At 46.1% G+C, this 72,089-nt stretch overlaps 2 protein-coding genes and 1 pseudogene across 2 annotated transcripts; 1 reads left to right on the plus strand and 2 right to left on the minus strand.

Annotated features, from left to right (window-relative positions):
* The first annotated feature begins 7,281 nt into the window (after positions 1-7,281).
* LOC109285505 (olfactory receptor 1052-like) lies at positions 7,282-15,176 on the plus strand. The gene is made up of 2 exons (XM_019496759.2): positions 7,282-8,190; positions 14,964-15,176. Exons 1-2 carry the CDS (start codon positions 7,282-7,284, stop codon positions 15,174-15,176), a joined length of 1,122 nt encoding a protein of 373 aa, XP_019352304.2.
* A 4,895-nt stretch (positions 15,177-20,071) lies between these two features.
* On the minus strand, positions 20,072-21,023 carry LOC102563952 (olfactory receptor 5AS1-like). The gene is given in 2 exon segments (XM_014604869.2): positions 20,072-20,407; positions 20,409-21,023. Coding segments are annotated over 2 exon segments (951 nt in total).
* A 25,070-nt stretch (positions 21,024-46,093) lies between these two features.
* On the minus strand, positions 46,094-47,922 carry LOC132248659 (olfactory receptor 5G9-like; annotated as a pseudogene).
* Positions 47,923-72,089: the final 24,167 nt, after the last annotated feature.

Here is a 72,089-nt window from a genome sequence, read left to right on the forward strand (position 1 = left end):
TAATTCAGTTATTTGCATAGCTTTTGATAAATAATGATGAGGGAAGTATAATTTCTACAAGGGTGCCCAATATCATGTGGAACCAGCTGAGTAAGGTCTTAAATAGCAGGTCAAAGCTTTATGTGGTCCTAAATTGAAATTGCATTCAGTACCCTCAAATTATATGAATTTATGAGTGAACCTGAATTCTCGTTTATATAGCATGGAGTTTTGCATTTAATAGGCAACCATTTAATCCCCTGCTCATTCCAGGGGAGCAGGGGAAGTGAGGGGACAGCAGGGGAGAGCAGGGGAATGAGCAGGAGGCTGGAGATGAGCAGGGCAATGTCTCCAGCTCTTCTCCAGGGGTTCATGTCCATCCCCCTGCTCATTCCCCTGTTCTCCCCTTGTTTCTCCTGGTCACCAATAGTTTCCCCTGCTCTTACCTGCTGTCCCCTCATTTCCCCTGCTCCCTAATTATTTTCCCTGCTCTCCCCCTTGTTTTCCCTGCTCTCCCCTGCTCCCTGATTGCTTCCCAGCCTGGCACTGCCCACCCACATGGCCCGAGCTTACCCACAGTGGCAGGAGTGGTTGGGGCCACTTGGAGCCTTGTGGCAGAGCCCCTCCCCAACATGGCAGGGGGCAGTTGGGCTTGGCCCCAGCTGCCTGGCACCCACACTGTTGCTGCCGCATTGCATGGGTGAAGGCCAGTTTGGCAGGGCACCACACAGCATTGCGCAATTCTGGCTGCTCCAGCTGTCACCCAGGCTGGCACTGCTCAGCTCCAGTGGCCCCCAGGTGCCAGGCAGCATGCAGAATCCTGCTGAACTGGGCTGCAGCCACATGAGATACAGTACTGGCAGCATGTGCCAGGTGGTTGGGGTCACTCCTTGCTGCTCCCCATGGCCCCCTGCTGTGTGGAGGTGCTGTGCTATGAGGCACCAGTGGCCCCAATGGCCACTGCTGTAGCCCATGAGTTCAGGGACACTGGGGCCAGGTGGGGGGAGCTAGGGGAGCAAGCAGGAGGTGGGGCTGGCCGGGGGGCACATGGGCCACAGGGGGAGGGGGTTATAGCCCCTATCTGGGGCATGTGGCCCCTATTGAGGGGCTGTGGGACCCAGTTGGGGGACTGTAGCCTCTGTTGGGGGTCTGCAGCCCTGTGGGGGGGGAGCAGCTTGCAAAGTGTGTGGGGGGGGCTGTGCCCTACTGGGGCCAGGTACTCATCCCTTCTGAGAAGCCCCCCATATGCCAGTTTTTAAATAAGCAACACAAGAATTCCTGCTAGGGTGGCAAGTGTCAGGACCAAGGCTGAGGAGCTTGCTCAGAGCTGGCACCCAGGACCCAGCTGGAGGTGGTTGATCACCTGGTGATTTGGGACCCTGTTGCATTTTGTTTTCCCTTAGGAGTAATGGGAGGGTAGAGTACATCCTTCTGGACACCTACCCAGGCCTCTCATGATCACTGCTGCCATGAGACAGTATAGTGACAGTTGACGAGCATGTGGAATCCTGTGGGCAACTGCAGGTGTTGATAATAGTTCTGCCAATGGAAGTGAGGACTTGTAGGAGGATATTAATCTGCAGGAAATCCCACAAGATGTGTTGGTGGAAAGAGGGCTACCAAGAAGGCTATGGAACGTGGAGTACAGGATGAGAGTGTCCAGGAACTGAGTCATGACCCTTGTGCTAGGGACAGACATTCAAAAGGCCTGATCCTGAATTGATTCAATCTTTGCAGGTTAGTCTATCCTGGCTAGGATGAACCACACAAACATCCCCTCTGAACTGAAGTGGCTCAGGCTAGAAGCTGGGGGGGCGCTAGATGAGCCCTCCCTTCTATTCTACAGGGCTGAACTGAGGGAGCGGGTGTGGCCAGGCCCCAGAAGGACACTCTGATTAGGGAGTGGTCGTCCCCTCCCCCCCTCCCGCCCAACCAGAGAGGGAGCCAGCAGGGAGCTGATAGTGCATTTAGTTATACGGCAGGAAGTTACACAGGGAGTTATTAGCATTTATCAGCCCATCAAACAAAAGAAAAGCTTCTCTCATTAGTTCAAGCTCTTTTTAAACAACTTTTTCCAAGGAAGGAATGGAGGGGCATTACCAACTACCTGTTATTTAGCTCCAAAAAGCCCTAAGCTGACACTGTCCTGTCTGCTTTTGTCCTGTCTCTCACAACATGGACCATAGCCAGCATGTGGTATGCGAGCTAATGCTGAGAGGTGTCTGTGTAAGGCAGAGGGGAGAGGGGAATCCTTGCTTGAGCATGGAGTTGTGAGGCCCTGCTTAACAAAGCCCTGGTTGGAATGATCTAGTTGGGGATGGTCCTGCTTTGAGCAGGGAGTTGGACTAAGATGACCTCCTGAGGTCCCTTTCAACCCTAATTTTCTATTATTCTATGATTCTAGCATATACTATTAGCAAATGGGGGGATATAGGTCACAGCAGCCACAGAGTACTACAAGCCAGTGACTTGTAATAGAATGTAGGTAGAATGATTTGTCTGACCAACATGTGAAGGATAGAGAGCCCAGACTAGTCATTCTTTGTTTTTTCTGCTTGAAGTTTGACAAAATTCAATTAAATATATTGAAACTTCCAAACAGTTTATTCCATGGTAAAACACTGGGGCTCACTGAATGCTTCACAATTATAAATTTTACCCCAGAGCAGTGGAAATTAAAGGATTTTTAAGTTCTTCTGTGATTTTGGTCCATTGGGGAAAGAAGGCCTAGTTAGGGTTTTTCAGGTCTACAGAGAATCTTAACTGTGTGTCAGTATTTCTGAGGGACTAGATCCCAACGGTCAGTCAGACTTGGGCATTGTAAACACTCCCACTTGAGCTCTGGAATGGGAATTCCTTGCAACCCACAACATACAAATAGGGCTTATGCTTTCATAAAAAAATAAGGCTGGGATAAAACCTAGCACTTACCCAGTCTCAGCCATTGTACTTTCTTCACAGCCTTCATGTTCCTATGAGTGGGGCCCAAAGAGGGAACCAGGAGGATTTTGTAGTTTCCACTTCTGCCAAATGATCCTGATGACCAAACTGGTAAGACATCTATTAAGCATCTGAAGCAGCCATTGGTCTCTGTAAGTAGCCCTTAGTATGCTGCCTGCAACATATGTGTTCCAAACATCACATTTTCAAAAGCTGGGGTAACAACAGTAGAATTAATCCTTTGCCTTTTTTGAACATTTTTCTGTATAGTGAATAGCAGCATGTCTCAGCCACCAGAAGAAAAGCAGCCACCTTGCTATCACCAATTTTGTATTTATAATTCAGAACTCTGTAGGTATCATAACAGGTGTGTTAGAGGCATGATTTCCACAAGGACAGCCAGCAGGATCAAGTGAAAGTAACTCTCTGAGGATCCAACATGACAATTCAGGAGAGTGTATACTCTCCTAAATCAAAATTTTACTTTACATTCTGTTTAATGGAGGAATATTGAGCCGTGATCAGAATCATGGCAGAATGTGCAATCTTATATAAAGGAAAGTTGTTCCTGCACCTAAGGAGCCCTTGGAGGCCACAATCTGAAGGATTTTTAATGTAATAGGGCCTTCGTTACCAATTACATTTGAGATTTTTTAAAAAGTCATATACTTTTTGTGAATTAGTCAAATTTGACCTACTAGTAAATTTTTCTCTGGGAATTCATTTTTGTTCTTTGGCTTTTCCTGGTTATGTTTAGTCCATGTATTGTGCACAGAATATCTGCAAGGGCTTTCTCACTTTTATAAGTGAGTTTCTAAAGTAAGTGGCCCACCAAACTCTGCTGTCTCATGAAAACTAAAGAACAGAGGGGTGTGGATTTTTTTCTGGTGAGATGATAAGAGGATTCATAAAAAGGGATTCTATCTAACAAAGATTTTAAGTACATTATTAGCTTTAAGTATAGGAGCAATCCAATCTTTATTCATCAGGACAGTTATATATGTCTAAGATTTAGGGACATGAAGAGTTTATTTGAACTTCAAAGGGACTTTTGAAGAAGCTTATGAGCACTGATGAAATGGGAAAAAAAATATTATTTGCTCTCACAAAGATTTTTGGCTCATTGTATCTTTATATCTTTTACCTGCAAGAAGGTCCAAGGTTCACTGAAGCCTAGGTATCCTGGGCACATGAGTTCTGTAGGCAACAGTCCACAAAGAATTAAGTTGGGCATCCCTTCTGGCTGTCTCCAGCACCTCAGCCTGAATTACACCATTTAGTCAACTGAGTGGTACCAAATGGACATGTGAGACACTGACTGTCATTACTGTGCAGTCATACTTGTATAAACAAATACTAAATGGCTGTGCAGTAACCAGTGTTATTGTGCAGTTGTGCCGCTGAAAGGCTTTCTCAAGACACTGACTGCACAGTAGCCTGAAACTATTGTGCAGTAGTGTTGCATCATGATTTCTGCCACACGATGCTCCTGAACAGTAGTCTCTGGCTACTGCAGTCAGTCTCATGTAGATGCAGCCAATGAGGCTTAAATGGACCTTCTGCCTCTATATTTAGATACTTTCACTGCTCTGATCTTACACTAAACATAGACATAAGTACATGTGCACACGTGCACATACACACACATCTATATTAATACATTATTTATGTATTTCTGCAATTGTTAAAAATTCTCTGCCCTTAATTTCCAGTCTACTTTTAACTTGATTCACCTTCCAGTCACTGGATAAATAACTCCTTGGTGCTTTTGGTTATTCTGCTATAAATACTTACTAATAGAAGTCATCTTAGATGTATTTAATGGACCAAGTCCCTGAATCAACCATGAGAAGGAAAGCTGCTATTCCCCTTCATTATTGTAGCTGTATTAAGAACCCTTTCCAATTCTTCAACAACCATTTTCTGAAATGTACAGAAGCAGGACTCAAGACTTTAAAACAGTCTCAGACTTCTGTAACTAGAGCTATTCCTCCTAATACTTCTCCACTGTTACTCAACAGAAATAGGGATTTTTATTCACAATAAAAAATGTAAATGAATCTCAATGTGGACATTTGCTCTTGAAAAGTATATTAAAAATGAAGGCAAATCAATTAGAAATATCTGATGCAGCAGAAAAACACTGTTGCAGTGCAGATCCAGCTTCTTCCTGAAAATTTCCAATAAAAGAAATTCCATCATTTCCCTGGCAGTTTTCTTCTCTGCTGTTTTAGTAATTTAACAGAAGGAAGTTGTTTTATTTTTTTTCTTTCCTCCCCCGCAGCCACAATACCTAAACCAAACCTATTCTGCAATTTAACTCCCTGGTTTTATGTCCTGACTTTTGTGGCAAGGGAAAACAGTTGTTCTCCCTCTGACTTACGGCAAACCATTAGATATTTGAAGACTAATTTTAATTCCTTCTTAACCCTCATGTGTTCTCACAAAACCATAACCATTGTTGTTCTCATGGGGTAACTTGTTACTATGGAATTCGACATTGTTGGTCTCATAGGGTAACTTGTTACCCGACCCGCGTGAACTAAATGGAACCAGTAGCAACAGTATAAATGGACCCAAAACTATTTATTAAACATACAGATTGTTTGAAAGAGTATTTATGATGATTTGAACCCAAAATATTATTTAACTAGAACTATGAACAAAATATAATTTTTTTTATAGTTTCAAAACATGAATGAACAATTTGCTAAATCTGCAGTTCACACTGTTTTCAAACTACCAATTACTTCTAAAAACATCTCCTAACTGTTTTATCTAAATATTGCATTCCTCACAAAGCAGCAGTGATGTACTGTGGTGAACACTAGCAAATAGCTTACAATCTTTGTATTGTTTCTGGGTTTTGCAGTCATCTGTCCTTGGACAAAAAGCACAATGTCCACTCATGCTTGCAGGAGGCTCTACTGGGATGTGTTGTGGCAATTTGTAATTTGTGGCAGTCATACCAGACTTGACGGACTTAGACAGATTATGTGTGGCCCTCATTCTTCATTTTCTCTGTCTGTCACTCAGCCTTTTTCCAAGCTCCTGCAAAAAAAAAAAAGTGCCTTTTTCTTAAATATGATCTTTGCTTCCAGCTTGCATTGTGGCCTAGTCAAATGATGAGGCTGCCAATAGCAGCCACATCCAGCATCTTGAAAAATAGTGTCATTGGCCACGTGTTGATTTTCCATCTGTAGGTGGTCATACGGACTAAATGGTCAAGGTTATCCATGCCACCCATATTTTTATTGTAGTCATGGATGATGTCTGGCTTTCTTTGATCTCCACCCACTGACAGGTCATGGTGTATGCTTGACAGCAACAGCACAATTCTGGACTTCTTTGGAACATAGGAAACTAGGATGAGTTCCCCAACAAAAGCAAAAATGGATGAAAAGTTTCTCTTCTTTGATTTGCTTGCATTTTGTTTGGGATATCGGCTTTGTTTTTCTGAATCAGACCCACATACGTCAAGTCCTGCTGTAGCGGTCTTTCTGCTAGGTCAGTACTTGTGAAGAAATTGTCTTCTCATCCTGGACTGCAGAAAAAAAAGAAAAGAAATGATTACTGCTGAATGCATATACGTAACAATCAAAGACAAGCCTGTCCACCTATGCTGTCACAGAAGCAATTCTGCCCCAAGTTACCCCAACGTATTAACATGGGCTTGGGGTAAGTTGTTACCCCACACGGAAAAAAAAAAAATGCATTCACACCTGGTGTAACATGTTATCCTGGGCAATTTTTCATCTGCAGAGGGCAAACCATTCATGTAAGATGGCTGTTTGTTAAGGATATTGTGCACTGCAGTACCAGTGACAATGTCCTAAAAAGAAAAGAAAAAAATAGAATTTATCAACTTTAAGATACTGCACAAAATATGTGTTTCAGGTAGGAAATTACCCCATGGAAATGTAGGAAGGTTAATCACTTTTTCTCCAAACTAAACATGCCTAGTTCTCTTACTCTTTATTCATATCATTTGCCATGCAACCCCTTTATCACTTAATACTTCTCTTAAATATTTTGATATCTCTGGAAGGCAAGAGTTGTTTGTATAGGATAGAGCTATAGGCCTTTAATCTCCACCTTTGTGATCTTAATCTTAATGGATTTTTTATTTCTAGGTTGAAAGAGAAGAAGCAAAAGCACCTGCCTCTCAGCTTGCTTTTATACTTCCTTGGGAAATCAGTCACTGCTCTTAGGCATTCCATGTTGTCCATTATAAATTAAATGTTGATGGTTTCGCCAACATATTTAACTGATTTTAAATGTGCATGACAATCCATTCTAGACCCCATATATCTCCAAGATTAACTTTAAAATCCCACTTCATTACCACAGAGAGTCAGAAAAATGGCTAGTGAAAACTTCACTATGGTGTCTGGGTTCATCCTCCAGGGATTTTCGGCTCATCCAGAGATGCAAGATGCTATCTTTGGGGTATTACTGGTAATCTATGTCATTACACTGGTGGGAAATCTTGGGATGATCCTTTTAATCAGTATTGACCCCGGACTTCACACCCCCATGTACTTCTTCCTCTGTCAGCTATCTTGTGTAGATATCTGTCATTCTTCCAATATCATCCCCAAAGCATTGGAGAATTCACTGTGGGGAAGTAAGTACATTTCTGTTGCTGAATGCTTTATGCAGATGTATATCTTTACTGTTTGCTCTTCCTCTGAATGCTTCTTCTTGTCACTGATGGCTTATGACCGCTACATAGCTATCTGTAACCCCTTGCTCTACACGGTTGTGATGTCTTCCAAACAATGTCTCAAGCTGGCCACTGCATTGCATGTCACAGCCTTTATCTATTCAATACTGCATGCTGCCTGGATAAGAAGTTTATCTTTTTGCCACTCCAATGTTATTGATCACTTTTTCTGTGAAATACCCTCTCTTCTTAAGCTCTCCTGCTCTAACACCCACAGGTATGAAGTTGTGTTGCTTTTTACTGCTATACTACATATAGTAGGCTCCAATCTGATAATCATGGGCTCCTATGCTTACATCCTGTCCACCATCCTGCGGTTGCAATCTGCTGAAGGCAGGAAAAAAGCATTTTCTACCTGTGCCTCTCACCTGACAGCCGTCATTGCATTCTACGGAACTGGGGCCTGCACATACTTACAGTCCCGTACAGAGAATTCACAAGAACAGGACAAAATGGTCTCTATGTTCTACACAGTAGTGACCCCAATGTTGAACCCTTTGATCTACAGCCTAAGGAACAAAGAGGTGAAGGATGCTCTGAGGAGAGTGATGTGCAGAAAATATGTTTGAAAAATGATTGTCAAAACTCCTGATCATCTACAAAACCAGAGGTAGCCTTTGTGTGGGGCACACAGAAGATTGGGCAGGGAAACCAGGGTAGGTGTTTGATGCAAAAGAAGAGGTCTGAAGTGGTACTCAAGGAGGGATCAGGTTTAATTTGTGATGCAGCTGCAAAAAAAAAACAACCGAAAAAATCTGTTCTCCACTGTATAAAACTGTGCAGATGATGGAGATGCTGTCAGTATTGTTTCTGTGTGGACCTGAAGATTAGACTAAGTATGTGATGGACAAGGACAATTAAAATGAAAGGACAATGAAAAAAAATAAAGTAAAGTATAATTTTCAGCCAGGCTTATAAGGCTTTATGGAAGAACATAGAGAAAGTATTTTATCTCTGGATTGGCTTTTCCAGAGAGGTTGGGGACCGAATATAGTATGAAGACTGAATATCCTTTCACCTTTAAAGGTGTTCTTACATTTCAGTTGTAGCCTAAGTGTAGTTTTTAGTACTATCGTAGGTAGGGGAAGTGTTTGGCTAAACCACAGAATATATCAGTCCTATTCTGTGGGCTATAGGGCCTGTGTGCTACCACTAAATGTCACCTGTATAATCAGGGTGAAATTTAGAAACCCAGTTTGGACCAGGCATCTCTAATTCCCCCTTTTCTCATCAGCAGCAGCTTCAGAGGAAGTAGGAAGAGCTGTGGCTTAAGTCAGAAGTTCCCATGGAGGTCTGACCCAACCTTGTTGTTAAGATCTGAAAGTTCAAGTATGTGCACGAGTTAAATCCAATGTAAGCCCTCCAACTAGTGTAACCCTGGAGGCAGTGCTACCCGCAGCCACGTCCAAGCTGTTGACATCCTGGGGTGCCAATAGGTCTCAGTAAACTCCCACTTCATCTATAAGCAAGGAGCCACCACTCAGTGGAGTGTTCTCCTGTGGTTCTCCCCACACCAGACCACACACTAAATGATTATTTACAATCATTTATTATTTACAATAGTAACTGAGAAATTATCAGATGCAATATCACATAGATAACAAACACAATATTTTCAATGAGCTCGATAATAATCTATACCAGGAAACAGAAGCAAATACTTATCATACAGCAAAAGCAATTATGTTATCAAATTTAGCATGCAGGCAACTTATAAGAGGTATATACACCTAATCACCCAGATCCCCACAGAATCACTCTGCGTTGGACATGTACAGAGGAATATATTTCATACACAGTAAAGATTCATCAGTATTTTGGGAGCTCATTATCGCTCTACTTTATAAATTTCTCCCCTTTGTTTTTGTTTGTCTCTGTTTTGCCCTGTATTAAATGCTTCTCAATATAGCCTGCAACAACCTACTTACACATTTCTTTGTGTAATTGCACATGTAGAGAGCATGAACATCACTCTAGTGTGAATTTAGCATGATGACACATGCCTTTACTGAAATCCATATACTCTGACAGAGCACCGCTTACTACCTAGACTTAGAAGAAAATACTATGGACAAAAAAAGTCATATTTACAGCGTGTCCTCAAAATATTCCTTAACAGAGATGCTCCCTAAAAATTCAGTCATTTCTCTGAGACAGACTGGTTACTGAATTCATAAATGCCACTATGGATTATGGAGGGAGTTGCGGGAGGATGGCCTCACACTCCAGTTTCCACCTTTAGGTTAGGTTGGACCGCATCTCTCATGGTATTCTACAATCTCCTGTCAGGTTTGGAGGAAGTACTTGAATCATAAACATCCTTTGCTGTGGTGAATTATGAGAGAGGGTAGGATTTAAAGTAGCTCAGTGCAGTGATGGATTTGCACCTCTTAAGTAGCGGACTTCGTGCCATGGAAGGTGGTTTAGTGTGACCACAATATCTTCCTAGGATCCCTCTGTAATCAATGGAGAGACTTTCACGGTGCTTAACAAGTTTTCAGGTTTGAGCGCCTCATTAATTTGCACAAAGCATGCATGGTATGTGCCTCTAAAAGTAAAATTTAAAAGCCTGAGGAAATCTAGAGTTAACAAGGGACTTATTTGAATTTCTGTCCCTCTCTGGAGTGTATAGGTAGAAATCATTGTGTTCATTAGGAAGCTCAGTTTACCAGCAAATCACAATGTCTAATTTCCTTTCAAAGGATAGATTCTCAGGGATTTCTGAAGGGAAATTCACAGAGGTCCTGATGCTCATTTTTCCTTATTCTCCTAGTGGTTAGTGGAAAGGGGAAAATCTGTTTTTCTGTGTCTTAGATAGGATTTGAACCCACATCTCAAAAAAAGTTACTTAACAGCCTGGCTACAGAGTAGATCAGGGGATGCAACCTTTATCCCTTCTTGATGAAGCAGGCCACTAGTCAACCGACAATGCAAGAATCATGGGACCAGGAGGAAAGCACACAGGAGAGATTTCATCTGTGTCTTAATGTTTTGAGCACTCCACCAGGATGGATGGAAGGAGATCTGGGTTCTAGTCATTACTACCAGGTTAACTTATTTTCTTAACCAAGGAGTTGCCTACTGTGAGATGCATAAACAAAGTTGTGGATCAACACTACAACCAATACCTCTGCAGTGCGCTGGGAAGAGTAGAACCCGACAGAGGAGAGTCCTGATTTCCAGTCCCTGATGTCAGAATTTGCCGTGTAGAACTAAAAAAAGTGCATGGGTACAACTAGGAACCTTAACAGGACAATCGAGAAAACCTGAACGCTGATCTGGAATCCACCTGGAACTAGTGAACAGGAAAGTCCAAGCTTATTAGTATGTTTGAAAATCTGCCCTTTCAATTGAGTACGTGGTTAAGCCAAAGCTGCAGGAAGACACTTACATTGTGTCAGGAATGAAAATCTATAGTGTCAATGTGCAGCTCAGAATGCAAGGTTCTTGGTTTGGACTGAAAAGGAGAGGACAAAATGCAGAATCTGACACTTTTGCCCTCTCTTCTTTAGAGCACTCAGCAGAGAGAGGGTCATAGGGAGAGCTGATCACATACAGACCAATACTGAAGCTCTCCCTACAAAGTTTAGTGTCCTAATTACTAGGCCATAGAGTCAGTCCCCCCATGGAAAATGTTTTACTTACCCCATGACTTGCATTTTTGGTTTCATTGTGGCATTGCTTCAACAGAAGCAGTAAGATTATCACCAAGTATCACCAGAGATACTTCCAGGGGAGACATAACTTCCCTTGTGATTTGTCCAAGTTTCCACTTCTTATAAGTTTCCTTTTTCTGATTGAGTTTACTAAAGAGTTACCTGCTAAGCCAAGCTTCACTCTCAGTAACTCTTCTTTAGAAAAGTATACAAGCCTTACTCAGAGTGCAGGAATAAACCCTCTTTGAACATGGGATGATGTTCCAAAAAGATGAATTTCTGGGAAGAGATGGGATCCAGCTGAGCAAGAGAGGGAAGAGTTTCTTTGCAGACAGGCTTGCTAACCTAGAGGCTTTAAATTAGGATCACCAGGGGGCTTTAAATTTGGTTCACCAGGGGGTGGAGATGAAAGGACGGATCTAAGTGGGGAGGTGGGTGACCTGAAGGAAGAGCAAGCAGGAGGGAGCAACAGAGGAGGTGTTCTCATTATTCCTAAGAAATCACGGCAATCAACTGGTTACCTTAGGCGCCTATAGTGTGCACAGCCTGGGAAACAAGCAAGAAGAATTGGAATTCCCTGCACAATTATGGAACTATGATGTGATTAGAATAACAGACCCATGGTGGGATAGATTACATGATTGGAGCACTGTCATAAATGGGTATAAACTGTTCAAGAAGGGCAGCCAGGGGAGAAGAGGAGGAGGAGGAGGTGCATTGTATGTAAAAGAGCCATATGATTGCTCAGAGCTCCATTATGAAGTTCATAGATTCATAGATTCATAGACGTTAGGGTCGGAAGGGACCTCAATAGATCATCGAGTCCAACTCCCTGCATAAGCAGGAAAGAGTGCTCGGTCTAGATGACCCCAGCTAGATGCTCATCTAACCTCCTCTTGAAGACCCCCAGGGTAGGGGAGAGCACCGCCTCCCTTGGGAGCCCGTTCCAGACCCTGGCCACTCGAACTGTGAAGAAGTTCTTCCTAATGTCCAGTCTAAATCTGCTCTCTGCTAGCTTGTGGCCATTATTTCTTGTAACCCCTGGGGGCGCCTTGGTGAATAAATACTCACCAGTTCCCCTCTGTGCCCCCGTGATGAACTTATAGGCAGCCACAAGGTCACCTCTCAACCTTCTGTTGCGGAGGCTGAAAAGATCCAGTTTCTTTAGTCTCTCCTCGTACGGCTTGGTCTGCAGGCCCTTAACCATACGAGTGGCCCTTCTCTGGACCCTCTCCAGGTTATCCGCATCCTTCTTGAAGTGTGGTGCCCAGAATTGCACGCAGTACTCCAACTGCAGTCTGACCAGCGCCTGATAGAGGGGAAGTATCACCTCCTTGGACCTATTCGTCATGCATCTGCTGATGCACGATAAAGTGCCATTAGCTTTTTTGATGGCTTCGTCACACTGCCGGCTCATGTTCATCTTGGAGTCCACTAGGACTCCAAGATCCCTTTCCACCTCTGTGCCACCCAGCAGGTCATTTCCTAGGCTGTAGGTGTGCTGGACATTTTTCCTCCCTAGGTGCAGCACTTTGCATTTCTCCTTGTTGAACTGCATTCTGTTGTTTTCTGCCCACTTGTCCAACCTGTCCAGGTCTGAGGGACAACTTGGGCAGCAGCAGAGTAAGAGCCCTGGACTTCAGAAAAAGCAGACTTTGATTGATGGGCAGGATCCCCTGAAAGGCCAGTCTGAGGGGGAGAGGGATCCAGGAGAGTTGGCTGTACTTGAAAGAAGCCTTACTAAGAGTGAAGGAACAAACCATCCTGATGTGCAGGAAGACGAGTATGTAAGGCAGAAGACCAGCTTGGCTTAGCAGAGAAATCTTCAGTAAATTAAATCACAAAAAGGAAGCTTATAAAAAGTGGAAACTTGTACAAACAACTAGGGAGGAGTATAACAGTATAGCTTGGGCATGCAGGGATGAAGTCAAGAAGGCCAAAGCACAATTACAGTTTTAGCTAGCAAGAGATGTGAAGGGTAACAAGAAGGGTTTCTATTAATATGTCAGTAACAAGAGGAAGATCATGGAAAGTGTGGGTCCATTACTGAATGGGGAATGCAACCTAGTGACAGAAGATGCAGTAAATACTGAAATATTCAATTCTTTTTTACCTCTGTCTTCAGAGGCAAGGTCAACCCCGAGGCTACTGTACATGGCCACCCATTTTGGGGAGGAGGTGAGAAACCAACAGTGGTGAAAGAACAGGTTAGGGGACTATTTAGAAAGCTGGATGTGTGCTGGATGGGATGCACCCAGGTGTGCTGAGGGAGTTGGCTGATGTGATTGCAAAGCCACTGGTCATCATCTTTGAAAACTCATGGTGATCAGGAGAGGTCCCAGATGACAGGAAAAGGGCAAACATAGTGCCAATATTTAAGAAACAGGAGAAAGAGAATCCAGGGAACTACAGATGGGTCAGCCTAACCTCAATCCCTGGAAAAAATCACGGAGCATAACCTCCAGAAAAACATTTCTAAGCACTTGGAGGAGAATAATGTGAGTAGGAACAGTTAGCAAGGATTCACCAGGGGTGAATCCTCGCACAGAACACAGGGAGGCAGGAGGAAGTACAGAACTTTATTGAGCATCCAGTGCTGTCCATGATAGGCTATCAGGGGCCTATCACATGAAGAGAAACTCATTGATGGCAGCATTGATATCCTCGGCCCCAGGGTCACGGACCCATAATTTAGGCAGAGGTATCCCTCCATATGCATGATGGGGAAGTGCGAGCTTGCCTGGCACAACAATTAATCTCAGGGCCTCATGTCAGGTTCTCAGCTGTGCTCACAGCAACATGGAGATCAGTATCATCTGGGCACAGAGGGATGGGAACCCCTCAGTGTGCTCAAACAGTTCACTGCTGTGTGCCTGGGAGACTCACAGAAGGGGCATTATTGAGGCATAGGCCACATGTGGGGTATTTCCAATGTGAGCCGCCTCTTTGGAGAGGCCGAGCAGGGAGAAGATGGGGAGGTCACCAGCTCCATATCTCAGCCAGGTGGAAGCCTCAAGCCCCCAAAGCCTGATTGGATCAGGCCTGTCACCACATGAGCAAACTGCCTGGCTGCAGGAGCAGTGAGGGATTTGGGCCACAGAAGCCATGAGAGCTGAGGCCAGAAGCCAGCCCTGGCCTAGCCTAGGGAAGGGATTGGGAAGGCAGGCTGCCTGTGGCAAAAGACAAGTAGGCCACCTGCCCCCATGAAGGGAGCAGAGATGGAGGACTGAGTCGGTGGCTGCCTGTAGCAAGGGCTGCCTGGCCAACTCACCATGGTCCCTGGGAACTTGTGCATGTACAACCCCCAGTCTGAGGCTGGATGGTGCATAGCTCCTTGGTATAAAGTGTGTTATCTCTAAAATGTTGCAAACTCTCGCAAAGAGCCTCTCTGTCCTTACTCTGCAGGTCCAGCAACTGCTTGTAGGGGAGAGGCACCAACTGCCCCTTGAGATATGGTGTCATGGGCAGTGCCCCTGATGCCTGGTGCCCTCCACATGCACCACCTCTGACAGTGTCAGCTGCAGGATTGGACCCTGCTGCTGGACCAGCTGGTCACTATAGCAGAAGAGCACCTGGTGAACTCACAGGCTTGGTGCTCTGAGGATATCCTGCATGATTGGGAGAGGGTTGTGTGTGATCAGAAGCTGGCCACCTGAGAGCAGGAGAGGGACCGTGAGGAGTGGGCCTATGGCGCCAGGCTCCTGTACCTCAAGGAGAGGAACATTGCCCTCCTTGAGAGAATGGTGGACACCCAGGAGCGGCAGGTCTCTGGTGGCTTGGGCAATGGGGCCATGGAGGAGGAACACCAAGTATTTGACAGCATCCTAGCCCTGGCAGCTTCCTTCATGCTAGTGGCCGCCCAGCCACCAGCCTAACCCCAGCTTGCCACCTGGCAACTGTCCACCACCCAGCCACCAGCTCCAGCCCTGGCTCTGGCCCCAGCCCAGTGGTCCTGGTAGAAGATCCAGTGGTACCTGCAGTGGCCAGGGCACCCTGTCTCTGCTCCTGAGCTGAGTCTTCCAGCAGCCAGGCCACCTATCTGGGCTCCTGCCCACTGTTCCTCTGTCTGTGATGTGGACCCTGAGTGGGAGATGGTCCCTGCTGGTCCCAGCCACGTGGAGGAGAAGGGATAGCAGGTTGAACAGCACCTGCCCTCATGCATGGCTGTGCCCCCAAGTCACTGGCTTTGCCATGGTGTCTGCACCTGTGGTTCTGCTGCCACAGGCTAGGATGCTTGGTGCTTCCTTCCAGGCTCCATGCCATAGGCACCACTAGCTTATCATCCCACCTTATACTACATTAACCACAGGCTTGTAAATAGTTGCACATGGAAGAGGGTGTTTTATTGGAGGTGATCATTGGTGGTCCCTCAAGCAGGTTTGGGGACCCACACTGCCTCATGAAGTCACAGAGGTCCCATCTGCTTCTGGATTCTTACCATTCCTGTGCACCAATTCCTGCACCGAGGGCTCCTGTGTCATGCAGGAATGAGGACCCAAGCTGCCTCACACAGCCGCTGAGGTCCTGTCTGCTCTCCAAACCCTCCGTGCACCATCCTGTGCACCTATGCCATAGCTCTTGCCACGGTAGGGTTGGGATGCAGCCGCCTGCTGCTTCCTGCTTGTTGAAAGCAACAGGGCACTTCTGGGATAACTTCTCTGCCCCACTAGTCATCTCTTCCAGCTCTTCTGAATCTCGTCTTCATCGTCCCCTGTTGAAGCTGCCTGTGTGCTCAGCACACGTTGCTCAGCACGTGGGCTTTTATTCATTCTGAAGGCTCTGCCCCCAGTTTGGGAAGGACCAATGGGAAAGCCTGACAGGTTACTTCCCCCTAAGGTCCTCTTTTTTCAGCTCACCCCTAGGGCAGCGCAGGGCAGGGCAGGGCAAGCCTGTTTCCTACCTTCTTCTGATTGGCTGGGAAGGGGAATGCTCCCACCAACTGGCTGGAGCCATCTGGCTCAAATCATCACACTGGGTTGCCACTAGTAAGCCTGCCACAAGTGTGTTTAATCTCAGTTAATCACTGCACTGTAAGACAGTACTGACCCTGACAGTATTTTACGGTGGTGTAAACGAGTTTATTAAGGCCTAATAGCATCACACATGTAGACAGTGATGCTTTTCTCTACAAATAATTAATCTACTCCACAGTTTAGTGAATGTATAGATGTGGCCACTGGGAATATAATCATAGTTATGCACAGACTAATCAATTGCCTGTCATGAATGACACAGGCTTTCACAGAATGTTTAAATGCCCCCCGCCGCTTCAGGGCCAGCCATGTGAACAGTCCCTCTGCTGCTAGAGCCTCTCTCCCCCCGGCCTGCCTCCACCTCCTCCCCCACTTCCCTGCCTGAGGCTGTGGCAGCTCTGGCTTCCTCCCCATCCCCACCCACCACCACCTCCTCCCCTACCTCCCTACCTCAGGTGGAGGTGACAGTAGCAGCAGCAGCTTCCCCCCAAGCCTGCCTCCACCTCCTCCCCCACCATCCTGCCTGAGATGGCCACAGCAGAAGCTCTGGCTCCTTCCTCCCCACCTGGATCTGCGCACTGGGATTCAGCAGACTGTAGCTTTCTGAAACCCCACACACAGATCAAGGGCCCATGCCTCTTGGGAAGAGCTGGGAAAATGATCAGAGACCTAGGGGAAGTGATTAGAGAGCTGGGGAATCGAACAGGGAGCTAGATGTTGTCAATATCAGAGAGCAGTCCTTCCCCCATCTTCCTCCTCCCCATCTTTAGTTTCTGTTTAGTTGCAGCAAGCCTAGCTTCGAACCTCAAAATGTTTTGAAACTTTTGCAATGTTTTGTGTGCCCTCATTTTTTTTCAAAGCTGTTTTGAAGCCTTTTGTTTCATTTCAATGTTGCTGTTTCGAGCTCAAAACGTGTTGAAACAGCTTCAAAACAAAGCCTCTGTCAACATTTTGCACAGTCCTACAGGACAGGGTACAGAGAGTGATCCAGTCCTGGTGCTGATCAGCTCCGAGCTTCTGGGGGCTCGCAAGAACTGAGAAACACCAGGACTTGATTCCATGCTGATGTGGCTGACCTGGAGCAAATTTGCTCCCAGTCAGCATCTACATGAGTGCTATAATCTCGCACGTGTGTTTAAAGTTACTAGCAATGTATTGCATAGTAGCTGCTGTGCATGATTACATGGTTATTCTTTACTGCACAATAGATTAGTCTACTTTGTACTGAAGTGTCTTGGGTAGCTGGGCCCAGGTTAGAGTAGTTGAATGCACTGCTGCTTTTCTGACAGGAAATGGCAAAGTGAGTCTATACATGCTTTTCATTGATCAAGTGTCCATAGGTTCCCCTGACTCTCTTAATACCAAGGAAAGTTCCCATTGGGTGTTCATATTGGGGGTGGCATATTTTTTGTGGGAGGGATTTTCATGTTATGTGATGTGACGTGATATGATGATACGATGTGATATGATATGATATGTAATGCATGGCCCTGACCACCTGCTTGTATTTTGGCAGCATTTATACTGTCACTGCTGACTGTGCCACCACCACCATTGGCCACTATGGATCTGAATGGTTGTCACCTGGTGGATCTTACTGGCCTAGCATTGCTAATTCATAAGTGCATTTGAGAAGAAAAGGTAAAGCTGGTGCGTTCTGTTGGCCACAACAATTATTTCCATTGGCATCAAGAGCAAGGAAATAATACTTGTGGGAGAGAAACACATGTGTGTGCCTGCTGCCAAGCAATAGGTGGTTTGTAGATACATTTGGCTCCTAATTCACAGAAGCAGTTGCCAACATGAAAATGTTTTGCCTGCAGGACAGGACATTGTGGCCTGGAAGATTTAGGAGTGACTCCAAACTATAGAGTGGCATTTCTGGGCCAGGGGGATGAGCAGGGACTGGGGGGAGTGGATCATCATGACCACCTAGGATGAGAAGCAGTAGCATGTGAACTTCCAGGTGTCCAGGTATGCCTTCATGGAGATCTTCCTGAACTTCCCCACACATACAATAATGGGCATTAGTTATGTGGGCACCCTAATCCTTGGAGAAGTGTGTTGCCATTATTATATGGAAGCTCCTGACTTTAGGTGCCATCTATTGCAAGGCAAACCATTTCAGCAAGTTGACAGCTACAGAGGTGGTGCATGAGGTATGTCAGATGGATGATCCAATAGATAATGGCCTTGTGTATCAAATGCTGGGCTTAACCATAGGATTTGGGGATTGATTTGTCATCCTAAGGTTCCCCACAATATCATTCTTTCCCCTGTACAATGTAGCAATGAATTCGTCTACCAAAAAGGGTATTTTTCAGTTATGCCTCAGGCAGTTGTGGACCACTATGGCTGTTTCTCACACACAAATGCTGGTTGGTCAGACAGGGTGCATGACGACTTATTATTTAGAAGCTTCCTCCTGCCTAAACTGATGGAGTGGAGAGAATTTGCCTTTGGCATGTCTGACATCCAGGTTGAAGGAATGACTATACCTCCACTTAGGAGACTCTGCCTACCCACTGCAACCCTGGCTGATAAAGCCATTTGCTGATTACCTGGAAGTAACTGTTTAAGTACCAGCTCAGCAGCTGCAAAATGATTGTGAAGTGTGCTTTTGGGCATCTCAAGGCTTGCTGGAGGTGAATGAGGACAAGTGTGGACACCAGTCAGTGCAACATGCCTTGCTTTGTGGTCTCTGCATGCTTGCTGCACACCACTTTCAAGGCCCAGGGGAAGCCTCTGCCCCTGCAAATCTAAATAATCACACTTTGTCACGGGAGAAAACATTTTCTCCTGGGACAAGAACATCTGTCCATAGTCTCATTGCTATTTGATAAAAAATAAAGAGACAAAGAGAGGCAATCCCATAAGTCCCGTATGTGATCTGCAGATTCTATGTGTTTTATCAGTATTTCTGCTTCTAAACATCTAGGAACGAAGTACTGGTCACAATGAACAGACTGGATTATACAAACTGGGGTTTTGACTCAGGATCTGGAAACAAAATACTTTCATGGTTTCATTTTCAGGGTTTACATGGGTATTAGGGCTGTGTGAAATTTTGGAGGTGTTTTGTGCCATTTCGGTGCCCAAAACACGAAATCTGAATTGAAATGGAAGGCTCAGAAACGTCTCTGAAATGAACAAGGCATCCAAAATGTTTTGGAAATGTTTCGGAGATGTTTCAGAACATTTTGGAGTTTAGGAGACAGGCTTTCAGGGAAACAGCTTTATACTTCTGCCCTGCTGCATGACTTGGCTCCACAGAGAGCAGAGATCAATGCCGGGGGTCTCCTCACCACTGCTGCCCATCTCCTGCTGGCCCAGTGATGCAGGACTGCACAGGTTGGGCTGTGGTGTGAGGAGACCCTGGCATGGATCTCTGCTCTCTGCGGAGCCAGGTTGCATGACAGTGCAGTGCTGGTCCTTGCCGTGCTACCTGGCTCCACAGGGAGCAGAGATTTGGGGATGATCAGGGGGCAGTGGCAGTGAGGAGATGCTGGCATGGATCCCCAGTGTGGATGAAAGCAGAGACTGAAAACAATTCCATCTTTTGATACATAGTCATGCAATGAAACAAACTGGATCCAATGTGAAATCAGAGTGCCTAGCCAACTAAGATCATTCCTAATCCACGGAAGTTTCTACTGCTGTAAATTTAAATACATAGAGCCCAAGTACCTCTGCCCAAATTAGCAGTGTGGATTATGACCTTCTTTAAAACACTTTGCAAATTTGCTGTGCAGTGCACCAGAGGACCTCTTCCCATTTCCTTTTCTGCCCCAGTCATGTCACTGTGAAAACACTTTCCTCTCTAATGTTCTCCTTAGGGCATCCTTTACTTCCTTGTTCCTCAGGCTGTAGACCAGGGGGTTCAACATGGGAAAGACCACAGTATAAAATACAGAGACCACTTTGCCTGTGTCCAAGACATAACTAGAACTAGGCTGTAAATACATGAATAGAAGTGTTCCATAAAACAAGGTGATGGCTGTCAGGTGGGAGGTGCAAGTGGAGAAGGCTTTGTGCCTGTTGTCGGCAGAGTGGAGTCTCAGGATGGCAAAGAGGATGTAAGCGTAGGAAACAAGGATGATCACAAAGGTGCTGGTTTGGATCACAAAGGTGCTTGGTGCCACACAAGGCAAAGAGAAGGATTTCATTGATATGAGTGTTGGAGCAGGAAAGTGCTAGCAGTGCGGGGATGTCACAGAAGAAATGGTTGATGACATTGGAGCCACAGAACGATAGCGTGAATGTAAAACAAGTGTGTACCAATGAGCTCATACTACCACTGATGTAAGCTCCTGCTACCAGTGAGATGCAGACCCTCTGAGACATGACAGCTGTATAGAGTAGTGGGTTACAGATGGCCATGTAACGGTCATATGCCATTGCAGCCAGAACGAGACACTCAGTATCTGCAAAGGCAGCAAAAAGGAACATTTGTGTTGCACAGCCAGCAAAGGAAATGGTCTTGCTGTGGGTCAAGAAGTTTGCCAGCATCTTGGGAGCAATTGCAGAGGAGTAGCAAAGGTCCAAGAAGGACAGGTTGGAGAGGAAATAATACATGGGGGTGTGAAGGTAGGAGTCAATCTGGATTAGAATGATGATGCCAATGTTTCCCACCAAAGTGCTAAAATAGATGATGAGAAACAGCACAAACAGGGCCACCTCCATCTCAGGACTACTGGTGAAACCAAAGAGAATAAACTCAGTCACTGTAGTCTGGTTTCCACTGGGCATTTCTTCAGCACAGGAAGTCAAAGCAATAATGATTTTGGTAGGTAAGAGACACACAAAGGAATAATATACCTCCCTGTAAACACAATACAGAGGGATTTAGTAAAGATTTTACCAACTTTCTCTGTATCACTGATCAGAGAGAGAAATGCAACAGCTTAGCTCATGCCTGTCCATAAAAATAAAATGCTTGTGAGAGCATTCAAAGCTATGTATGTAATGCCAACAATGGAATTTCCCCTAATGAAAAAGAGATGAGAGTAAGTGAAAAAAGGACTACATTTTTCTAAAGTGGCGGGCATGGGAGGATAAATTTAGATTGGAATGAGTGAGAAACCTTCAGAAAGAAAGGGAAACTGAATGCAGAAATATCAAATGAGAAAAAAACATCTAGGCAGCAGTGGAAGGAAAGGATGTGGGGTTACAGTGGTTCATAAACCGAGTATTTTATGTGATTTGTCTATAAACAAGACAAACTGTCATTGTGGAATATATTACAAGGTGGCTGTGTCTATATGCAATGCAGACTGTGCAGTAGCTTTTACTAGTATGCAGTAGTGTCACATGGCATGAAGCATGACCCAACACTGCTGTGCAGTAGTAATGATCTACTGTGCAGTCAGCTTCACCTAAAAGCTGCTTGGTGAAGCTACTAAGCATTAAATTTGGGTACTGCACAGTCATTTCGTACTTGCTTGTACAGGTACAAAATGACTGTGCAGTAATGACTGCACACAAAGCATCTTGTGTAGACACGGCTGATACATCATAATTACAGGAAGTAATTATTCCACTCTACTTGGGTTGGGAATGCCTGACCTGTATCCAATTTTGGGCATCTCACTTTAAGAAAAATGCATATGCTACGGAGATAGTCCAGAGGGGGAATAACAAGAATTATGAGATGTTAAGAAAAGGTGATCAGTGAGGAAAATATGAAGGAAATGGGTTCCTTCCATCTAGAAAATAGAAGACTGAAGGTAGATATCAAAGACTTCAAATATGCCAACAGCAACTATAAAGAGAGCTATGAACACATATGCCTCACATGTCCATTGTCGTTAAGGGTAGACTACGAGGTAATCGGCTTGATTTGCAGCATTGGAGATCAAGGTTAGATAGGAAGGAAAATGTGCTAATTATAAAAATGGTTGACTGGTACAGGTTACCAAATGAAGTTGTAAAATCCCCTCTTACTGGAGGTTTTTCGAAAACAGGTTCAAGAAACAATGTTAAGTGATAAGTATATTTTGTCCCTTCTCAGACCAGGGGATTAATCAGATGACCCCTTCCATCCTGTATTTCCATGAATCTGTGACAATCAGAAAACCAACTAGATAAAATTGTCATCAAAAGGTATGATTAATCTTTGTTGCATTGGCTGACTGGCAGATGATGGGTCAGATCTCCTGCTGATGTAAACATTATAGTTCTTTCTGTCAAAATAAATCATGTATGACAGTTCGTATCGGGGTAGCCATTCTGTGGCACATCTTCCAGGAGGCCTCCATGTGCAGTACATAGCACATTGGAGAAGAGGCAGGGAAAACAGTGCCATATAGAGCCAGCAGATCAAGCAGGGGAGGGTGACTGCTATGGCACTCAGGGATGATGCAGGGTTTAATTTGTGGCACAAGTGCCAGAACATTGGCTCCAACTGTTTTATATCATCTAAGGATTTAATTCATACTTTATTGCCTGCAGACCGTTTTGTGAAACCTGTCTCACACAAAATCATCAGTAATAAATGTAACTTAACGAGTAAACCCAGCGGTGATTCATAAGCCTGAATCCAAAGGAAACAGGTGGATCCAAGAGAAACAAGATTGCCACCACTTGAATGTACTAGCACTACAGTTCTCACAGGGGTTAAAATACTAAGAATGTTACTCATCTTTGAAGTCATCTGATTTTACTCTGTTACACGCAGATAATAAGAATAACCATGGCTTCCCCCCTCCCCCCCCTCCACCACCCCCCCCCAAAAATGTGGGCACCCCTGCCTCATAAACCACAGGACATTTATAAGGAACACACTACTCCTCTGTCAATATAACCGATTTTGACTAAGTCTTGTAATGATATGTAAGTGAATGCAATGACCAAATCTACTCACAGGTTCTTTGAAAAATAACCCCAGCCTATATTTTAAAGATTAGCTTCCAACAATTTCCTATTACGATTCTACACAATTAATTAATATTACTGATTTAAACTATTTCCCTTCAATTCACCCAGCTATCAGCTGAGATGGCTGGGTGTATTTCTGTTTAGATCAATGTGTATCAACATGTTGTGTCTCAAAAAAGTTTGTGTAAACTTACCCGTGGAAGAAATTCATTCCTCACTGCAAATGATGCTGATGTTGGGGATGCACAAGGTTTTACATTGTCTCTGTGACACTTGGGATCCAGTCCCTGAAGTATTTGAAGTTTGCTGTTGTTCTTAGGGAAGAAATAGAATAAACAATTTAAATGTTCTTGATGTTATTGGAGTGGAATGACTTCTCTGTAAAACAATTTGCTTTGAACATTCAATGCATTCTCTTAAGGGATGTTTTTAGTAATTTAGAAAAGCTGACATCATTGCTATCCTGAAACCCATTAAACCATCAGAGGGTCCAAAGTGTTACCGACCCATCTCACTATTCTACATTACATATAAACTCATGGAATACATAAACCTGAATAGAATAGAGAGCACCATTGATCCCCAGCTCCCAAAAGAACAAGCTGGCTTGTGGGAAAATCTTTCCACTATCCAAGTTACTTTGGTTACATCTAACATAAAAAAAATGGATTTGAAATGAGGCAAAAAACAGGAGTGCCCTTTATTGACCTTACAGCCATCTATGATAATGTATGGCACTGAGGCCTCAAATATAAACTTAACTCTGTGATATCTGACCACAAGCTCTGTGCTTCCATCATGAACTTGACCCCTAGTAGATCATTTAATCTCATTACTAGCCAAGGAGAAAAAAGCAGAGTACTAACTCTGACGAATGGAGTCCCCCAAGGATCAGTGTTAGCACCAATATTTTTCAATGTATATATCTCAGACTTCCTGCATACAGTATCCAAGCAATACCCATATGCTGACAATGTCACCATAGTAGCCCAAAGAATTGCTATGACAGATGATACCGAGTACTGATATGGAGCTCGTCACTGACTATTTTCACAAGTGGAGCTTGTGCGCGCCGGGTCTGACCCCGGGTCGCTTTCGTCACTCTGCACGCGGGCTGTGGCCAGCAGCCTGGGCAGGCCGGGTCAGAGAGGGCGGGTGCCAAGCTAGAATTAGGCACAGACACGTAACGGTTGATTTTAAGATTATTTTACTTACACCGAGATGGTCGTGGTGTAGGCTGAGAACTTGCTTGAGTTGCGGTTACAACAAAAAACACGAACACACGTGGAGGTTGCAAGGCTCCACGCAGACAGAACACGAACAATGATGTGGAGGTTGCTAGGCTCCACGCAGACAAACTCCAGATGTCCAGGACAAGCGCGCATAAAACTCGTTGTTACGTCTTATAATAGGCTCCGTTCGAAGATGAGAAGAGGTGGGCGGTGGATCAGGCCGCCAAACCCCTCTGAGCAACACACAGGGTTTCTATTACCCTGCCGCGCACACCCAGAGTCCCCACGAGATGGATGCGGAGTCCTCTTCAGCTTGGGCAGAAACTGCTCAAGCCTCTTATACAGCTAGCAGGTCAATCGCTAGCCGCCACGTGTGAATAATTTAGCACTAGCCAATTGCGGAGCACGAATTTGCATACGACGAGCGGGAAAACTTTGCACCGTGCATTTCTGTGTTGCAAAGGAAATGCACCCTGCAAAGATCGCTGCAAAGTGGCGGGAACACTTCCCTGCACGCGGGTTCTCTGCGCAGCAGAACTCCTCCGTGCAACAAAGCTGTATACCCACGGGGATAATTCTTAGTGCTGAAGCACACACAAAAAAAATCAGACCTTTGGGTCATGACATCCCCCCTTGCTGAAGGCACAATAGAATTATACTTCAAACCTATCATCCGGGTTATTCACTGCTCTGTCAATGGTTCGCGAAACTAAACGAGCAAAAACAAAATCAGTCAACAATAAAAGTTCGTCCTCAAGGGATTGAATCAAATAATAGCCGGCACACACACATATACATAAAATCACATTCATAACAAAAAACTGAACGATCATGACTTCGGTGGGCGTCATGGTGGAATCGTGCGTCAGGCCTTCGTTCCTCTCGGTGATGTTGTCCCTCTCGAGGCCTGTCTCCACCATGCACTCCGAATCCCAGATCTGTAAAAGAACTCTCTTACAATGGTTATTCACTATTATCTACAAAATCACACAGGACCAAATGATAATGCAGTCGATTAAACTTATCAGTACTATTAAATACAAATACATAAACACGATTTTATACTGGACAGCTCTCTTCTCTTTTCTGACTCAGCAACTCGATGAAATCGTCGATGAGTCATCATCGTCTTCCTCTAGATAGTGAAAACCTAACTCGTAGGCTAGCTGCCATTGTCCCGCATCTCCTAAAATCCAAAGCTGTCTCTTATTAAGTCCAGAACGCTGCAGGAGGTATCCAAACATATATCTCTCCTCCTGTGTTCTCTGGCGTAATACTGGACGCTCAGATTCGCGGTGTTTCGTGTTCTGAGCCTCAGTCGGGCATTGACATTCCCAATCACTGGATAGTCTTGGCTCCATTAGGACGCGCAGTCTTGACAACTGATGAAGGAGACTACTCACAGTATGATCGACCAGTGGGTTCAGCGCAATTTGCAGAACCACGATGTTTCTTTGCCCGTAAACTTTAAGGCAACTATCTATGCTGTCGAGAGTCACTGGAACGGTTCCAGGGTCTCGCAGGTGACAATGAGGCCCCGGTCGCATTCGTTGGAGCGGTGTTAGTCCCAACGTGCATTTTCTTGGGTTCCAGGCGCAGTACGAAACTCTGATAATAGCCAGTACGAGCTGTTCTGCACCGGTGTGCTCTGGTCGGTTGTCGTGCCATGCGTGGGCCTTCTGTTCAATCACTCCTGCCACAAGCGCTGGAATCGGAATAGGCCAATGGACGTTAAACGCCACTATGTCCATGTCGGTGACATGTCCCCTACTCCACGAGGCTTGTCTCACCAAGAAGCTTGCTTCTTCCTGGTCCAGGAGGTCGGACCCAAGTTCCATGACCAGACGTCCTAAACACACAGCCAGAGTTTCGTCGGATCGGATCCTGGATTCTCTACACAAATTCAGCAGTTCAGCTCTGGAACGAGCGTAATAGGTGGTAGCTTGAACTGCACTCTGCGGACCGATGACTGGGCTGCTTGATACTGCAGGCTGATCAATTTCTTCATGAGTTGTCTTTGCTGTTGCTGTTGCTGTTTCTGTCGGAGCTGCAGTCATTGTTACAGTGGGAGTCGTTGCTGTCTCAGGCGGGAGGGGCGGATGTACTCCTCCGCTTGACTCCCCCTCCCTTCGGCAAAGGGGCGTGGTCGGCGGAACTGACGCTGCATCGCTGGGCGGAGTTACTGGCTGAACCCTCGCGGGCTCTCCCGAAGCTCCATCCCTCACTTCCGGCTCCTCCACGCGGTCTTCCCTCTGCTCGGCGCCATCTTGTTGGGGCTTTTCAAGATCCCTTTTCTCAGCCGCTTCTCCGACCGCTCGAATGGCCATATGCAGCTGGGTCTTTAAACTTAAAGTTTCGCTCATTAGATCAGCCATAGTCTGAAAGGTTGCATTTAGTTTTCCCCCCTTGTTGCACCGTAGGACCATTCTCTCATTTACGGCGTGATCCTCCGTCTCTGGGTCTTTGCGGAGCTCGGACGGACGATCTCGACCCCTCAGTCTAGGCACCACCATGCAAGGGGAAAACCAGCCGATTTTCATCGTCTCTCCCATCTCTCGGGCACACCGTGAGCAACGGACACACTCCCGGGTGGGGGTCGGGCTTACTGCGCTTGCCGGATCGACTTCGGCAAGGGTCACAGCTTCAAGGGGCCTATACAGGACCCGCTCATCGCCTATGATACACCCGAACGCCGTGGGGTGAAGATATACTTCTTTCCCTTCCAGGGCTCCGACTTCTGGAGCTTCCTCTTCTCCCCTAAACGAAAGGTGTCCACGGACACATCTCCGGCCCGTTCCGCCCGCCTGGTGGTATGCGAGGTGCGCCTCCAGTTCTCCGACGCTTGCTACGCTGCGTCTCCCACTTCTCCAAGGGCAGTTCTCAACTAATTCTAACTCTAGCGAGCCCTCTCCTGATCCCATCGGCATGTGCCGCGGTGATCCTGATCCCATCCTTGTCGCCATGTGCGTGCCGGGTCTGACCCCGGGTCGCTTTTGTCGCTCTGCACGTGGGCTGTGGTCAGCAGCCCGGGCAGGCCGGAGAGGGCGGGCGCCGAGCTAGAATTAGGCACAGACACATAACGGTTGATTTTAAGATTATTTTACTTACACCGAGATGGTCGTGGTGTAGGCTGAGAACTTGCTTGAGTTGCGGTTACAACAAAAAACACGAACACATGTGGAGGTTGCAAGGCTCCACGCAGACAGAACACGAACAGTCACGTGGAGGTTGCTAGGCTCCACGCAGACAAACTCCGGATGTCCAGGACAAGCGCGCATAAAACTCGTTGTTACGTCTTATAATAGGCTCCGTTCGAAGACGGGAAGAGGTGGGTGGTGGATCAGGCCGCCAAACCCCTCTGAGCAACACACAGGGTTTTTATTAACCTGCCGCGCACACCCAGAGTCCCCATGAGATGGATGCGGAGTCCTCTTCAGCTTGGGCGGAAACTGCTCAAGCCTCTTATACAGCTAGCAGGCCAATCGCTAGCCACCACGTGTGAATAATTTAGCACTAGCCAATTGCGGGGCACGAATTTGCATACGACGAGCGGGAAACCTTTGCACCGTGCATTTCTGTGTTGCAAAGGAAATGCACCCTGGAAAGATCGCTGCAAAGTGGCGGGAACACTTCCCTACACGCGGGTTCTCTGCGCAGCAGAACTCCTCCGTGCAACGAAGCTGTATACCCACGGGGATAATTCTTAGTGCTGAAGCACACACAAAAAAAATCAGACCTTTGGGTCATGACAGAGCTTAAAGCCAAAAATCAATAAATCAGTATCATCACTCTTCCACCTGGACAATTGTCAAGCCAAGAGCACAGGTGACGCATAGCAGGGCATGGGGGCATGTGTCCCCCCAACACAGCCGCCACCACTGGCGGTGCCTATGGGAGCTCACCAGCTGTGCCCCTGCTGCTGACACTGCTGGTGGTGCCTGCAGGAGCTTGCCAGCTCTGCCCCTGCCACTGATGTTACCAGTGGCACCTGCAGGAACTCACCAGCTCCAGCCCAGAGCTCCTCCTAAGCTGCACAGCAGGCAAGGCCATGCAGCAATGCTCATGCCACGCTGTCAAGTGCACCTTCACAGCTGTGGACACTGCATAGCTTAGAGGGAACACTGCTCCGGCCCTGCCGCCAGTGGCCTGCGGGTGCCACCCCAGACTCGGGAGGCACCAGTTGCCCATGGCCAAGAGTATGTTGAATATCAGAGCAGGCAACAACATCCTTCTCCATGACCATCCCCCAACCTATCTAGGAGTCACATTACACCATTCCCCTACCTATAAACATCACATTCAGAAAATCATCAGTAAAGTCTCTGCATGGGTACCTGCCTTAAAAAGGCATGACATGAGATGCCAACTTCAAAGTGCTCAGAACCACTGCACTCCCAGTAGAATATGCCTCAGCAGAATATTTTGCTCCTGTAAGGTCCAGAAGTTTTCACACTAAAAAGCTCAACACTTTACTTACCAATGTGTTGAGGCTTCTAACAGGCTGTACAACTTACATACACGCACACATATAGTTTATATATGCCTGTACATTCAGGCATTAGACTAAGTGATATAAGAAGACAGACCCTAACGTCTTTACTGGCAATAGAGACAAAAAATGATCAAAATCACCTGCTCTATTAACTGTTAGCTGAAGACTGAATAGATGGAGGCTTAAGAGGCCTAAAAGTAGTAAACCATTTATACACAAAACCTGCAAGCTCCTGGAAGAGCATGCAGATGCTGAACCAAGTCTATGGGCAGCAACAACGTGGGCCAACCACTGGAAAAAATCAGACCTGCTCTTAGTGTTTTATACCAATGCCAAATGAGTTTGTCACTGGGCATGACTTTGGCAGAGAAGGGTGGGTCAAGTTGAACAGACAGATCTGGATATTGATGCTTCAAAACAAAACTTCACAAGATGAACATCCTGGACAACCCCGTGTGTGAATACAGTGTCCAACAAACAGCACAGCATTTAATGAAAAGGTGCAATCTTTATAAACACCCAGGTGGGGCAGAAGAATTATCACATTGAGGGATAATACCAGACAGTGGCTCATACACTTGGAAGTTGATATCTGACACAATGCAAAAGAGAAAGTATTCTCCTAAACTGTGGGCTCATAAAACAAGAATGTATATCTCAATAGTGACAGGGACTGTAATCAAGATCTGATAGAATCCTGGTTTTTCCATATGCTAATCTCCTACTTGGAGCCTAATCTTGCAAAATAGAATATGATGGTTTAACTGTAATTCATTGATTCCCTCTAGTGAATTTTCCAAAGAGGTTAGTGACTTCTGACACTCAAATAGATGGGTAGATAAGTCTCCATGCAATCTTTTTTTTGTGTGTGCAAAGTTTGGACTAAGTGAAAATTTCTACAGAAAGGCTTTGTTTGCCTTGGCTTTGTTTTGTATATATTATATATTTCCTATTTGGTTGTTCAAGACTAAAAATAATGTTTGGACAGAATTGTTTTATAGCAAATGTTGGCCAAAACATTTTGATTTTTCATCAATATTTTGAAGTTGTGACAACAACATTTTATTGGGGGGAGGGGTCTGGATTATATTAAAGAAGTCATTTTTTCTGTTGGAAAAAATATTAACAAACCAGCTCAACTCCCAGCAAACGTTTGCCACATTTATGAGGAGATGTTTATGACTCATATTCTAAAGATTTCAGCTTCAGTCTTTTCATAGAGTTGTCAGATGATACATGTTACTGTGTTTTAGTGTTTCTTGCTTGCAGTGGATCAGCTAATTTAAAATCATATTTCTTTTCTTGTCAAAGAACTTTTAGAACCATTGACTAAGTTTGTTACAAATGAGCCTGGATAGCTCCATATGAGCCTGGATACCTCAGTTGATAAAGCATCAAACTTTTAATCCTATCGACCTTGTGAGAAAGTTCTTCCTAAATATCTAACCTATAATTCTATTGCTGCAATATAAGACCTTTGCTTCTTATTCTGTCATATGCTAGCTCTGATAACAGTCTAGTTCCATACTCTTCAGAGCCACCCTACAGGTAGTTGAAGGCTGCAGTCTTCTCCAGAATAAATAAGCCCAGTTCCCTCAGCCTCTTCTCAGAAGTCATGTGCTGCAACCCCCTAATCATTTCTGTTGCCCTTTGCTGGACTCTTTCCAATTTGTCCACATCCTTTTTGTAGTGTGGGGCTCAAAACTGGACATAGGACTCTAGGTGTTTGATCCTAAGTCAAGGACTTTGCACTTATCCTTATTGAATGTCGTGAGATTTCTTTTGGTCCAATCCTCCAATTTCTCTAGGTCTCTCTGAGTGCTAGACATTTATTTTAGTGTATCTAGTACTTCTACACATCTTGGTATCATGTGCAAGCTTTCTGAGGGTTCACTCCATCCCTTCTTCCAGGTCACTGATGAACATATTGAACAAAATCAGCCCCAGGACCAATGGTTGGGGCACTCCACTTGATACCAGCTGCCAACTAGACATTGAGCCAGTGATTACTACCCTTTGAGCCCAATGATCCAGCCAGTTATTTATCCAACTTACAGTCCATTTATCCAACCCATACTTTCTTAGCTTGCTTGTGAGAATATTGTGGGTGACCATATCAAAAGCCTTGCTAAAGTCAAGCTATATCATCTCCACTGCTCTCCCTTCATCCACAGAGCCAGTCATCTTATCATAGAAGGCAATCAGGTTGGTCAGGCATGGTTTGCCCATGCTGACTGTTCCTGATCACCTTCTTCTCCATTAGCAGGGATCCTTGTTTTCTCTAATAATAATAACAAAAAAAAAATCCCTAAGTTTCTGATTTTAAAAATACCCCCAAATCCAGATTTTTCCATGATTAAAATATAAGTGAAATATATATATATAGATAGATATATATTAGTGGAGTTTCATTTTAATCATGGAATAATCTGGATTTGGGGGTATTTTTTAAATCAGAAAATGGGGGTGGGGGGAGGGGGTTATAAAAAAACCCCAGGATCCCTGCTAATCACTTGGAGAAGAAGGTGATCAGGAACAGTCAGCGTGGATTCAACAAGGGCTAATCTATATGTATACATAGATCATAGATATATATTAATGGTGTTTCATTTTAATCATGGAAAAATGTGGATTTTGGGGTGGTGGGAGGGGTTTCCTAGAGAAAACCAATGTCCCTGGTGATTAGAAATAAATTCCTTGAGAACCTGCTTCATGATTTTTCCAGGGACTGAGGTGAGACAGACTTGTCTGTAATTTCCCAGATCCTCTTTCTTCTCTTTCTTAAAGATGGTTGCTACATTTGCTGCTTTACAATCATCTTGGACCTCTGTTAATTGCCATGGGTTTTCAAAGATAATGGCCAGCAGCTCTGCATTCACATCTGCCACATCCCTCAACAACCTCAGGTGAATTGCATCTGGCACCATGGACAGCTACACATCCAAGCTATCTAAATAGCCCCAAACCTTTTTTTTTCATCACCGTTGGCTGCTCATCTCCTCACCAAACTGTGCTGCCAGGTGCAGTCATCTGGGAGGTGAACTTGCTTGTGAGGACTGAGGTAAAAAAGGCATTGAGTACTTCAGCCTTTTCTGCATCAGCTGTCACTAGGTTGCTTCCTTCAGTAAGGGACCCACACTTTCCCTGATCTTGCTTCTTGTTTGTGACATGCTTGTAGAAACCCTTTTTGTTACCCTTCACATCCCTTGCTAGCTTTAACTTCAGTTGTGCTTTGGTCTTCCTGATTTCAACCTTGTATACTGTAGCAATACTCTTGTACTGTTCCCTAGCCATTTGCCTAAGATTACACTTCTTACAAGCTTCCTTTAGGTCTTTTAGTCACCTTCCAATCATGCAAGCTATCCCACCAAGTCTGTGTTATTCCAAACACATTATAGTTCTGGGACTGTGCAATTCCTTTCAGCTCTTCCTGTTTGTTTCCCAGGCTCCATGCATTTGTATACAGACAGCTGAAATAACTAGCTGATTGCCCTACTTTTTCAGGAAGAATGAGAAGGCCTTTTCTGTTGCTTCCTCCTGGTTGTGCTTCCTCCAGGTCACCCATCTCCCCACTTACCTCAGGGGTTTGGTCTTTATCCCACAGCAAACCTAGTTTAAAGCCCTCCTCACTAGGTTAGATAGCCTGTCTGTGGAGATGTTCTTTCCTCTCTCTGTCTGGTGTACCCGATTTCTTCCTAGGAATCCTTCCTGAAACAACAACTTGTGGCTGAAGAAGCCAAAGTCCTCCTGGCAACTCTATCTGTGCAGAACCTGTGTGCTCCAAATCTGTGAAAATCCAAGGTAGGTAGGAACCCAGACACTGGAAACATCATTTCCAAAGCTATGTTGAGGTGGGTGGGGGGTCTTGGAGGTGGCAGTGTAGGGAAGGGTATGCTAGATCCCACCCTTCCCCTCCCATAGCCATGCAGTAAGGTTATTTGCAATTAATTTCAGATCAATTTTAATACTTCCAGTGTCTTATCAAGATATAGTAAAAAGGGTAATAATGAGGGATAAATGATTCCACAGGGGCCAATGGGCATTTAAGAACATAATTTCCCAAGTTACGGCCACAAACTAGCAGAGAACAGATTAGACTGGACATTAGGAAGAACTTCTTCACAGTTAGAGTGGCCAGGGTCTGGAACAGGCTCCCAAGGGAGGTGGTGCTCTCCCCTACCCTGGGGGTCTTCAAGAGGAGGTTGGATATGCATCTAGCTGGGGTCATCTAGACCCAGCACTCTTTTCTGCCTATGTAGGGGGTTGGACTCGTTGATCTATTGAGGTCCCTTCCGACCCTAACATCTATGCATCTATGAAATTTTTTAAAGCTACTTTCTAGAAAATTAAACAATGCTGCCCTCATTCTCTAGTCATATAGCTGGGAAACAAATTTAACACTGCTACACATCACAGTAATATTTGAGCCCCTTCCACATAAAATATATAGTAACTTGGGGGTCCTTCATTGAAGACTTATTCAAATTTCTTGTACTTCTTTCATCTTCAGGGCCAAAACCCTCTTTGTTTTTTGTTTTTTGTTTTTTATTTTGATGTGGGCTCATTGGGCAGAAATAAAATTTCAGTGCAATGAGCTGTGTTCTTATGATGCATTCAGAAAGACCCAGTTATATTTTAAATTTACATCATAAGACATTCCCTCTACTTTCTGGTATATTTTAATTAACAGTGAAAGAATAACAATATTGCCAATTTAAAAGATCACCCCTGACATCTAAATTAGGTCCTACTGTAACAGATGGGGCAATTCAAGCCTTACAGGTATTGTTTTAGGTTTTATACAAACACAGAGAGGCATTACACATGCTGAACAAGTTTTGTGTGATGTTTTGAAGTTACTTTTTCACTCCTCACAAACCAAGTCAGCACCAGAGTCAGTTTTTGGGGGCAGTGGATACAAAGAACGCTGAGATTGTAAAACATGTGGGAAGACTTTCCACAGGCCTAGATGAAGGAGCAAAGATGTACCCACAACTTAGTTAGCCCTATTATAAGGCACCAAGCATGCATTTCCTAATTTCTCCTACCTGTTCCCTTCCACCCACTCTTGGGTGGCAGTTGCTATACTTCATTGGCAGTGCAGTTATTGGAAGTAAAATTTTACACTGGTTATGTTTGTTCCTGAGTATAAAGGATTTGTCCAACTTGAAGTCCAGTTGAAAACAAACAAAAAAAATCAACACATGGAAGCAAGGGGACTTCATCGATTGTTTTATTGCAAATAATTTAACTTAAGCCATAGGTAGAGATGGGAAGAAAACCTAGAATGTGCAAAGTATCATGGAACGTATCAGCCCATACTATCCTTGACCCACAGTGTTACATGTGGCCTTATCCATACTAATCTTCTTTTGGATAAATCTCTCTTTTGTTGCACTGTTACCCAATAGACTAATTCCACTAATGAAGCCATTACTGAAAATGTTTATATAGATACTCATTTTACAAATAGGCAGAAAATGGTCCGAACTAAGCAAAGATAATATCAATGACTGAGAATCCTGGCAGCAGGTCTGTTATCTAATTACCAATATCAGTCTTTCCTGCTGTTGTCCTGGCTAAATATGTCTGTGTAGATTTTATTGATAGGTTCATTTGTTTATTGCAATTAAAATATACCTTTCAAATTTTCAAATGGTCAAGGGGATTTGCTCAATTATTTCCATACCATGAATCTTTGGGAAGGGGGACGGGACGGGACGGGATGGGACGGGACGGGACGACCCTTGATATTTGTAAATGCAAAGATGAAAACTTCATAAAATTAACAACTCTATTAATGATTAATGCTACCACATATTTAATAAAATAAATATAAGAACATAAGACTGAAAAAAGAATGTTGAGACAAGTTTAGACTTTCATTCCTGCCTCTTCTTCTCAGTACTACCCAGTCTACTCCTACTCCTACTTCTCACTTGCCACTATTTGATGGTAACCAGTGTGTATTTAGAGGGAAGCTGCCCTTAAGATTGGGGTGGTCCTTTCCTGGGTCCCTTAGGGCTATTATCATGGCCTCTTTACTCCCACCCTAGCCATTTCCATGCCTTGTTGATGGTTCCCCATCTGCCCCTTTGTAGGGACTGTTCTCCACATATTCTTCCTCTTTCTCTAAACAGAATCAACACTGGCCCCCTCAGGACCCAACCCTTGTCCAGGCTTCAGCCTCTTTGGCATTGGTCCCTTTTTCTGTAACTGAGACTTCTTGGTCAGGTCCACTATTTTGGGCCCTGGTACTCCAGACCTCAGCCCTGAAGCAAGGGGTGGCTGCCTGGTACCCTACTCATGGACACCCCTACCCCTACGGTAGGGCTGTGCAAAGCTTCAGTCGCTGATTTGATTTGGCCGAGATTTGGCCCGATTCGGTGGCTGAATCTCCAAACCCAAATGGAATCAGGAGACCCTTTAATTTCTCTGAATTGAATCAGAACCCTCCGAGTCAATTCAGAGAGATTTGAAGAGACTGGATGATTTGGACATAGATACAGCTTTACATTTTTTTTTCTACATACCTCAAGGTATCAGGTGGCTCGTGAATGCTGAGATGGTGGGGCACATGAAGCGTCCCACAGGAATGTGGGGAGGTCCCCACCATGCTCAGCGGTGGACCCAAAAGTGGACCAGAAGCACTAGAACCCTCTCCCTTCCCCCCGGCTCAGCAACTGGTGCCTCCTGGGTCTGGGGGAGAGCACTTGGTGTCCCCCCATAGCCAATTGCCAAACCAGGGGTTTGTGGGAGGGGTCCCCCGCATGCTCAGCAGTGGACCTGGAAGTGGACCAGAAGTATTTCCAGGTTTGCTGCTGAGCATAAGGGCAGGGGGGGAGGGGGAGGGGCCCTGTGAGACACTCCATCCACCCCACCATTTCAGCATTCATGAGCCATGCCTGGTACCTCAAGGTATGTAGAAAAAACATTTAAAGCTATGTCTGTGGCCGAATTGCTGATTCTCTGAATCAGCATCGAATCTTCAGTTTCAAATTCAGTTCAATCGAATAGGGGCAGTGATCTGGATCAACAAATAGAATCACTGTCCCCCAATTTGGGCTGAATCCTAGTTGAATATTGCCTGTTTTGCACATCCCTACCCCACAGCCACCCCCAGTTCTCTGGAGTGTTTGCTTAATTCCTCAAACAAAGAATCAAAACAAAATAAAAACGGGGTTAATCCTCTTGTTACCAGCTACTCCCACCTTCCAGGCTTGCTTATGGCAAAGGTTGCCGTTTTCTGAAGTCGAGGAAGCTTCCTTCCCCAGCTCCTGGGAGTTCCTCCCACTTCCCATCCTCCCCGGTGTTACCAAATTTGCCCATTACTTTGGGGTGTGCTCATTTATTAGGGATAGTTTCTAGGGTCTTGGTGATTCTGTCAATGTGCTGCTTGTGTTACTATACGGAGCTGTATTTCTCCCTTCTGCAAGCCCTCACCCCCAGTGGAGCTATCTTGCAGGACTCAGTCTCAATGGGACTGGGTTCCTCCAGTCACCAAATCAGTCATACACACACAAACACACACACAAGTTAACGTGATATGCCTGACCTGGCCGGGCTGATCAGCATGGACAGGCTGACACCCTCATATGCCAAGAATCAGTTCATAAGAGCAACAATAAAATGCAGTCAGACACAAGCACACAGGTAAACAGAATCCCTCTGAATCCGGCTGGGTGTCCAGCTGACACCCTCATGGGCCAGCATTCAGTTCATAAGGGCACGTCTGAGTCAAACTGGGTCAATCAGCCTGTACAAGCTGATCCCCTTATGTGTTTCAAACTCAGCACGTCCCAATCTTTGGCCTCTTGATGAGCAGACCCCACGATAATTTGGGCTTCACAGGGATCTTTAGCATAGGTAAAAGAAGCGTTGCTGCAGAGCACAGGAGGAAAGAGAAGCAGAGAAGGAAAAATATACCCAATTACTACCAGTTTGACTATAAAAGTTATTTATTGCTAAGCATATGAAATATATAATAGTACTAGTAGTAATAGACATGCAAAAGAAAAACAAACACAAACAATGACAATACTACCCTGGTTTCACTAAGTATTTGGGGAAACTTAGCTCAAGCTTAACTGATACAGGTCAGGTTCAGAAGTTTATGCCTAGAAAGAAGAGAGAACGCTGGGAATCTCACCGAGTCCACGGTACCCAGGCTGCAAAGCTGACAGGCACAGTCCGTAGCACAATCCTTGAAGAGAGAGACGATCTGTTCTTCCAGCGTCCCAAGAACGACAGGGGATGGTGTCAGCACAGGAGTTTTCTTCTTCTTTCTTTCTTTTTCTTCTTTCTTTCTCCCTCTTTCCTCCTGCTGCTTCTTTTTCTTTCTCTTTCTTCTTTCTTTCTCCCTCTTTTCTCCTGCTTCTTCTTTTTCTTTCTCTTTCTTCTCTTTTTAAGCACACACACTTACAGATTTTTATACCCTCAGTTCAGCTGCTTTGAAGCACCCTCAGTAGTGTAAATCATTGTCTTTTCTATTGACAAGGGGTTATCTGGTTCCATCTCGGATGTAAATGAGACCTAGGGCAGTTGTTTCACTCTTATCACCCTTATCTGGAGAGTTTTAGGTGCGTCTCTCACTGCATCTTAATCAGTTTCGTTTAGGGGGGGGGGGGGGGGAGTCCTTTGTGAGTCAGACAGACTGCATCCTGTGCCAGGGTTGCCCAAGAATACAGAGCTGAGGTGTAACACCGGCTAGAACTTTCCTCCCTCCCAACTCAGTGCCTGGGCTCATATCCCTAAACCCTGGCCTCATTTGTCACATGGATGTTGCTCGTAGGCAGAAAGAGCTGTCCAGAAGTCCCTACTTAGCTCAATAGGCTGCTTGACTCCCTCTGTTTTGCAACCTTTCCCAGCTCTTTAGTTGCTTCTGGCCTTTAGCGCTAAGTCTCTTTTGAGCTTCCTGCTGCATTCCATTTGCCCTGCAAGTCCCAAAAGTTTGATGCCAGGGAGGGGTGTAATCCCCTTTCTTTTCTCTCTGTTGTGTGTAGGTAACAGGGTTTGGGTTCCCTGTTATAGGCAATTCCCATATATGGAAAATGCTTACATATTATATGATATCCCTTGAATTACACATGGAAATATAAACTATAATGCAATCATTGAAAACTATAGACTCCAGCCCTGATTCTACAAGTTTACAGATATGCCAAACTTTCCACACTGTATTTCATTTTTTTGTAATTGTGCATGTGGCTTAAGAAAGTTGTCAGATCCTGGGTGTAGCAGCTCTGAGGGCTATCAGGGAACTGACTAGAGCACATATATTGAAGATTAGAATAAAATAAAAAAAATGCAGAAGCTGACTCAGATGTGTAACAAAATTTCACTTTCAAAGACAAACAAAACCTTATAATTTCTATATTAGCAAATTATGAACCTGTGAATAGGGGCTTAAATAGAAACATTCTTATTACTGTTGTAGGAATGGTGCCTAGGAATCTACATCGTGGTTCAGGACCATATTTTGCTAGGTTCTTTATGAACACGGTTTAGGACTATAATTGTTACTAGAAGCTGTCATCATTTTCAACGTATGCCAGAAGATATGTTTTCTCCTTCCCTCTGAAAATTCCTTGTCTCCACAGACTTTTCTGTTTCAAATCCTGGCATGCTTGTGTAGTGCCTTCCTCAGGGCATCCTTTACCTCCTTGTTCCTCAGGCTGTAGATCATGGGATTCAGCATGGGAATTATGACCATGTAGAACACTGAGGCCACTTTGTCTTTGTCCTGTGTATGACTGGAACTGGGTCTTAAATAGATGAAGAGGAGGGCCCCATAGAACACAGTGACAGCCATTAGGTGGGAGGTGCAGGTGGAAAAAGCTTTGCGCCTACCCTCAGAAGAATGGATCCTCAGCAGGGAGGAGAGAATGTAGAAGTAAGAGAGGAAGATGGTGAGACAAGAACAGATACCAAGCAGGCAAGCTGAGGCAAAGACGACAATCTCATTAACTTGCTTCAAGAGGGGTGTGATGTCACAGAACAAGTTATTGATGGCATTGGAACCACAGAAGGGTAGCTGAAATGTGGAGATTGTCTGTGTGACTGAGTTCAGGAAGCTACCTCCATAGGAGACAGACACTAGACAAATACACATCCTGCGAGACATGACAACAGTGTACAGCAGTGGTTTGCAGATGGCCACATATAGGTCATAGGCCATCACAGACAGCAGGAAGCACTCTGTTCCTGCCAGACCAGCATAAAAGCAAAATTGCATTGCACACCCAGTAAAAGAAATGACTTTGCTCTCTGCTAGGAAATTCACCATCATTTTGGGTCATTTTGGGACAACAGAAGAATAGCAGGCATCAACAAAGGCCAAGTGGCAGAGAAAAAAGTACATGGGTGTATGGAGTTAAAAGTTGCTCTTGATTAACACAATCATCCCAAGATTCCCCATCAGAGTGATAACATAGATCACAAGGAATACTGTGAAAAGGATGACCTGCATCTCTGGATGACCTGTGAACCCCTTAAGAACAAATTCTGTCACCAGGCTGTGATTTCTTCCATCCCTGTCAGCTTCTGATTGGAGAAGGAGGAATGCAAATAATAGGAGAGATGTCACACAAGTGACTGCAGATTATGACCAATTAAATTCCATGCGTTTAGGGACAGAAAGTAGACATTCCTGTAAAATAACCATCAGGAAGCAAAGTTTAGCATATAAAATAGGACACAGAACAAGGAAGGGCATTCTGAGTCACCAAATATTGATCCATTTCATCTCAGTCAACCATATTATATAATCTCCATCACAAATTTATCAATCCCTACTTTAAAACCTATAATGTTGCCTCCCCACCATTAATCCTGCTGGAAGGCTGTTCCTGAATCTTACTTCTCTAATGGTTAAAAACTTCTTCTCATTTACAGCCTAAATCAATTGTCACCTTAAATCCTTTGGTTCTTGAGCCATCCTTGCCCTTTAGATTAACTATAGCTCATTCTGGTTCTATTTCTGCACTGGCTGACAATTGTCTATATTAATTTCAGGGTTGTCACTCCTTTATCTTTACACAACTACTACCAATGTACATATACAAACATAAACATAAACATATTCTCTTATATTCTCACATACATATGTGCATACACATCCTTACATATTTTAATATTAGAAAAGCCTTTGTCTGTTTGTCTGCCTGTCTATTTGTCTGTCCATAACGCTTTATTTGCACTCTGATTGGTAGGATGGAACTGAGCCCCCCACACCATGACATCAGGCCTGTGGGGCTCTCACCAGCTCTATGGGGAGCCTTGTGGGCCATGGTTCTGCATGCCAAATTGAGTGTGCAAGGTGGCATAGAGTCAATCCCAGCAAAAAAGGCCTTGGCAGCAGTAGCACAAGCTTCAAAGCCCAAACCCAGTATGTGGGACAGGAAGGAGATGATGCAGGTCCTGAGGTCCCAGTCCCAGCACATGAGGGTAGAACAGGGCTAAGACCCAGTGCAAAGCCAACTGAGGCCATGAAGGATCCAATTCTGTTACATGGGGTCAGATACAGCCCACAGACTGATCCCATGCCGCTCCTGTGGCCCATGAGGCCAAAAAAGTTTGAGTCCCTCTGTTCTGCATTTCTACAGAAATTCAGTAGAGGTAGTGGGCACTTTTGGTCTTTGAAAAAAAATATAGAGAAAAAATATGTATGTTGGCTGAAAACTCACTCTGCACAGTTGTCATCATGAGGTTCAGTGAGACTTCCTAGCAAATGTTCTCCATTGAAAAATGAGTTGCTCGCCCTGCAACTCTGTTTAGGTCCATTATTTTTGTGTGTTTACATCATACTCACGATTATCATCATCATCATCTTCAGCAGCAGCACATGTATGTATGTACCTGCATTAGTTTGGCTTTATTAATTTTTTTTTTTGGGGGGGGGGGGAGGTGGTGGGTTTTAAAAAACACTGCTTCATTTTGGGGCAAATTAAACCCCTGTGTCATGCATACACCCCACTGACATACCTGTCTCTCTGGTGGGGAGGGTAAAGCGAGCTGCCGGTGGGCAGAGGGGTCCCTGGGTTGCAGGGGGCGGTGGCAGTTCTCTCCACAGCACCTGCACCCTCTGCCCCCTCCCCAGGCAGCACTTGCCCGCAAACACCCAGCTCAGGCAGTCCTGGGGGCACCGTAGCTGTGGAGGGAAGCACCAGGCTTCTGTGCAGCTCAGGCAGGTAGGCAGGTTCCTGGGAGGTGGGGAGAGATCAGGCTCACTGCTTTTCTTGGGTGGAGCTGCTTTCCCAGGCTGCTGTCAGGCTGTCTGCAGGGCTTCCTAAAGGAGTTTTAGTTTGCTTGAAGGAGTTTTAGTTTGCTGTGCCCCAAGTCATTTAAGGTGCATTACACCACCAAATTTCCTGTAGTGGCTGGAATTAATGCACAATATGCCGCCGAGGCATGCAAACACTGACACTATTAAAGCGGTGCAAAAGCATTTAGCCTGCTTTAAAACGTCATGCAAACAAATCTCTCGTTTCATCTACACATGACCTAGAATCAGTGTACCTCAGAGCAAGTCCACAGTGCAAATATGAGGTTTTTACATGGTCACCTTTTCTTCATCTTCTTCTTTGGTATAATTGGAGTGAAAAGAGTTTTTTTTCCTGTATATTAGGAACAGAAAATTGAAGTCTTTAATAAGAGTCTTTCACTTCTTGACATATTCTCTTCTCCACATGAAGTGAAATAAGGGGTCAGAATACTTTCTGCTCCTTTTCATGTGGGCTGACAAGTATCATAGTAGTTTCTTTCTCTCTACTGTAAAGTTCCAGGAGGCAGATTTTATTCCAAAACTGAATTTCTGGACTTTCCTTAGTGCTCTCTATCATAAAATGTCTAAACCTATTTCCTTGGATATTCAACTGAAAAATTATTAATCTGTCACCTCCTGGGCAGTGTTCCCTAGTGGTCAGAGATCTAGCCAAGGGCTCAGGACACCTAAGTTCTATTTCTGACTCTTTTGCCATGGTGCTGAGTGTCTTTGCACAACTCACTTTTTTGTCCTATATCTGTTTTCCCCAAATGCACAACATGTGGAAAATGATTTTGTCCTCTTTTGTAAAGCTCTTTGATGAAAAAACAGTAAGAGCCAGATATAATACAAATATTAATATTATTAATAGTGACCACAGTAATAATTAAGATGATGATGTAGCAGCTGCTCATGGACAAAAATAGTATCATAATTTGAATCTTGGCTATAAGAATCATCAGACTACTATAGAAAATTTGACTGAAATATGTTAATAATGAAAATATGTTTCTGTAGGTTCAAAGAGACTCAGAAGCAGGCAATCTTTTCATATGTTTTTCCTTTCACTTATATTGTTGCCTTGGGTGGGTCACTTCACCTTTCTTTATCTCAGTTCCTTCACCTGTAAAAATAAGTTACTGGCAATTACCTCCCTCCATGTAAGGTTAGGTTTTGACTATTCCAGAAACTTGCAGAGGGACTTTTCAAGCTGCTTCACTGCAGTGCTGCTCTTCAGCCTGGTATTTACTTCATTTTATCTCCATACTCAGAAACATCACACCTACCTGAAAAGGACAGAATTGCCTTTATCCTTCTTCCAGAAAATGTTGTTGTAGAGGCTGCATCATATTTTATATCAGTGGTGCTTTAACACCTGGGATGTGGTCCCACAAGAATCCACAAGTGATTGAAGTGCTAGCAATTAAAATGATTTTCAGGTCACTACAGTAGGAAAACAAAATTTGCTATGCTGTTGCCGTGTGAATCCTCAGGGAAGGTTCCCACTTTCTTTAAGTGTCATTAATAATAGGTTGTGATTTAGAAAACCATCTGGAATGTTGGTCAACCTTCCCTGGAATGTGAGTGTATTGCCCAGAAACAGGCATTTACATTTTGTCAAAATGAGGAAAGTACCAGGTCTTCACACTTAAGGTATCAGTACTGTGACAGGAACTCCTTTGGGAACCAAGGACCATCATAAACTTTGCTATCTCCCACTGCAAATGAGGAAAGCACTCTTTTAACATGCAAGAGTGCATCCATCTGAAATAAATCATATTGAATCACTACCTACCACAGCCCAAACAATTGCCCCCCTTACCTCACCAAGGGAAAGGATGCAGGGCTGGGAGAGGGGAGGGGAGGGGAGGGGGGGGGGTGAGGACGACAGCTCTGAGAGAAACTGGTCTTTTTTATTTTATTTTATTTTTTTCAGAAGGCAACTTATATTCTTACAGTCAGGAGGATACACTAAGAGGATCCCTGCGGAATTACACAAAAACACAATATTTTCTCACATACCAAAAGTCCCTAAATAAAGCATACACCTTGTTTTTGGATGGCAGAATGTAAAAGATTGTTTTTGAGTCATGGCTGACTATATGACATGTAACAAATCTTCCTGGAGTGCATCTGCAGTTGCTATTAATGAGATTTAGGTTCACTGTACAGTAAATTACTGCACAGTAAGCCAGCCCTGGAAACACATCTACGCATGCACCCTCTGGGCACACCTACATGAGACACTAACTGTGCAGTAACCTAATAATACTGCGCAGTCACAAGTCACAGCATAAACAGTGCTAATATGCTACCACTCAGTATTATCAGGCTACTGCACATTAGCATCACTAAAAAAGGTGTTTGCCAGTGCTTCTGTGCAGTAACTCTCATTACTGTGCAATAATTTAATACTTGATTGGACAAGTACTAAATTTAATGTACAGTAACCACTGCACACTAATGAACATGTAGGCACATCCAGTTGGGAACAGATTTGCTCTTTATAAAATTAAGCAGATTCAGGCCTTCTCCCCTACAGTAGCCAGGGGGAGCTGCAGGCTGCCTGGGTGCCAGAGGGTCCGGAGGGCCGGGGTGGGAGGGGGGGCGGTCAGGATCAGTCTGGCATAGTCAGCCTGACAGGAATCTGTAGGAAAAAGACAATCTTAGCCTGGTAGGGGTCTCACTCTGGCGGTCATCTTCACAGGGGAAGGCTCAGGCTGGCAAGGGTCTCCAGTGGCTCCTGCACCTCCTCCCAGGCCCACTGGGTAGTTTGGCACAGGGGCAAGGGCATCTGCTGGGAGGGGGGCATGGAGCCAGGACTGGGACCAGCACCAGGGCCAGGGGTGGGACCAGTGCCAGGGGACAGCTGGGGTTGGGGCTAGGGCTGGGTGTTGGCCTGCCAGGGGGCAGGTGGGGCCAGGGTTGGGGCCTGGGCAGCAGGTGGAAAGAAAGTGACTTCCAGAGCTTTCATGGTGTCCAGCAACCAGTAGTCCTCTCCCGTAGCCTCCCTGCCCAGAACATCATGGTAGCCTGCTGCTCCTGGGCCTCTATCACCATTTTCAGGAGGGCAAGGTGCCTTTCCTCAATGGTGAGGAGCTGGTCCCTGGTGGTGTGATACTCCCAGTCTCTCTCCCACTCCAGCACCACATCTTTGGCTCATCAGGCCCATGAGTTTGACACCTTGGCCTCTGCTGGTCCAGCATTAGGGTTCTTGCCTGGGCCTGGGTGTGCTACTGGAAGAGGAAGTGCACAGACCCTACCTGTGTGGCCCCTGACTCCAGGTGTGCATCCCAGGGGCCAGTGGGTGAGGTGGCGCCAGCACAGGTGGCTGTGGTACATCCTCCTCCCAGTCCTCCTCCCTTTGTGGGGCTTACCAGATGGGCATGGCAGATGGTTCTGGCAATCAAACTCCAGTCCTTGTGGCAGCAAGGTGGTCTGGCTGCCTGCAGGGTCCTGGGGTGTGGAGGCCTAGTACCTGGCTGTACAGGCAGTGGGCCCCTCCAGGGAGGATCTGGGGCTGGCCATGGGTGGGGCCATCTCCTGCCTGTCCTCTCTACTGTGGGTTCACACCCAAAGTTGCCAGGGCAGGTGTTGGTCTAGGCTGCCCATGATGGAAGATGAGGCTGATGGCAGAGAGTGTGCCAGTTCCTGCTGCTGCTGGCTCAAGGGCCCCTTCTCTGAATAGTCTTCATTAGGGCTGGCCTACATCACAGGCTCTGGCAGCCCACATTGTCTGTGGCCTGGGAGCCAGGATGCAGTCCAGCTCCCGCGTGCAGGACATGGCCCTGTGGGCAACCCTGGACCAATGGTTATGGTCCATGATGAGAACCAACTGACCCACCAGGGCCTTCACCTTTATGTGACACTACCACCTGGGCTGATCATGACCATGCTCCTGCATGAGAGTCCCTATATCCTTGTAAATGTGGGCGTTTGCCTAGGTGGCCCAGCCAGACTGCCTCTAAACTTTAGCCTCACCCCAGAAAGCTATGAGGTCAGTGGTCTCATCTGCCACCTAGTTTGTGCCCCAGACTGATCTTCCCAGGGTTGGTGATGTGGCCATGGAAGGTGCTGGCTCCAGCAGGGACTCAGAGTGCCATCAGGTCTTCGCATGTACCCACAGCAGAGGGGCATGATGCCTGGAGATCAGGCAGCTGCAAGCATAGGCTCTGGGGGTCAGGCCATGAGCCTGAAGGGCTGCTGCAGCCAAGAAGTGCCTGAAGCACAGGGACAGAGGGCTCAGGGGCCAGGAAGTAGCTGACAGAGGCTTGCCTGCCACACAAGCACACAGTGCCCAGGGACAGGCAGTAGTTGGAGCAGGCCCTGAAGGTCAGTCCAGGGATCTGGAGGCCATCCAGAAACTGCTGAAGAGCTGTTTCTGTCATGTGGTTGGAGGGGCTACCAGCCACACTGCTTTGCCCCAGACTGGTCTAGTTAATCAAGAGACAATCTGCTCCTTGTCAGCATCTACACATGCACTACTGCACAGTAGCTAATGTTCAGTAAATCTATTACCTGTATTTACAGGTAGTAAAAAACTGCACATTAGCCTATTTTACTGTGCAGTAGCTGCTCCACATGGTTACATAGTGATGCTTTACTGTACAGTAGATTAGTCTACTGTGTAGTAAAGTGTGCCATGTAGATGCACCCCTGGAAATACAGAGAATATAGGAATTAAGAGGAATTAAGGGGTCCGAGTAAGGCAGCAGGAACATCTTGGTATAGCAGAACACCAACAAGTCTAGGTCCCAGACCCTTGCAAGGCCAGTAGCAAGATTGTTCCCGGACGTAAGTGTATGCATCTGTACTCAGTGACTAACCCATATTGACAAGCAATGTGCGCAGGTGATGCGTGATGGCATCGATCCATTGTCTCCCTAGTTGTTGGGCATCGCATGGAGTCAGGGTTTAGCAGAAATGTGATTAATAAATCCTATAAACTGACTTTTATTTAAAATTTGAACTGTTCTTGCATATGAGCTCTTCAGAACAATGATTATAATAGCAAAAAAAGCATCATAGACTAGTTATACAGCTTCCTTAAAGATGTATGTCCTCTGCAACTATTTGCAAGAGCTTTGGAAGAAATTCAAATTCACATATTAGAGCTTGTACATTTTTTTCTTTAAAAAACATGGTTTTGACTGAAATGAAAAGTGATTCCAAAAACATTTGTCTCCTGCATTTAGGGTTAGGTTAGATTTTAGAATGAAATAATTTTGATGGCACCCTTCTCATGTTCATGTGCCTGTTGGAGGGAGGAGTTTTGCAGTTGTGCTAATCTTAGATCATGGCTTAAATAAATTTCCCTCTCTGCCATTTTCTAATGTTTTTTTTTTTTTTCCCCCCAGGACATGACTGTGTGCATCTATAAGGTTATTCCACTTTTTCTGGGAACAAGCTAGCAAGGTTTATTGTTCTCTGGCAGAGGAACAGAAATATTGTACAGCTTGGAAAGCTGCTTTGTGTAAATGACTGTTCTGTGTCTGTTTTGATCTGGGTCAAACCCTGGGAGAATCAGACCAGTGTCAAATGAAACATCTGTTTACAACCTTAAAGTAATATCTATATGATAGGTGGGGGGTTAACTTTTTGGATCAAATGTCAGCTCAGAGGGCTTTGTTCAAGTTACACAAGTTCATATACTGAAGTACTGTGGCATCTCCTCACCTGACTGGCTTTCAAAACTCTCATTTGTAGGATAATTTATTTAAACCCCATAAATCTCCCCATTATGAAACAAGATTCCTTCCCCTCAGGGCACATTCTTTCTTTCCAGACAGATTTACTGGTCAATTTATCCACTTATATATTTTAACCAGATAATAAAGCCCAGATTAATGTTTTATATTGTTTCCCAAATTAATATTCCTACTGATGCCTTTCCTAAAGGCCTCCTTCACCTCCTTGTTCCTCAGGCTGTAGATCAGGGGGTTCAGCATGGGGATCACCACCGTGTAGAACACTGAAGCCACCTTGTTGTGTTCAAGGGAATCAAGGGTCGATGGGCGCAAGTATGTAAACAAAGCAGTCCCATAGAATATGGTGACAGCTGTTAGATGGGAGGCACATGTGGAGAAGGCTTTGCTTCTGTGCTCAGCAGAATGGATCTGTAGGATCGTGTAGAGGATGTAAGCATAGGAGATGAAGATTTCCAGGGAAGTGGATAAGCCAATGAGAGTGGCAAAAACAAACAGCATGATCTCATTGATGTGGGTGTCAGTGCAGGAGAGCTTGAGGAGAGGGTGGATATCACAAAAGAAATGTTGGATCTTGTTAGAGCCACAGAATGATAAACTAAAGGTGCAGCTAACTTGTACAATGGCACTGGTGAGGGCAGCTATGTAGGAACCAGTTACAAGCCTCAAGCAAACCATGTGGGACATCACTGTACTATAAAGCAGGGGATAACATACAGCCATGTAGCGATCATAGGCCATCACTGCCAACATGATGGCCTCCACAGTCACAAACTCTGCACAGAGAAACATCTGCACCATGCATCCAGAGAAAGAAATGCTCTTCCCATCAGAGTAGAAGGTTGCCAGCATTTTGGGGGTGATGGTGGAAGTGCAGCAAATATCAACAAAGGACAAGTGGCTGAGAAAAAAGTACATGGGGGTGTGCAGCTGGGAGTTGGCCCTGATCAAAATGATCATTCCAAGGTTTCCCATCAAACTGACATCATAAAGAAGGTCACCCGTAGTTTTGGATGATCCATTAATCCCAGCAGGATGAACTCTGTCACCTCAGAATAATTTCCTTCAGCCATTCTAAGAAGAAATTTACCTAGTAGGGAAGACAAAGCCAACATAAATCACCAACAAACATGAAATGTTGAAATAGCTTCACCTAGTCTCAGAGAATGCTCTGTGTTAACTATGTTCACTCCAAAACCCATCTGATGATACAGGTGTGATAAAAATAGCACATAATACTTTGTTAAAATTGTGCATTGACATAGCTATGGGATAGTGTATGAATACCAGTGGATTTCTGTATGAGTACTAGTGGATTTTCATGAACAGGTCAAGCAGGAAGCAGGAAGTTCTTTAAAAAAGTCATTGTCAGCTTTGTTGTTGCCAGCTATTGATTGTCAGGGCATATGCTAGATCTACAACTGACATTCCTATGCCCAGAGCCACCCCCTCCCTCTCTCGTTTCCGTACACACATGAGTTGCCAAGGAATAAGGCTAGAATTATTTGATCTGATAACTATCCCCACCAACTTTATCAAACTATGTATGAAAGAACCTCCCCCAGTGGATACAAAGAACAATTGACCACCATCCTCCTTAAAACAAGCTTTTACACACTATAAAGCAGCTTATCATGTCCTCACTCAGTCTTCTGTATTCTAGACTAAACAACGCCAGCCATGAATCCTTCCTCACAAATTGTGTTCTCTAGACCTTTTTTTTTTTTTTTTTTTTGCAACTATTTAGTTGGTCTAACAAAAGATATCACCTCCACCAAAAGTTCTGAATACTTTTTCCTGCAGACCAACATAGCTAAAGCCTGTATTCTCTAGACCTACTATAATTCTTGTTGGTCTCCTTTAAATTCTTTCTAATTTGTCTACATCCTTCGTAAAGTATAGTGCCTAAGACAACATAATACGCTAGCTGAGGCTTTATCACTAACACATAGAAGCAATTGCTACCTCCTGGCCATGTCTACATGAGACACTACTGTGCAGTGGTTACTGCACATTTATTTACTACTTGAATAAACAAGTAGTAAATAAATACACAGTAACCTGAGTTGCTGCACAGTAGTATTGGGGGAACACCTTTTTTGTGGTGCCACTGCACAGTAGCCTAATACTACTGCACAGTAGCATTGCATCACAGTTTTTGCCACATGACACTACTGAACAGTAATATCAGGTTACTGCACAGTTAGTGGCTTGTATAGATGCACCCCCTATGTCTTACAGAAGAGATTTGCCTATGTTGTTGCAACAGCATCACACTGTTCTGCTTTAGCTCTCAGGTGGTCCTTTCCCTATGTACCACTGCCTAGCCAGCCATTCCTCTTTTTCTGTTTCTGCATTTGATTTTTCCTTCCTAGGTATAGTTTTACACTTGCATTTATCAAATTTTATCTCATAGATTTTCAACAATAGCTGAAATTTATCAAGATCATTTACAGTTCTGACTCTGTTCTCCTAGCTTTGTCTGTTTCTATCATCTGATGAACTAATAAATATATTGAATAAAATCAGGAGAGAAATCTAGGAGATCACTCTAAAACACAGAATCATAGAATTACAGATCATTAGGGTTGGAAGGGACCTTAGAAGGCCATGTAGTCTAGAGACAACACCCTTCCATTTTGACAGAAAACCAAAGATGATAACTCTTGAGAAAGGTTTTTTAAACAGCCGTGTGCCCACCTTACTGTGTCTTCATCCAGACCATATTTCTTTAGTTTTCAAATGAAAATTTTAAAAGAGACAGTGTCAAAAGCCTTACTGAAGTCATGCTGTAATACAGTGGGGCCCAGTTTTGGTCTTATAGACCACATAAATGGCTCAGGGTAAGTCCATGAGCCAGATTGGACCTTCGGTGACCCCATATGCTGGGATTGGGCTCTGAGGGCCCCACACTACCTCCTCCCAGACTCTACCTGGATGAGATTGGGCTCCAGGGTCACTGCATTTCTCTCACCTGGCCAGGATTGGGCTCCAAGGCCCCATGTTGGAATTGGGCTCAGCACCGCCCTGTGTACCTGATGTAGCATGAAGGGCCATGGCCTGAGGACCTCCCCACAGATCAAAATCTGGCCTATAGGCTGGGGGCTGAGCACCCCTGCTATAATCCATTTACTGATTCTTCTTCATCCCTGAATCCCATTACCCTTTCAGAGAAAAACAAAAACTTAGGTGGGCTTGATATGACTAGCATTTTCTTGACAAATCCATGATGGCTCTTTTTATAACCTATTTCCTAGTATCTTTTTGGGAATTGATGTTAAACAAATTGGTGTGTAATGACCTAGTTCCCTATTTTCTTCCCTTTTTAAATATAATAATTTTATTTGTCTTTCCAAAGTCCTTTGGAACTTCCCTTGTCCTGTATGAGTTCTCAAAGATAATCACTAATTCAGTAGCTCTTAACCTTAGCTCTTAACCAGTAGCTCAAGGCATCTCTCAAAACATGCCAGCTTTTAGTTTTCACTCACTTTTTGACTTAAGAAAAATAATAGAGCAATTATTCTGTTGCAAACAGCTCAGAGAACCCACGACAGGTCAGAATTTTTTTAACACCATGGAAGCATCTACACATGAGATTAATGCTCACAAATAAACTCCAGGGCTTATTGCTCCAGTGTTTATTTGTGCACACCACATGGAGCCTAGTTGGAGAATCCCAGGTTGACAGGAGATCTGGGGGTCAGCCTGCCATCCCAGGTTGCTCCAAATGGGCTCCGCATGTTGCAGCTATTTGAGACACAAGGGTGCTTCAACATGTTGGCTGCCTGCTGACTGGCCCTACACTGGGTGAGGTGGGTTAGGTGGGTGAGGTGGCAAAGGCACAGGTGGTTGTGCTCCAGCTAGCCTGGACAGCATCATACGTATGTGCAGCTGTGCACAGAAAAAAACCTCCATAGCAGGGTAGTACTTTTATTTTACAAAAACTATTCTTCTGTGGAGTTAATTAGTTTTCTGTGCCCTAATAGAGACACCTGTGTAGACACTGAGATGTTTACTGAACACTTAATTAGTCAGCTGTGCAGTAAGTGTCTCATGTAGAATGTGTCCCATGAATTCTTACTTTAAATCATGGGGTTTATCTTATGAATATCTAGTTCAACTACCTCTTAAATAATCTAGTGTGATTTTCATTAAGCATCGATGACTAAAATATCTAACTTATCTTTTAACCTACACTTTATTTATTCATCTCTTTGTTGAAATTAACAGCATCACATATCTGGTCAAAACTACCCTTTTTTTTAAAGAGCAAAGTAAAGAGACATTGAGTATGATTTCATTCACTGCAGCCATCATGCATTATATGCTTTCTTCCCCTGTTAAGCAATGGGTATATACTTCCCTTGATCTTCCTCCCACTATTCATGTCTTATATATAGGACTTTTCCTTTCCACCTTTCATAATCTTGCTTTTGCTTTACCTTGCTTTTGCTCATCCATAGCTTTATCTCTTTGTTTCCACTTTTTGTGTACAATACTTTTTTTCAGTTTTTCAGAGCATTTAAGAACTTCTGATATGGCTACAATGGACTCTTCAAGTTCCTATCTTTCTTCCATATCTGAATAGTTCAGCATTGTTTTGTTCTAAAAATATTTTAGTCCAGAAATTGTGACTATTGAAGTAGAGGTAAATGTGGTAAAGGGGAAGACAAATTTAACTAGATTGGGATCAACATAAGCATAATAAACATGAAATGAGTGAGTTTTCTTTTTATTCTTTATTAATTTGTTTAATAAATTGCTTTGATTTCTTTCTATAACTGAATGCTCTTAAATAAAAAGATGTTACAGTCTGTTATGGAAGTGAAAAAAGAAGGGAAAAAAAGAACAGCGTAAGATCTAGTGAAAAAAATGTAAGGGAGAGATGTTTCCTTAACTTTTCTGTGTATGTTTGTAGTGTGATGACAAGAAGATCAGAGTATAATAAACAAATTCAATGAAGCAAGAAAAGGAATTACTTACCACCCTGGAAAAAGGTTGGAGTAGGAGGAAGAATTTAAAGTTTTCATGAATGCATTTGGAGAAAGTTCTGTAACAGGACAGAGGGACAGACAGCCTATGAGATGTGGCTGAGTTGCCATCACTGGAGAGACTCCATAGCACATTGAAGGGAACTTTAGTGGAATAGGAAGCTGCAGAGGAAGGAAAGACATCTGTTCAGCAAAGCACATTGTTAGAAAAAACACTAAGCACAGTGGTATAAAGGACTGTATCTGGTTCCTGTTGTCTATCACTCTGTAAAAATGAACATACAAAATGCTGAAGTTACTGAAAATTTCTAATGAGTCCAAATTTCCAGATAGCCTGAAGTCTGAAATTCACCACAATCAAGTACATTCATTTCCAGAATCTAGTAAAATGTCTTTGGCTTTTTGAGTTTACTATAGTTGGCTTTCTGGATGGGCAGACTTTGACCATATGCTGTACAGACTAAGAAGAGATATTTGGGCTTTTAACATGGAGCATTTTATGTCTAGTTATTGATATTTATCTGAGAGATCTGTAGTGGAGCAGAAGGTCCCTGAGCTCATTATTTTTATTTTCCTCAAATGAATCATATCACTGCTGAGTCCAAAGTTCTACAAATCTTGAAATGTAATTAAAAGATACTAGGTGTGTCTACACAAGATGCATAACTGTGCAGTAGCATAGTTTACTGCACAGTAAGTGTGCACGTTTACACATGCACATGCTTACTGCACAGTAAGTAACCCTACTCTCAAATTATGTGTAAGTAGTTATTGTGCAGTAATGCATGTCTAAACACAAACCAGGAGCAAATTTGCTTCTAGTCAGCCTTGTCACTAGGGGGCAGTCTGAAGCTACCCCTAGGGCTATGGGGCTTAGAGCCTCTTCCACCCCAAGGTTGGTCTGGCTCTAAGGATACCCAGTCTCAGGTCCTTAAAAGCCTGCAGACATTGTGAGCCCTAGGGCAAATGCAGCAGACAGAGGCCACTCCATGCCCCTGTGTTCCCCTGTACAAGCCACAGGTGAGTTGTACCACCTGCCTCCACCCTGGCATTGCTGCCTGGCATTGCCATGCTACACAGCTGCCAGGCCTGTGGTGTCTAGGCCTGTGGGCTGCTCCAGGCTCCTGTCAGGCCTTTCAGCACCCAGGCCCACTTGCAGGCAACTCCTAGCCACTGGGGCCAGCTCCAGCTGCCCGCAACTTACCCCCAGTAGCTTGCCTGGAGCCTGCAGGTGCTGTTCAGCATTGCCTTACCATCAAGTTGCCAGTCCTATGCCATGCCCCTGCACTGGGCACTGCAGGCAGTTACCCAGGCCCAGCAGAAATGGGACAGCAGTGTGGAGGCCCAGAGAGCCACACACTGTCACTGCCAGCCAGGAGTGACCGGAGCCACCATCCATGCCAGCCCTGCCCACATAGTAAGGCCTGCACGAGGGGAGCACCCACCCCATCCTGGTATCTGCCCCTGTCACCCTCCTCAGCCAGCCTAGCTGCACTCCTCTGGTCCCTGGCTTCCCCCCACAGCAGCATGCAAGGAAGCAGGTGATAGTGCAAAACTTCACTGAGCAGCCCATGCCCCCACAGCTAGGTTGGCACAGGCCTCCCACATGCTGAGGAGCACATTGATGCTGGCAGTGATGTCCTCCTTGGCTGTGGGGGGCAGGGATATGTAGCACATTGACAGGTATCCCTCCAGGTGACAGTGGAGGTTATGGGGCAGCTCGGGCTTGCCACCCACACTGTTGAAGCTCAGGGTCTCATGTGAGGTGTGAAAGTGTGCCCAGGTCACCATGGCAATCATCATCATCAGGGCATAGTAGGTTAGGCACCCCTTGGTCCATGAAAACAGCTCCCTGTGTAGCGCCCTGTGCACATGAAGCAGAAGCACACTAGGAGTACACCATGGGCATGGGGGTGGGGGTTAACCCCAGAGTGCCTCCCCAGAGAAGCCCCCTGAATGGAGGGCAGGGGCATGGGCAGCTCCTTGTGTAAGTCATTCAGGAGTCCTGTACCCAGGTGCCATAGGCTGCTGGCAGTACACAAGAGCGGCTGGCCTACAGGAGGAGATGGCAGGGGGGGGGGCATCAGGTTCTGGAGCTGCAGCAGCGGGTACTGCCAGTAGGCCTGTCCCACCCTGGGAATGGGGCAGGGGAGGCAGACTGCCTGCAGCCAGCACCCAGCAGCCTGCCATCTCTTGGGGAGTGAGTGGGGATGGGGGGCTCAGTTGGTGGCCAGTTGGGCCTGGGCTGCCAAGAAGACTTACTGTGGTCTCTGGGCACCCATGCACACCTGACCCCTGATCTGTGGCCAGGCACTGCACAGCCTCTGGTACAGACCATCATATCTCTGAAATGTTGCAATCTCCCACAAACAGCTTCTTTCTCATGGCTGTACAGGGCCTGTAGCTGCATACAGGACAAAGGCCACAGTTGGCAGCCAAGATGCAGCCTCAGGGTCATCATCACCCATGGCTGGGGCCCTCCAGATGCACCAACTGTGCAGGAGGTGGATCCAGGACCGCACCATCCTCCTGGACTGGCTGGTGATGGCATCAGAGGACTGTCTGGCAGATGCATGGGCCTAGCGGGCAGAGGATGTGGCTTGCCAGGACAGGTGGTAGGCAGAGATTGTGGCCCATGAGAATGTGTAGGACCAGCATGAGGAGGCGTGGGACTGGCATGAAGAGATGCAGGACTGGGCAAACTGGGAGTTCAGGGCACAGCTCCTGGCCCTGCAGCATGAGTGAGTACACACCCTGTGGAAGCAGAACACAGTCCTGGACAGGGCAGTGTAGGCCATGGAGGATGACTGCCAGATACTGGACATCACCCTGTCCCTGGCAGTCACCTTCATGCCATCTGCTGCCTGGCCCCTGACCCTAGCCCCTCCTACCCCCTGGTAACTTCCTGCCGCCCAGCAGCAGGCCCCCCCATGGGCCTGGGAGGAGGTCTCTCCCCACCTCCATGAGGCAGGAGTCCCTCCACAGCCCCTGCCCTGTGTTCTCCAGTACCCAGCCCTCCCACCTGGGCACAGGCCCACTGTTTACCCTGGGTCCACATGGGCACAGAGCCAGAGCTGCCTGCAGTGGGGCCAGAACTGCACTCCAGACATGCTGGCCCTGGACAGTGGCTAATGGAGGGAGAGCCACTTGCACTGGAGGATTACTGGCCACTGTCACCCCTGGGTGAGCCCCTCACCCATCGGGCTCACCGTGGCATGTGCACCCATAGGGGAACAGCCAAAGACCTGGATGCTGGCTGCCTGTCCCCAGGCTGTGCTGTCTAGGAGCCCCAACCCTATGGCTACCCATGCTTGGAGGGTACACAGGCACACCACAGCACTCCAATTGTGAGTGCAAACGGGGCTCTGCTTGTTGGGGAGGGAGGGGATAGGTGAGCTCTGTCTGATGCAAGAGGAAAAACAACTGTTGTTTTGAGATGTGTCTGCAGTGAGCGTGGTGCTGGGGGTGAGCAGTGGGGTGGGAGGTCCATTGGAGGCTGTCCAGCTAAGCTTCAGTGGGGAGTACAGGAGGAGATGGTCAGCCAGTGACTCTTGCACCCAGTGCCCTGGCCCCTCCTGGTGGGTGTTTAGTTCTCCCAGGGCCTCGGCATGTGGAGCCCACCACTGTCACTGTGACTGCAGCTGGTGCTCCCACTGCCTGGTTCCCACCCCCCCCCCGCACCTTGCCTCCTTCACCCAGGACTCATGAAACATCTCCCCCAGACCTCACAGACATCTTGCAGCATGCAGGCTGTGACAATGACCTGGGGGATGTCCTCAGTAACATTAAGGTGGGCGGTGAGGGTGCACCAGCATCCCTTCAGGCAGTCAAAGGCACACTCCACCAGGGTACAGGTCCAGCCCAGGAACTGGTTGAAAGTGGGCCTGGCAGGAATCCAGCTGACCAGTGTAGAGCTGCTTGAGCCACAGGAGGGGCAGGGCCACCATAGTGCCCAGCTGGAGGTCTGGCACCCCCAGTGCAAAGCACTGCTCTGCACCAGGGCTGGCAAGGCAGAGCTCTGAAACACATGGACATTGTGGGCACTACCCACCCAACTGGCATTCACATTGGTGAAGATGCCATGGTGGGCAATGATGGCCTGGAGCACCACAGATGAAAGCCCCTACAGCTGTAGTAGAGCTGGTCACCCTGTGGCAGGCAGATGACTGGGATGTGGGTCCCATCCAGGGCCCCAAAGCATTGGGGAAATCCCAGGGCATGGAACCCTGCCACAGCCAACAAGGCATTGTGCACCCAGAGCACCATGTGCTGTAGGACATCTTGGAGGGCACTGAACACCTCCAGGAAAGCCTCCACAGAAGTGGCCTTTCCCACCCCAGAGAAATGGCCCACATAGTGGCAGCTGGTATGTGTGGTCAGCTTCAGCAGGGTGTGGGCCAGTCAAGTTTCTTCAGGGAGGGGCAGCTGCATGACAGTGTCCTGCCATTCCAGATGTGGATGCAGCTTCCCTAGGAGGTGCAGGAATGTGGCTTGGGTCATCCTAAATGCCTCCAGGTACTGCCCATCATCCCAGACCTGCTGGACAATGTGCAGCCACCAGTCCTGGCTGGCTCAGTGGGCCCAGAGATGGTGGGACTGGAAGCCTAGGAGAGTGAGGGCATCCCTGGCAGTGGGATCCTGGAGCTCATCAGTGGTGTCCCTGCACATAGGGGAGGTAGTAAGACCTATACAGCCATGGGTCAGCTGGAAGTTGGCACAGTGGGTCTGCAGTTCATTACTGCCGGGGCAAGGGCTGGATCAGCCATGGTGCAAGGAGGCAGAAGTGGTTAGGAGAGAGTTGCTGCGTGCTGCCCCTGTGCCACGCACAGTGCCCCTGGCCAGGGAAGTGGTTGGCCAGGAAGCAGAGAGAGGGGCTGGTTTTTCAGAATGGCTGCTGAGTGCTGGCACTTGCAGCCAGAGTCAAGAACTTTCCCTGGTGGCAGCAGGGGCCCAGTGCCAGGCCACAGGAAATGGCAGCAGTTTGCTGCTAGGAGTCCTTTCCCTGCATGTGTAGAAGCCTGCCCAGGAGCAATTACTTCTGAGTACTTTACTCACAAGTAAACTGATCCTGGATCAAATGCATGGGTACATGCATCCACTGACGTCTAATTTATATGTTTGATGCATAGCTGTAACCTAATTTTCATAATATTTTAATCAAATATGGTGTTTTTATTTTTAATTCCTACTTCTGACTCTTGCCATGGTAGCAGTTGCTCTACTACAGTAATAGAAAGAGTGCAAATACCAGTGAAAACAACAACAAAAAAACCAAACACATGTATAATTATAGGTTTATGCATCATTACTGTTTTATATTTACAGTAAATACATAACCAGAACAGAACACCCCAGTGTACTGAATCAATGACAAATCCAGAAAAAGTGAGCATGGGTGGCATTCTGTTCCCTTCTTGGTTATCTAAGTGGCAGGTATATGTTACTGCATAAGTCTGTACATTTAGTTGATGACATGTGCACATAGACTGGGTATGCACAGCAAACTATGACTTGGTTTTTCATGTACCTGTCTATTTACACATACCCCTTGTGGATGGATAGTGGCATTTGATTCTTAAAATGTAGTAAACCAGAACATTAGTAGAAGGACTTCAATGAAGGAATAGAGTAGGATAATCTTAGTGTCTTTTGTCCCCATTCAGAAATGAGCTAGGAGCTGGTTTCTAGACCCAGTCCTATCACCCAGAGGGGCTTTAACCAGTATTGCTCAGGCACAGTGGTCCAGTCATCACACCACCAGGCAGCTATTAACAACTTCTTTCTCCACCAGTTCATTTGGAACTAGCCTCGTAGGTAGCTAGGGACTAGAGGACCTAGAGTCTAGGCCCTTCTAACCTGACCTGCTAGTACAGAATCATGTACTGTCACATTACATGTCAAACATTATCAAGGCTTTTCTCCTGCCTTATGACTTATTTAAAATAATGACTTATTTTAAAACTGCTTTTCTGAGAAATCATGAGAGACAGCTATATGCAGGAGATATGTGAGGACAGGAGAAAGCTAAGTACCTGCAGGTCTCAAAGGTAAGGGTTCTGGGAGTCTAGCATGGATAATTGTTCCCAATGAGATAGATGTTCACTTCTATTCTTCACTTAGCTATTTTTCTGCAATGAATACTAAAATCAGTGGCTCAGTTTCAAAAGGAAGGCTAGAGACAGGGATTGGATACTGTCTGCCCTGTGGCACGTTTAGAGACCTTTGCTGGGAAGTCAGACAGCTCCAAATTCACACTGCATCTGGGCTAGACTTCAGGACCTCTGCTTTCAAAGTCCAATGTCATAGCTACCAGTGAAAGTCTCTTGAAACCTAGGGATTGCTGTAAAACTGAAGTGGTGAAAGAGGAAAAGATATTTTGGTGTTCATGACCTTGTGGTTTACCAGTGTTGACTTCTTTGTGCTTATCTGGCATCTTGTGCCTATTCCCCTCAAAATATGGCTTGAGGCTGTTAAATATGCTATAAGGGTATGTTGACATTTTTTAATGGGCCTGCAATAGATTGAACAGTTGCTCTATTGAAAGGGTTACTATAATAAAGTAACCATTGGGGGTGTGCAAAGCTTTGGTTGCCAATTTGATTTGGAGAAGTTTCGGCCTGATTTGGAGGCTGAATCACTGAATCCGAATTGAATCGGGAGACCAAAAAAAAAAAAAAAAAAAAAATCTGAATCAATTCACAGCCTCCGAATTGGAAGGCAGTCTTGCAGGGAAACAGAAACTAAGAAGGGGGGGGGGGGAGCAAGCGGGGAAAGACTGACATCTGTAGCTGGCCAGTGACTGTGATCTTTCCCTGAGTCCCCTTCCAATCACACAGCTCTAGGGGAGGGGCATAGGAACTGCACATAAGCCTCTGTCTGCAGACTTTCTGTCCATTTTGTGAGCTTTTTCTGCCTGAGCACTGGGAAGGCCCCTGTTACAGGCTGTCATCCCTGCTGTTTTCACCCTGCTGTGTCCTAATACCCACACAAGGTCACACGTCATGAATTTTGTTTTCAGAAGCTTGAGGTACAGTTTCCCAGAAACCCCTGCACTTATCTCCTTGACACCTGGCAGGCCTTATACCCTCAGAAGGGGCTATCATGCCTGTTGTTTTCATCCTGCTGCATTTTAACACATACACAAAGTCACGTCACAAGTTTTGCTTTGAACAGTTTGAGATGCAGTTTCCCAGAAACCCCTGCACCTATCTCCTTGAAAAGTTGCAAGCCTCATGCCGTCAAAAGGGGCTACCATCCCTGCGGTTTTCATCCAAATGTGACAAAAAATAACAAAGTTATAGGTATTTCAGTGATTCCCCATTATAGTCTATGGCTGAATCACTGAATCTCTCCGAATCAGTACCAAATCTTCTGAAGCCGATTCAGCTGAATCAGTTCAGGACAGTAATCCAAATCTCCAAATATAATCACTGTCCTCTGAATCAGCTGAATCTGAATTGAATACTTCCCTATTTGCAAAGGCCTAGTACCGTTCATAGGGCTATTAAAGAAGGTAACAAAACTAAGTGGTCCATGTAAATCTAGTCACAGCAAAACACCAAAAAGGTGATGCAGAAAGGCAAGTTTTCCCTGGAGATTCTATAAAGCAGTGATTTGGAGTGTGTTATAAACCAGGTAAACTGGAATGAAAAAGAGAAGGAAGTACAACTTTATGTGACTCTCAGACTAGAAAGGGCAAGCAGGAATTACATACTCTTTGGAGGGGTTAGAAGTCATGTGATGATTCTGGATCAAGGGAAGTCGCTAGGTGCTATATGTTCCTATTACCTCTTGGAGAAACAAGACTCTGGGCAATGTTGTCAGAAACTGATTTTGTTACCTTGGACTTTTTGGCTAGTTGAGAAAAAAAAGGGGGTTATTTTTTAACAGTTCTTAATAAAGGAGAGCAGAACTTGCAATGCAAGTAAGGAGTAAATTATGACTGCCTCTTTATACCCTAAGTAAGGGGTCAGCAACCCCCGGCACACGTGCTGAGCATGGCATGTGAGGCAATTTTGCTCAGCACGCGACTGCCAGCTTGGGCTCCAGCAGGCAGCTGGGAGGCTGCAAGCCCTGCTGCTAGCAGCCCAGGCACCATGCCTGGCAGCAACTGCCCTAAAGCCTGGGCTGCCTGCATCCAGGAGGCTGCAAACAGCTGGTGCCTCCCCACCCTGGCCGATGGGAGCAGTGCCAGCACCTGCTGCCTTCCTAGAGCCCAGGGCAGGGGACAGCTGGGGCCAGGGTAGGGAGGCAGAAGCTTTTTGAAGCCTCCTGGCTGCATCCTGCCCAGGTTCTGGTTACCTTTTGATAGCCACAGGGCCTGGGTTGCTTCCAGCAGGCAGCTGGGAGGATGCAAGTCCTGTTGCAAGCAGCCCAGGATCCATGGCTGGCAACAGCTACCGAGAGCCTGGGCTGGGTGCAGCCAGGAGGCTGCAAACAGCCATAGCCCAGGGCAGGCAGCAGGTGCTGGGGATGCTCCCCACCATGCTCCCCACCTCCACCGCCTCTGCAGAGCAGTGTGTAGAACCTGGCATGGCAGGGCACTGGGGAGGTGCATAAAAGCTGCCTGTTGCTCTGGCCATACTTCTGAAGGTGGGGGCAGCAGTGAGGAGCACAACCCTGTGCTGCTGCCCACGCTGCCCCCATGCACACAGGGAAAGTGTAACCAGGGCAGCATGGAGCATGCAGTGGCAGGCTTATTTCCTGTGCATCCCTTCTGTGCACTGCTGCTCCTGGTTGTATGCGCCATGCTCCGGAGTGCCCAGGGGAGGGCAGCAGGGCTGGGAGTGCAGTGTGTGTGATCTGGAGTGGCAGTGCACTGAAGTTTTATTTATTGTCACCAGGTTTACAATTTTTAGAAAATCTGGTATTTACCATAAAAGGCAGTATTTATTATTATTAATTATACTAATATGCTGTACACCCTGCCATGTACCCCCTGCCCTTGTTTTGTTTTTCTGGCATGCCAGCACTCTAGCACCTTCCAAGGTAGGCATTGTGGTTTTTTCGACACTCCGGCCAAAAAACGTTGCCTAGCCCTGCCCTAAGGTTAAGTATTTCAAACACATAACAGAGTGACATTCTTTGTTATGTAGTAGGAAGAAAGTATCAATCAGTCTGGATCATGGTATATGCATAAGAGGTCACCAGGAATATTGACACACATGCCCAGGCAAGAGTATTGGCTGTCCAGACTTTCCATCCCCCTCTTTAGACCATTGATACAGAATCCAAAGGCCAGATCAAGTTTAGAGCCTCAGTGAAATTAAACCTGGTAACAAAGCTAGCTGGATCTAGGCTGGGGGTGGAGGGATGACTGCATTGCTTGGACCCACCTCTGCTCCCCACCAGGTCCAAGTGGGTGGAGGGAGGGGAACTGCATCACTCAGACCCAGCTCTGCTTATCCAGCTGGGTCCAAACAATGAAGCTTCCTCCTCCACTCAGACCCAGCTGGCTTTGCTTCCAGAAAAAAAAGTGGAACTGGGTCTGAGCAGTGGCAGTGACATGGTTCCCTCCCCTTCTTGGACCTTTCTGGGTCTGCTCTCTCAGGGAATGGAACCAGTCAGAGCAAGTGGCAGTGGAAGGCACAGCAGGCTCTCTGCCTCCTGGGACACTGGAAGACTTCAACTTGGGTGGTAAAGCTGTGGAGAGTTTCCACAATTTAATAAAACTGTTAAGCCAAATAATGAGTTCTTTAATCCATTTAAAAGGTGTTCTTGTGCAGCCAGTTTTGTTAAGATCTCCAGAAGGTGCCTAAAGTTACTGTGTAATGAGGTCCTCAGTTGCCCTCAGGCAGAGAACCTTTTTCACCTATGTTCTGGGTGGACATTCTGAACTAGTAGGTAAAAGGTATGCTCCTCCTTTTAATAGATTTCATAGATTTCATATACATTAGGGCTGGAAGGGACTTAGGACATCCTGGAGGGCATTAAATACCTCCAGGACAGCCTCCCCAGAAGTGGCCTTTCCCACCCCAAAGAAATGGCCGAGATCATCGGGTCCAACCCCCTGCCTAACAGGTAGGAAGTCTGCTGGAGTCAGATCAACCTAGCAAGACAAGCATCCAAGTGTTTCTTAAAGGTATCCAGAGTAGGTGCTTGCATCACTTCTGGGGGAGACTTTTGTGAACTCTGGAGACTCAGACAGTAAAGAAGTTTCTCCTTATGTCAAATCAAAAATTGTCTTCCAGCAGTTTGTGACCATTAGACCTTCTCTTTCCTTTGGGTGCCCTGGTGAACAGACATTCTCCCAGTTCCAGATGCACATGCCTTATATACTTATAGGCTGCCACCAAGTCACCCCTGAGCCTTTGCTTCTCCAGGCTGAAGAGGTCCATGCCTCTCAGCCTGTCCTCATAAGGCCTGTTCTCTTGAGCTCTAATCATATGAGTGGGTCTCCTCTGGACTCTCTCAAGCTTCTCCACTTCCTTTCTAAAGTGTGGAGCCCAGAATTGGATGCAGTACTCCAGCTCTGGCCTCACAAAGGCTGAGTAAAGCAGGAGGATGACTTCTTGGATCTTGCTTGAAATGCATCAGTAGATGCAAGCCAGAGTTTTATTTGCTGTGCTGGCTGTGGCATCACAGTGGTGACTCATGTTCATCTTGTGGTCAATCATGACCCCCAAGTCTCTTTTGGTCATGCTGCTAGTGAGTTTAGCACTGCCGATCCTATAAGTATGATGTGGGTTTTCTCACCTGAAGTGTAGCACCTTGAATTTCTCCATGTTGAATGTCACCAGGTTTTGACTGCCCACTTTGCAAGACTGTCCAGTTCAGCCTGAATTGTGAGCCTATCCTCTAACATGACCAGCTCTGAAAAGTGGTTTGCATTGTAATTTGCTCCCTCTCAGGATCAGGCCTGAGAGACTGGAGGCAGTGTTTTTTTCGTGAGGAATGTGCTTCCACAGGTAGTTGGGTTTTGTTTTCTTTGATAGATTCTGGTTTGCAGTTTGTGGGTGTACTGGAGATAGTTGGCAGGTTTTTTGTTTTGAGTTGTAGGAAGTTGTCTTTAGTGCTAGTGATGTGGTTAGGTGCTTGTTTGAATGTGCAAACCACTTTTCAGAGTTGGGCCTATGAACTGCACTTCATCAGCCTCCTAGGTAGTAAATACAGAAACTCATGGACTCAATATACACAGTGGAGTTCTGGCACACTGCGACCTGCCGGACATCTGACACTCCAGGCACCTCTGCACATTTACGTGAGCTGCTACATCCCCCTTTCCCCCCTACACCCCACCCCAGCCTGTCCCTCCCCCCCCGACGCCTCCATTTCCATTTTCACTGACTGGCTTTCTTGCCTGCATTGCAGGCTAGGCCAGCCTCTGGCTTCTTTACTATTACTGCCATCCAGGACCATCTGCAGGTACTTCCTCAGCCTGACAAAGGGGTTTTCAACCCTAAAGCTGGCATCCCAGACAGGTAAGCTGAGCTCACTGGGAGCCTCACAACTGCACTGCAACCAGCAGGTGTCAGGCCTGTCAAAGACATGACTAGTCTGCGCGTTCCCCAGCCAGGACTTTGTACATGCATGCATTAGCTAGAGGTTATGGCACCTCCTACCTGCCTTTCACCAGGGGATCATTGGTCCTGGCATTTACGGTGCTACTGCACTGCCAGGAATCCCACCAAGCCTCCCTACCCTGGTAGGGTGCAGTTTTAGTGGTCATGCCCAGGACCCGGGGCTGCCTCCTTCCCCATAGCTGCAATCCCATACCTCCAAGTTCATCCTGGCAAGAGAATGAGCTAAGCAGGGACATGTTCTTCCCCTGCTGGCTGGTGATGCAGTTAGTGCCCCCTCCAGCTGAGAGTGGGGGATTACTCAGCTTTTAAAACACTCAAAAAAGGAAATTGGTGCAGACGGAGTGAAGAGGGTGGCACTCAGTCCATCTGCAGGTGGAGTTTGGGGAACCCCAGCAGCAGGAGGTTCACCTTTAGGAACACCAGCTGCTCCACCAACATAGGATCCAAGCAAGTGCGGTGGGGTGTGACAACATCCCCAGCAATGCTGAACACCCTCTCACTTGGAACACTGGTTGGTGGACAGGACAGGTGTTGCTGGGCAACCGTAGCCAGATCCTGCCACATATTCCTGTGGTTTGCTCAGTAGGCCAAGGGGTCGCAGTCCAATGGCTTCACGTCCTCAACAAGATAGGTAGCCACCAAAGCCTTGGCACTACCTGCCCGAGGCTGGGGTCTGATGCGTTTGGACCCCAGCATTGAAGCCATGCCCATGGTCCACATTGGCAGTGGTTGGCGTGGAACAGACTGGCTGGTGCTGGTCCTGGTCTGGCGCTGGTGCTGGGGCTGGGAGTGCTGACACAGAAAAGTAGATCCCTCTCTTCCACATCTCCTCACCTCTGCACTTCAGGCTCCCTGACTTTGTTCACCAGCACCTGCGTCCAGTGATCAAGGGTTTTGTGGCTGCCAGTGCACATGCCCCCCTTCACCCTCAGGTCACACATGCCCACCATCATGTGGACTGTACTGGACCAAAAGGGATCCAGCCATCTCCTGATGCCCTCCTTCAGCCACTTCACCAGTGCCTGCATGTTTGGTGATAGTGGCCTGTCCCAGCCAGGAACATTGATCCCCTGGAACTTCTCCATTTGGTTCTCCAGTTCGCTCACTAGGGGGATCACCTGGCTGAGGAGGGCATCGCCAGCGCTAAGGGTCTCGGTGGCCTCAAGGGTTTGAGGACCACCAAAATCTGGGAGATGGTACCCCACTCAGCTCTGTTCAGGGGGCCAGTGATCCCAACCTCCCCAAGCAAGGCCATCTCATGGACGGCCTTCTGTTGCTCCACCAGCCTCTCGAGCACCAGGTATGTGGAGTTCCACTGAGTCTCCACATCCTGTATGATTCTGTGCTGTGGGATGCTCAGCTCTGCCTGTTTTTTCCCGCAGCATCTGCCCCCCTTGATGCTGTGGTGGAAGTAGCCTGCCACCTTCCTGCATTTTGAAATTAGTTGGCTTGTAGCAGTAGTGGTGGCAGTGCTGTCACCGGCCTGTCCCTCTCCAAGGCATCCCTCGCTATTAGGTGCCGCCTGTGTGCCACACAGTGGATGCCAACAAAGTTGGCATCACGGACAGCCTTCACCATATTGGCCCCGTTGTTGGTGACCATGAGCCCGCAGGTGAGCTCGGCCTGCCCAACAAGCCACCCCTGCACCACGCGGTTCATGGCCTCCATGATTTCCCTTGCCGTGTGGGACTCATCCAGCACCTCGGCTTGCAGAAGAGCCCACCGATGGCCTGACTAGATTGCACCAGTGCCCCGTGAGGGAGAGGTAGGCATGATCACCACCTCGGCTGCTCCAGATGTCGGAGGTGAAGTGCAAGGCTACCTGTGGCCTTGCCTTGCACAGCTCCTCCCTCAAGTACTCCCTGCATGCCTCATACAGGAAGGGCATCGCTGCCCTGCTAGAGATGGTGCATGCAGGCACTTTGTGAAATAGGGCCAGAAGTGCTACAAACTGCCTGAACCCTGGTTGCTCAACTAGGGAAAAGGGCTGGGTATCCAGAGCAATCATCTCCCCAATGCTCTGGGTGATCTCTCATGCCTTGGGAACACCCCTCCCCCCCCCCTTTCTGTCCACCTTTCCCCCACTGGTCCAGGGTGGCCTGCCTCTGTTTTGGGGGAAAGGGGGCTTTGAAGTGAGCAGGAGATTTACCTTTCAGCACACTCACACTGGTGAGAGGCTGAGCAGGAAGAAGGGTAAGGGGGTGCTGCCTCCTCAGATGCAGAAGCATCACCATGGTGGAAAAGTGTCTCACATCCTTGCCACGGCACATGTGCCTTCAGTAGTGCTGGCAAATGGTATGTTACCAAATTTGCCCATTACTTTGGGGTGTGCTCATTTATTAGGGATAGTTTCTAGGGTCTTGGTGATTCTGTCAACGTGCTGCTTGTGTTACTATACGGAGCTGTATTTCTTCCTTCTGCAAGCCCTCACCCCCAGTGGAGCTATCTTGCAGGACTCAATCTCAATGGGACTGGGTTCCTCCAGTCACCAAATCAGTCATACACACACAAACACACACACAAGTTAACGTGATATGCCTGACCTGGCCGGGCTGATCAGCATGGACAGGCTGACACCCTCATATGCCAAGAATCAGTTCATAAGAGCAACAATAAAATGCAGTCAGACACAAGCACACAGGTAAACAGAATCCCTCTGAATCCGGCTGGGTGTCCAGCTGACACCCTCATGGGCAAGCATTCAGTTCATAAGGGCATGTCTGAGTCAAACTGGGTCAATCAGCCTGTACAAGCTGATCCCTTTATGTGTTTCAAACTCAGCACGTCCCAATCTTTGGCCTCTTGATGAGCAGACCCCACAATAATTTGGGCTTCACAGGGATCTTTAGCATAGGTAAAAGAAGCGTTGCTGCAGAGCACAGAAGGAAAGAGAAGCAGAGAAGTAAAAATATACCCAATTACTACCAGTTTGACTATAAAAGTTATTTATTGCTAAGCATATGAAATATATAATAGTACTAGTAGTAATAGACATGCAAAAGAAAAACAAACACAAACAATGACAATACTACCCTGGTTTCACTAAGTATTTGGAGAAACTTAGCTCAAGCTTAACTAATACAGTTCAGGTTCAGAAGTTTATGCCTAGACAGAAGAGAGAGAACGATGGGAATCTCACCTAATCCACGGTACTCGGGCTGCAAGGCTGACAGGCACAGTCCGTAGCACAATCCTTGAAGAGAGAGACGATCTGTTCTTCCAGCGTCCCAAGAACGACAGGGGATGGTGTCAGCACAGGAGTTTTCTTCTTCTTTCCTTTTCCTTCTTTCCTCCTGCTTCTTCTTCTTCTTTCTTTCTCTTTTCCTTTTGCAGCACACACACTTACAGATTTTTATACCCTCAGTTCAGCTGCTTTGAAGCACCCTCAGTAGTGTAAATTATTGTCTTTTCTATTGACAAGGGGTTATCTGGTTTGGACCATCTCAGGAAACTGATTGATAATCAGGAAACACTTAAGATTAGAGAGTAACCCAAATACTTGGGAGCCAGCTTGAGATTCCTATGGATGGCAGATATCCTGATGGGATATCTCATGGTTTCTTCAGGAACAATAGATAGCTTGCAGTATCAGGATTTTGGATTTTTACTTGTGCACAAGCCTCAGCTTAGCATGACTTTTCCAGATTAAAGCAATTATTGGGGTGCTCATAACCTTTTGTGGAGAGGTCTTCCACCAGTCATCTCGGGAAAGATATGACAACACCTGGGATTAGGGCTCCAGCAGGCTGGATGCTGTGATGAACCCTTAACCATTGTTCAAATGTTGCCCATACCCGCTCTGACTCGGTCTCTTGCCTCAGCATTCCCTAACCCGGCAACCGAGTTTTAGTCAATCAAGTTTAAATAGGCCTCCCATAGTGGGACTGGGGAATGTACGGCCTGAGATGCCTATTAAACTTAGAACTGTGTGTGTGTGTCTGGGGGGGGGGGGAGTCCTTAGGAAATCCAGATTAGAACTGGTCTGATAAATGCTGAGCTGGGTGTGTGTGAACATGGGTTAATTAACATTGGAAGCACAGATTCCCCATCATGCAGCGCTCTCCTGCTTCTCTGGTCCCAGAATTCACTGCAGTCTCTGCTTCAGGCTTTCTGTTTTCCATCTCTCATGTAAATGAATGGTCATCTGGTTCCATCTCAGATGCAAATGAGACCGAGGGCAGTTGTTCACTCTTATCACCCTTATCTGGAGAGTTTTAGGTGCGTCTCTCACTGCATCTTAATCAGTTTCGTTTATGTAGAGGAGGGGAGGGAGCGGGGGTGAGTCCTTTGTGAGTCAGACAGACTGCATCCTGTGCCAGGGTTGCCCAAGAATACAGAGCTGAGGCGTAACAGGTAATCCTGGGATCATCTGCCAGCTCAAAATGCTTCCACACTACACTACTCCCCCACTTCTGGGTTGAGACTGAGGATCCTGCCTTATCCCACTCCTCAGCAGGCTGAGGCTCAAATGCAGGAGGAGATGCCTTAGTTGAGCCACTTGCCTCCACAACCTCAGCCTCCTCCAAGGTGCTGCTTTCCAGAGAAGACCTGGGTCTAGGCGAAATTTGAAGGGTGTGGAGCACAAACTCCGATTCCCCCTCAGTCCCCAGAATTGCTTGAGCCAGCACGCCCAGCATCCCTAGTTTCAGCTCCAGCTTCTCCTCTGGCAGTGGGAAGCTTACGCTGAGAGCTGAAATTGGGGTGGAGGAGACAGTGATTCCATTGCTGGTGCCCACTTCTGGACTGAGTGGAGGTGGTGCAGGTGCAGGGACGTTAGGTGCAGACACTGCTCCCACTGCCTGGCTTCCACTGGCAGCACTGATGTCATGGCTGCTCAAGAATAGAATGTGTCTGTGTTTGGGATGGGGGGCGGGCTTGCAGCTCTAGCTCTCCCTCTACCCCCTCTCCCTCCCCTGCCAGAATACCTGGAACCTGCCTTTTCAGCATGCTTCATACTGATCTTTCTTGTGTTGCAATAGGTCTCTCTGTGTGAGTGAATCCTTTTGTACTGTGCATTTTATTCCCTCTGTTGTGTGCATGCACTGGCTTCTTCTTTGACTGTTTGCTTCAGTGTTAAGAGTTATGTAAAAATTGTGTGCTGTCTGTCTTATTCTGCAATGAATATCTGATTTTTCTCTATATTGTCTCCTTCTGTGTCTGTGTATCTGTGTGTGTGTGTGTGTGTGTGTGTGCGCGCGTGCAAGCAATCTGTGCTTCCCTGCACAGTGATGGAACACAGCTTTCTTTTTTCAAAGTTTCCAAAAAAAAAAAAGGGCAAATATTAATTCAAAGAAATGAATTGAATAATAATACTAATTGTAACTGAATAGAATATGTAAGATAAGATAAGCTAAATCTTACCCACTTCTTTGTAACAAGAAAAAGGAGCAGGCAAGCTTAACTAGTACTAAGCCAGCAAGCCACAATGTGTCAGTCTGAGCATTCCTCTCTCACAAAGTTCCTGACAGGGAACAAGCTGGAAAAGGCACAGCATGCCTCCAAGAAAAGGCTTTTATGCTGTTTCTAGTCCCACCCCACAGACACTGTCATTGGAAAGGCAGCCACGGAGAAATCCTTCTCACTGGCCACCTACAGATGTCAGTCTTCCCCCGCACTCCCTCTCCTCCTCCCCCTCCCCCTCCCCCCACTCCCTCCCCCGCTCCCCTCCCTCTTCTAACTTTAAGTCAATCTGTCCGAAGTGTCCAAAGCATCCGAAGCATGTCCGAAGCACTTCAGATGCTCTGAACTGCTTTGGATAGCTTGCCTGATCCTGTGCTTCAATCTTGGCAGGCCGCTTTGGACGCCAAAGCATCTGAAGTGGCACCAGATGCGAAGTGTGATCCAAAGACTTGCACAGCCCTAAGGGACAGTCCTGTGGGGTTAGGCAGGGTGGCACATGGTGGGGACCTGTGCCAGGATGGGAAATGGGGCCAGTGGGGATAAGGCTTGGGTATGAACTGTTGGGGCCAGTATGGTGTGGGGTGCAGTCATAGGTGCAAGAGTGTGTAGGTAAATAGGGAACTCAGGAGTCAGGGAAAGCACAATGTAAAACCACCACTGCAGTCAAGTAGGATTGCCAAACCAAGATTTATAGTTTATTTTTTACAGAAAAAAATGTCAGTCAAAAAAGTTTGGTTGTCAGTAAAAAGATGACAAAGGATTCTATGCTATCCCTGTTGCTCGTGAATCTGTAGGAAAAGGCTGCTCACGTGTATTAAGAAAATGACCATGGAGTTGCTAAAGACTCTATAAAACCTAGAAGTATATGTTTCTCTGGTAACTTGTCGTCCAGAGAATAGAATGGCCATACTGGAATTCCATAAAATGTCTTTCCAATTTTGGCTTGATAAGCAATTACTTTATTTATAAAGACTGCCAGATTAGTTTGTTCTAATTATATTAGGATATAGAATTGCCTAACTTAATATCAACTTTGGCAAAGAATGAATATCCAGCTTGTTTGATATGGGAGCTTTTCAATATTTATTTTTCCTACTTACTTGAGATTTCTTATGGGAGCCCATTGAGCTTGTCTTCATTATTGTCATGTCACTCTGGATAATTTATTAGTAAGTCAGAAAAAAAAAAGTTTTTTTGCACACTCAGCACTCATCTGATGTCAGCCCATGTTATATAGGCAATTTAAGTTTTATTGCTCACTGAGTGCATCTACATGTTGACCTACATAATCATAGTGATGCGCTACATCACTGTATGGCGCGCTACAGTGACACAGTTATCATGTATGTCTACACGTGATTGTCAATTATGTCCCTGTAGTGGTGTGCACCCCAGGTATACCATGCTGCTACAGTGATGTAGTGCTGAAATCTAAGCATGCACTGCTCTCACATCACAGTAACTGCCCATACTATGCCATGCTTTACTACTTCAAAAACGAAGTACTAAAGCACAGCACCATAGCAACATCTCCATATAGATACATGTAGACATGCCTACTCTTTGTGAATACCTTCTTGTCACATGAAAGAATTTCCTGGGCAAGTGCTCTAACCAGCAGGATACTTGGCAACAGCTAAACATATCCACTTCTGTTTTGTAATGAGCTGAATCACCAGGCATGGTTTGCGGCCAACAGAGAAATGAGGCCTTAGGTTGATGCAGACTCCTCTGAACAAGCCCAGGGCATCCTCTCTCCCACACAAATACTTTTTTAAGTGAACCCTATTTTTCTGGCCTCTCATCTTCTAGTGGTCCCATATCTCTCTCCCTCTTCTGGCTGCCCAGTGTGCCAGCAACAACATGGGGAGTGGAAAGCTCACCTAGCACTGCCTAGTCTGTGAATTTGTGGTTAATGCTGTCTTCAGAGAAGTTGGATATATTGGTTTGAACTTCCTCTAAGTGAGGGAGACTTTCTGTGCAAGCAGGTCCAAGGAGGTGTGTGGATCACCAAGCTATTTGGCTAAAAGGTGGAAAAACCAACTGCCTCCATATTTTTTGTAAAAGGTTCAAGAATGCACTTACATAGCTTAAATTAGGGTCATAAGCACTAGGGCTGTGCAAAGCTTTGGGTGGTGATTCGATTCAGATCCAAATCAAATCAGGGGACCAAGTAAAAGGTCCAAATTGATACAAAGCTCTCCAAATCTTCAGAAAAGATTCAGAGAGCTTTGATGATTCTGGCAGTCACTGGTGGCTGCAGCAGGGTGCTGCAGCCAGACTCCAAGCTGGTAAGTACTAGGGGCAGGGGAGGGGAGCTAGGGGAGGGGACCAGGGGGGTACCCCTTGCAGCCCCCCCAACCCCATCCCCCGCTCTCCCAGCCCCTCCCCATGGATGCCCTCACCCATCCCAGCTCCTGGCCCTTTAAAAAAAAAGCCCCAGTGCTCACTGGGTGCTGCTGGGGGGGGGGGGGCAAACCCTGCTGCCCCCCACTGCCCCATGCTGCTTGGGGGGCTATGCATGAGCCCCCTGCTGCCCCCCCATTCCCCTATGCCCCCCACGGGTGCCATGCCTGGGACAGCTCTGGTCTTTTAAGAAAAAAAAACAAACAAAAACCCCAGAGGAAAGCCCCAGGACTTTGGAGGGCTCATGAAAGCATGGGGCAGTGGAGGGCAGCGCTGATTGCCTCCTGCAGGCAGAAGTAATGAATTCCAGGGCTTTTTTTCATTTTTTTCCCCTTAAAGGGCCAGAGCTGTCCTGGTCAGGGAACCTGTGGGGGGCTGGGAGATTGAGGGAGGGGGTTGGGGGGCTCATGCAGAGCTTCCCATGCAGCATGGGGCAGTGGGGGGCAGTGGGGATCTCCCTCCTGCCTGGCAGCACGCGGTGAGCCAGGGCTTTTTTCTCCCAAAGAGCCGGGAGCTGGGGAGGGCAGGGCAGCCATTGCCAGGCTGCGAGAGCAGGCAGGGGATGGGCCTGGGTGATTTGGAGATTTGGAGATTCAGTAGCAGCCAAATCTCTGAATCTGATTCAGCCAAATCGATTCAGGACAGTGATTCAAATCACTGAATCAAAAACTGACCCCCGAATCGGCCGAATCCGAACCCTAAGTGAATACTAGCCGCTTTGCATAGGCCTAAGTACTATACTTGCCTAAAACTGGAGCTGTATTTGAGTCTGTGTATGTGTGTGTGTGTGTGTGTGTGTGTGTGCATGCACACGCATATGTGTGTTGTGCATTTAAACTGTTGTGAATAAGCCTGCACATTGTATGTGCATGTTAGCCACTCTCTAATTAAAAATTAAAAAAGGAAATATAAGGAATGATGATTAAAAA

This window comes from Alligator mississippiensis, chromosome 2 (genome assembly GCF_030867095.1).
Source record: "Alligator mississippiensis isolate rAllMis1 chromosome 2, rAllMis1, whole genome shotgun sequence".
In the NCBI taxonomy this organism is placed as follows: domain Eukaryota; kingdom Metazoa; phylum Chordata; order Crocodylia; family Alligatoridae; genus Alligator; species Alligator mississippiensis.

Bases quoted from the DNA above. Each gene is read 5' to 3' on its own strand.
- LOC109285505 (XM_019496759.2), top strand. From the start codon at position 7,282: ATGGCTAGTGAAAACTTCACTATGGTGTCTGGGTTCATCCTCCAGGGA. The intron at 8,191-14,963 runs GTGATGTGCAGA...ACCTGAGAGCAG, and splicing joins TGAAGGATGCTCTGAGGAGA to GAGAGGGACCGTGAGGAGTG.